Here is a 72,089-nt window from a genome sequence, read left to right on the forward strand (position 1 = left end):
ATTTGGTGTCATCAATAGTTTATATATATATAGTAAGGTTTTGTATGCCACGTATTATTTCCACGTTCATTCTCAATGATTTTATTATTTTTTTAATTTTTTAAAATTAATATTTTATTTCGCATAAATATCTCAACAAACTTTTGATCTTATCCACTCAATATTTTATTTAAATTTTTATTGAATTTCTAATATTCTAAGTGTCAGAAATATCTCAATAAACTACATATAATACTTTCAAAAAAAGTTTACACATATGATTTTATTTTATAATTAAAAGGCTCCAGTTGGTTTTTTTTTTTTTTTTAGGAAAAGAAACTTCAATTAGTTACTAAGTAATCTTTTAGCAGTGTATCATTCAATTAGTTTTTCTACTTTAACGCTACATAACCATATTCAACAAATGTTCACAGGAATCAGGATCGTCTGCGGCAGGATGAAGAGGACGACGTTCTAGGCCCCAAATAAAAAGTCCAAAATTTAGGAGATACTTTATGTAACTGTATTCAACAAGTGCTCACAGGAATAATAATTAAAAACATATTGTTCTTATTCATTCTAAAGTTTGTTTCTAAACCCAAGAAGATGAAGAAAAAAAAAGGATAGGATTTCAAAAATATTATAGAAAAGTCTCAAACTAGCAAATTATAGCAAATGACTCATGGAATTACATCAATCTTTACTATGCTACTCAAACAAGTTAACAATAATTAGAACCAAGAAGAACATGTATTCAACTTATTCCATTTATTTACGCTTCATGTTGCATATGCTAACAAAGCAGTGGAACAGAAGCTTTTAAACAGTATACACATTAAGAATATTACAAATCCTACAATATTGCACTCTGCCTGATTGGCTCATGTAGACTGCATGAAGTAAATCCAATCTAAAACAAGTTTACAAGAAGAATCATGACAAGCTATGAAGCACGGACACTCCTTGGATAAGGCGTGTCTCCGTGTCAGACACGTCTCGTGTCCGACACCGACACATATAATTACACTGCATTTTGTGATTTTCTAAAAAATTTAACTGTGTCGGTGTCCGTGTCCGTATCCGTGCTTCATAGATGACAAGAATAACATTCCCCACTTTTGTCTTCAATTCAACAAGCGGGCTGATTTTCATCCACTTAGGCCTTGATCTCCTGGAAATATCAAAAAAGCATTTTATGATTTCTTGAGGAAAAATGTAGCAGTTGAATTTCGTTCAACAAATGTGTATAAGATTTGATCATGTGCAATCCTTACATAGTTTAGCTTACAATGATAAAGAACTAAAAATAATAAATAATAGATACTTTTATAAGCCCAAAAATAACAAGAAACCAGTTTTCCAAAATGACTTATAAAGTTCTATAGAAAAGTATCAAACTAACCAACATACAACAAGTGACTATAGGAATAATAGTTTCAGCAAAAAGTATGCTGCTACAATAATGACATTTAGCAACACTTGAAAATTGTAACTAAATCAAGAAAATTGTTATTAATTAAATTTTGCAACACTCAAACAATTGTTAGATAAAGTCCATGTTACTAAAGAGTTTTAGTTATATTTTATAGTATTATCTGTAACAATTAAAAAGTGTCGCAAATGTTACATTATTGTAACACTTTTTGTATCACTAGTAACAATGAAAAAGTGTTACATTTATAATTTTTGAGAAGTTGTAAAAAGTGTCGCAAAATTGTTTAGATTAAATTTTTTTGAATCTACCAAATTTGTCTTCGCTTAAACTTCATTCATATTTGAATTAACCAATATTAGATACAAGTTTTAATAACAAGTTTGAATTACATACTCTACAATTTCCCCCTTCACTGTTCTTATTCTTGCATAATGAAAATGAAATATGCAACACAATTAGAACTATGCAACAAAATTTGAATGTCATACTAAAATGATTACAAGTTTTCATCCAATGTAACATGTACTCTATAAAATATCCCAGTGCACTATTCCTATTCATCCAACCATATTATCAGCCTTCAATTTTGTTTTCTGCTTGATTCTTTTTGTTCCAAGTTGTTGACACTCTACAAATTTATTTTCCTTCTCTTTCTTCATCAAATCTTGCATCCTTTTACAGTATTCAACTTTTTGTCCTGCCAAAATAAACAATATAATGCATGCTAGCTGATATCAAAAGTTCTTAAACATATCAGTTCTTAAACAATATAATGCAATCCAACAAAACAAGGATGAATGTCCAATTTTTCATAGCCATGTAGTAATCCACAAGAAACTTTAATAACCAAAAATGCATAATTCCATATCATATATATTATTAACCATTGCTGAAACAAGTCAATAGCAAGGAATTCCAATACAACCAATAACATCTATATGATTGTGAATTTCCAAATCAAAAGAAGCCTCAAGAAAACCAGAGCACAGTCAAATGAATGCATTTCAGATAGCTCAATTAAAAAATCTAAGTAACACATAAACAGAGGCAGAACACGGCTAAAACAAAATTCGAATGACTCTGAAACTCAAGCAAAAGGAGGAATCATAAGAATTCATCAAACAATGTTCAGAAATCAGACCTTATAATATGAAGCATTCCACCAATCCCGGGGTCAGCCTATTCAATCAAACACACCAAAAGAATAAGCAAAGATAATTCATAAAATAAGAATATTATTAGAAATTGAGTTCAATAACACAAAATCAATTAAATTTGGGATAAACATAGTACCTTTTTTCTTAAGTTTCTCATGTTTTGCCTTGCGCTTAGCTGCTTTATCCAAATAATGTTGTTTATCCTGATTAAATAATATAATCAATTTTAAAAGACAAATCTTACTTAAGTTGATCATATTGCATTGCATGTGTTGTTATATACTAGAGAACTTACTTCATTACTCATGGAGTTCCATGCTTTAATAGCCATTTTATTAACACCAGAATTTTGATCTACTTCTTTAAAATTTTTGCCAAACTTATCCCTGAAATATACATTTTTAACTTAATAATAAATAACGCAAAACTAAAAAATATATTAAACAAAGAAGATTTACCATAAGAGAGAAAAAGAACTCGGCGGATTCTCAAGCATATCATGATCCTTCTCAACTTTGATTTTTTTGGCCTTGTGTTCTTTTGGCTTGCTATATAATTTTAAAATGAAAATTAATATGTCTTTCCTAAAATTTTCCACTATAAAGTAAAAAAAGTAATGATGTGGAGCGAACTTACCTCTTTGTGTGTTTCTTCGGTTTAACTTCAGCTAGATTGTCCAAAGTTAGAATATCTACAATATGCCAAAAAAAATTACAACAGTAGAGATGATGTGTCTCGCTTTTCATCCGTAATGTATTAATACAATCACAAACAACCTTTAAACAAAGATAAGAAAGGTAGAACAATCCTCAAGAGTATAAAGAGCATGTGAGTGAGTACAATAAAAATATGGTTCTGTTCTGCTGAATTGAGTGTGTGTTGACATAGAGATGGCGAAGAGAAAACACATAACAACCGTATTTGATTATTATTATTGTTGTCGTAGAGTTTTAAAAATATGTTTCTATTCTACATTTCTTCTACATAACTGTGCTCGTGATTTTCGGATATCAAACCATTAATTGATTTTGAATCGTCAATCTTTGAACTCTCGATTTTTATTCGTGGGAAGGGAAAAAATGAGTAAAAACCCTTAAGACTTTGGATTCGGGGGTTGGTTATGCAAAGGAAAGGTGCTAGCACCCTAAGCGTCTACGGTATTCCGTAGGAACCTCTTACCTAGATTATCTTGTGCTAAATTGATTTGCTTATTTGAAAATTATTACTTAAGAATCTAAATGAAAGAATGGAGGGAGAAGAAGTATGTTTTTTGATTATTTTTATTTGATTTGGAAGGACAAGTGTCTTCTGCCTATGTACCCGTGAGGGATCAAAACCTCGTAGTTCGGGGTAGAAATTGACGTTTGATTGGTTTTGTGTTTTTTATATGTTTTGAAAAAAGGTTTTATAATGAAAAGACAAATGGCAAATGAGAATGTGTTTGTGTTTTTTATATTGAAAAACAATAGACTCAAAGTAGAATTAAGTTGATTGAAAATTTGATTAAGAAAAATAAAATAAAAAAGACGGTTACTTGATTGAAAGTCAAGGTTTGTTATAAAAATATTTTTTTGTGATTTTTTGGTATTTGAATGTTTTTGCCGTTTTTGAATAATGAATGAAAATTAAACTAACAGAGCAATAAAAACATAAGACCAGAGCACTCTGGAGAATGATTAAATTAAACAAAAATATAATATTAACAGTTAATTGAGTACCAGAGCACTCTGGATTAATTTAATTAACAGAGACCATATTGTTCTGGAGAATAATTAAATTAAACAATAATATAATATTAACAATTAACTTAGGACCAGAGCACTCTGGATTAACAGATAGAAAGAGAATTAAAATGCATGAAAAAGAAATAAAAATTAGATGTTGGGGGGTAAGCAAGGAATAAAGGGGGTGCAAGAACAAAATAGAAAGAAAACAGAGAAAAGGAAAGGGCCAAAGCACAAGGCCCAGTAGAGTATTGGGCTTAAAGCAGACCGGTTTGGGGTCCGGTTCGGTTCGGGGAGAACCAGACCAGTTTCAACTATATATATGTAGTGCCGGTTTTTTTCCTCATTTTTTCTTTCCCCCTCTCTCTCTACCTTCTTTTAGGGTGTGTTTGGTTGCGAGAAGAAAGTGAAAAGAGAGAAATAGGTGAGAGAGAGAGTATAAGAAGAGAGAAATAGATGAGAAATATAGTAGATTTGAGGTATTGTTTGGTTTAAAACAAAGAGAAGAGAAATAGAAGAGAGAGAAGTGTGTTTAATTTGTAAAAAGACAAAAATATCCTTTTATTAAAAATTAATATATTTACACTAAGTACAATCTTTTAAGAATATTATTATATGTTTTTATACTGTTTATGTTCCCTTTTTATTACCGTAAAAAATTTCCCATTTTTTCTATCATATTTCATCTAATCTTTTATTTTTAATTAGCTAAATGCATTTGATTTTCTCAACTAAAATATACGTAAATTTAATATTGTTAGTTACAAATCATGTATTGTGTTAGTTATCAAATTTGAATATTACATTACTGTTTTAAATTTAAGAAACTCAACTGGTACATAGGCATTACTGTTATTAAATTTAAGAAACCAAATTTTCTAAGTTTTGACCCACTCCACAGGTAGAAAAGACACTTACAATGGGTAAAAAAATGGTTTCTTAGGGGAAGTAGAGATGATAGATCTAGTGGTGAAAGTCAGTTATGGAACTATGGAAGTGGACAACAATAACATGAAGTTATGAGAAAGGAAACCACCGAGAGTGACGAGGGTAAAAATGGAAAAGTAAGGAAAAAAACACTTTCTTCACTCTTTCTTCGCATATGAGAGAAGAGAGCTAAAAGTGGTGGGACCCACCTATTTGATCTCTCTCTTCTCTATTTCTCTCCTCAACCAAACATGGTGTTAGAGAGAGAAGCTCTCTTCTCTCTCCTTCCTTTCTTCTTCTTCTCCGGCCAGAGGTGGTGGCCGACGGGTTTTTTCGGCGCGGTGGCCGGCGAGTTATCGCGCCGGAGTTTAAAAAAACTCCTCTTTTTTTTTGTTCTTTCTCTTCTACTCCCTCTCCTCTATACGTTTTTAGCCTCACAAACCTCAAAAAATAAATATACGAGCCTAGATCCAAAACTAAAAGTTAAAGAAAAACTACCTTCTTGGTTTGAGAGGGTTTGTGTGATGGTTTGGTAACTGAGATTACGGTTTTGGACTTGTGTGTGTGTGTGTGCGGGTTTGTGATATGGTGATGGATTTGTGTTGAATATGTTGTGATGGAATTTTTTTGTGTTTTTTGCTCTTGCTGTTTTGTTTGGTCGAGAAAAAATATATTAGTCTGTGTTGTTTATAAACTTGTTTGAGCGTGTTCTCCCCCTTTGTGTGCTGCTTGTATGATGTATTTATAGAGCTGATTTGAGCAATATTTTGTTGCTTGGGGAGGAAATTGACAGGCTGTTGTGGCTTGGAGAGGAATCTGTTTTTGTGGCTTGGAGAGGAAGCTGTTTTGTGGCTTGGAGAGGAAGCTTGAGAGGCTGCCTTGTGCTGTGTTCACTTTGGGTATTATCGGACTAAATTTGACAATAATAAAAATAATAATAATAAAGATAAAATAATAAAAAAAAAACAAGGACTAAAGTGAATCAAAATGAGATAAAAAAAAGATAAAAATTTAAAATGGATTTAAAGTTAATAGAAGATGGAAATTAAAATTAAATGAAAAATGAAAATTGAGAGAAGAGGGCCCGACTCGGAATCTGATATGAGGTATTTTAAAATCCGAATCTTTTTTTTTTTTGCTCGAAAGGCTGAGACCGGTCGGAGTTAAATGACATGTGTCAATGTTGTCTTAGGTCAAAAATTGGGGTATGACAATAATCAAACTAAATTATTTTTGCATAATTAAACAACCTAATATTTAAAAAGTATAAACGAGTACCAGTTAATTTCTTTTGTATATACTGATCAACGACTTCCTCTTGGTCAACTGATTTTGGTGCTAGATGAGGGCTGGAGGCAATTTTCTCTTGGTCACCAAACACTTCAAACATGGAGCCCCATGAGACCTTACACTTATTTCCTATGATGTGTGGTTTCTCCTCTTGCACTTCAAGGACTTCAGGCTTTTAGCCACTTGGACCTAGGCCCCTAGGCTTCTGTGTGTGTTTCTTCGGTTCCACTTCAACGAGGTCGTCCACAGGTTGAATTTCTACAATAAGCAAAAAAACATTAAAAAAATACGTTAGTGATTTAACCAAGTGAAACTATGCACTATGAAAACTAGTTTGAATTACTTTTCTCACGTAGCTTTTTATGAGTATTTTCTTCTTTTCCTTCTTTGATCTCAAAAAAAGAACGTGCATCAGCTTGCACATCATTTGTCTTTGGAATGCTAAACAAGGTCGGAATTACTATTTTCGGGTAACATTGGTGTATCTGAGTTAAAACAATGTTTAAGCCACCTAATAACTCTCCTTTAAAAGCTTCTAACTGCTCTTTTAATTTCACTTCCATTTCCTTTTGTAATCTTTCTTGCAGAAACTGTATCTCAGTATGAGCAATCCTTTTAACTTCCTCAATAGTTTTTTGAATTTCAACTTGAGACTTAGTTCCCCATAAGTCAGAAGCTACAACACCTTTTCCATAGGTGCGCACATAACCATGGGTATCTTTTCCCAAGACTTGGGACAGTATATCGTCTCGAGATGAGATTTGTTCTGATGCATTTGGAAGTAAAGATAGAAAATCCTCAAGCATTGACTGAAAATCAAAAGTCAATGATATTTGAGATCCAACAAATATATATATATATATATATATATATATATATATATATATATATAAGTTTGAAATAATAATGATAGAGAATCATACAACAATTCTCTCGGTGTCGCTGTTTACTGGATTTCCCCTCTTGGACTTATGTGTCATAATGTACATTTCCACACGAGAGGGTTCTCTTTTATCAGGATTCTTCATCGTCTATTTATACAAAAAATATAACATTAGATCAATCACTACGTACATGATTCTCTTTTCAGACAATGTGAACGAAATAGATGATTCATAACAGAAAGAAAAAAAAAAAAAAAAGCACGAATCTAAGATAATTGTGATGAAATCTAAGCGAAATCAAAACTGAATGCGCGAAAAATGTGAAACCGAAGAAGAATTCGAGAGTGTTACCTGCGTGAGCGAAAGAGGAAAAAGGATTTGTGAAGCTCGATCGGTGAAGTGTGAAGCTCGGCGGTGAGATTCAGTTCCGTGAGAAGCTCGACGGAATGATAATGCGTGATGGTGGTTGAGAATGAGAATCCGTGAGAATGCGTGAGAAGCTCGACGGAATGAGAAATTCGTCGGTGAAGCTTGACGATGGTTGATGGTGTGAGCGTGACGGTGGTCGAAGATGTGCGACGGTGGTGAAGCTTGACGGTGGTTCTGCTGAATCACGGTGGTGAGATCTTTGTGAGAGAGAAAAGTGATTTTTGAGGGAAGAGAGAGAAAAGTGTTTCTCAATGGTTTATAATACTTTTTTTTGTTTTATTTTGACTATTGTTGACCAAAAAATTTAACACGTGAATGAATAATGAATCGGTACTTGTTACTCTTTTAATACTTGTATTTTTATTTTTTTTAGGGATGGTACTTTCTTTTTTTTTTTGAAGGAGGGGATGGTACTTGTTGTATTGGATGTAACACTTTTACTCAATTGTTACTATATCACTATATCAGCTAACAATTTTTCAAGTGTTGCAATCACCTTGTTACTAAAAGTCATTATTGTAGTAGTGACAATATATTGAATTTTGAGAGATCACCAAATCTCATACAGAGGACACAAATGGACATGTAGAGGAGAACACAAATTGAGCTGTCGACAATTCCAAAATCCGAGATTGTTGAGAGAGGAGAGATGTCGAAGCCCATTTCCATCGAAAGACTTCATTTCAGAGAGACTGCCGATAAACAGAGACAAAAGGGAGATGGGTATCAACAGCTCCTTCATCAAGGTGCTAAGTGCTAACTATATCATCACTCTTTCCAATAGTCAATGTTGAAAGAGCGGTCAGATCTAGAAGGTAGACAAACTCCTTCACAAAATCTAGAAGGGTGTTGCTATTTGGGACCAAATCACAATTGATTGTAATTTAGGAGGTAGACAAACTCCTTCACAAAATGACAACTCTCGACATTCCAAGTCCAACCGTTCAAGAGCGGTAAGCGTGTCCATCCGAAGCTTCACTTTAAGTGATCCAATTGAGTCATGGGATTTGATTACAAGTGTTTGGAGTCTTGACGGTCGACTTGGAGGACTTTCTAAAATATTAATGGAATCCAGATTCCTACACTCACTTATCCGAAGTCTTTGGAGTGCAGGGAAACCATCAAGTTGGAAGGATGTAAGTGCATCACAGCTACTCCGTAAAGTAAGACTCGCAAGCGATGTGTAATTGCTCCATGTTTCAGGAGGAAGGAATGATAAATTCTCACATTTTTCTATTTCAAGTGATTGCAATGGAGTTGGCAGACCACTTGACGGAAATACAGTGAGAGATGGAATATCATAGAGTTTCAAGTGTTGAAGAAAAGTGCTTCTCAAAATCAATTTTGGCATAGATGACAGCATAACACACTTTTCAATCACTGCATGTTGCATCGTGCAAGGAGAATCGCTCCCAAGAAATGACAATTGGGTCCTTCCATCATAGGCAACTCACTTATGTTAGTACCACTTATATCAAGGTGGCGTAAACTGGCAAAATATCCAATTTGTACTGGCAATTCAGTGAGACCCTCACAACTTGATAAAATCAAGGTTTGCAAATTGTAAAGGTTACATATTGTATCATGCAAGCTTTTGATTTCAGTATAGGAGAGATCTAGATACCGCAGTTGCACTAAATTGCCAATTGTATCTGGTAGCTTGGTGATGTTTGTATACTTTGAAAGTGATAATACACGCAACATGTTGAGTGTTGGTAGGAAATTGTCAACCACCTTTATGGATAAGGAATTGTGAAAACTCTTATAATTAATGGGTAGGAAGCTTCGCAAGCATTTGAAATTGTAGATTTTCTCAAACTTTCTGAAAATGTCATACACTTCTTGGTTATATGAGAAATGACGAACAGTTTTGGAGATGTCACCAAATTCACACCTGCAACAACTTTTTCCTGATACGACTGTAGCTAAGTCGTTGACAAGGTCATGCATGAAAAAGATTTTTCCAAAACCATCATCATTTGATTGTTGAATTAAGGATCTGGATGACAATTCAAGAAAGCAATCATCACCAAATTCCTCAGTCATTTTTCCCCCTTGAGAACAATCAAGGAAGCCTTCTGCCATCCACAACAAAACCAATTGCTTCCTATCAAGTGGGTAGTCCTTTGGAAAAATTGAACAATATGCAAAACATCTTTTCAAATCGTCACAACAGTGGAATGGAATGGACTGGAAGCAAGGATGTGTGCATAACGGTAATTGGAGTTGTGGGGTCAAAGACAGAGATGGGTTTATATTGCGGTATCAATTACAGCTTCAGTGGTCCTTTTGATGTTATTGGCAGTCACCTACATCTATATAACCAAGACAAAGTATAAAGGTAAGTTTCTTAAGCATAGTGCCTTTTAGATTTCTCAAGATTCTAAAATTAATGAATTGGATTCATGCAATATCTCAGTATTTCACTTGTGCAAGTTTCTTATTAAAATAGAAATTTTGTAGTGACGCTTCATGTGCTAAATTTCCAATCAAAGTTTCTTTTTTTACATGACATTGACTAAAAGAGGGAATAGAGAGAACAACAAGTCCACAAGAAAAAGATGAGGAAACACATGAAGATATTGAGCTTCCCATCTTCGACCTAGCTACAATACTCGAGGCAACAAATAACTTCTCTTTTGACAATAAGCTCGGGGAAGGTGGTTTTGGACCAGTATATAAGGTAAACTTACAACATTTCTGGTTAAGTGAATAAAATAGAAATATTTTTTATAAAACTATTTCAACTATTATTATTATATATATAGGGGACATTTCTCAATGGGCAAGAAATTGCTGTCAAAAGGCTTTCAAGGAGTTCTGGACAAGGACCTAAAGAGTTTTAAAATGAAGTTATATTATGTACTAAACTTCAACACCGAAATCTTGTAAAGGTTGTTGGTTGTTGTATTGAAGGAGAAGAGAAAATGTTGATATATGAATACATGTCCAACAAAAGTCTCGATTCATTTCTTTTTGGTGAGTAATTTTTCGCGAAGTGTAATATTTGGAATGATATTAGTTTATTTTGTTATGCAAAGAAACGACATGTAAACGTATTGGAGGCACTTTACAGATCCATTTCAAAGTAAATTGTTGGATTGGTCTGCACGCTTCAACATTATATTTGGAATTGCTCGAGGGCTTCTTTATCTTCATCAAGATTCAAGATTACGGATCATACACAGAGATCTTAAAGTGAGTAATATTTTATTAGATGACGATATGAATCCCAAAATTTCAGATTTTGGTATGGCTAGAATGTGTGGAGGTGATCAAATTGAGGGGAGAACAAACAGAATAGTCGGTACATAGTAAGTATCTTCAAAGATAACTCACTTCTTCTATGATCGATGTGACATTTCAATAATTATTTGTTGATTCCTTTCAGCGGCTATATGGCACCTGAATATGCAACAAATGGATTATTTTCTATCAAATCAGATGTATTTAGCTTTGGCGTGTTATTATTAGAAATAATCAGCGGAAAGAAAAATAGAGCACTTAACTACCATGAGCACGATCATAATCTTATTGGATATGTAAGTTTCCTTAAACACAATGATTCTCTTGTAGTATATTAGTATAAGAAAAATCTATTAAACTTTTGCAGGTGTGGAGATTGTGGAAAGAGGGCATTCCACTCGAATTGATCGATGATTTCTTGAGGGACTCGTGTATTGAGTCTGAAGCATTGCGTTGCATTCAAATCGGTCTACTATGCCTACAACATCATCCTGATAACAGACCAAACATGACATCAGTGGTTGTGATGCTGAGTAGCGAAAATAGTTTACCTAAACCAAAGGAACCTGGTTTATTAATTAAAAAACTTTCAACTGAAGGAAAAGCTTCACCTGGAAGACAAACATCTTCGACAAATGAAATAACTATATCACAGTTAGATGCTAGATAAAGAAATTTGTACATTTATAACATTATACTTTAAATGTTACTTATCATAGCTATACTATACAACAAAAAACTTCCATTTTTGTTATAGAGAGGGGTGGTAACCTGTTCTTGTGTATGCATTAGTTTTTTGTTTTGTTACAATTCTTTGGCACCTAAAATAATGTCGCACTCTTTCAGAAAACAACAAGTGGCGGAGCCAGGAATATTGTAAAGCCCAGGCAAAAAAAAAATTGCAACACATTTATAGGGCGTACATAAGAAATTGCAAGCAAATAATAAAAAATGTAAAGAAATTGTCCAATTTATAGGGATTTATATAAGAAATTCATAGGGATTTACACAAGAAATTGAAAAAAATTTGGCCCGGAGCCCGGGCAAGTGCCCTGGGTCGCCGGGCCTTAGAACCGCCCCTGCTTGTATTGAAATAACGGTGGATTGAAGAATGCTACAGCTTGACCATGTAACAAATGGGATACACGATGAACATAACATGGTTTGAGTATTTCCGTTGAGATCTTCCTTATTGCAAAGGCTATGGGCTTATGGTGGAACTCAAAGTAAGGTCATTGATGCACGGTGATGGATGACGGCACGAGGTGTTGTTCAGTAGCGGTAGGACCATAGTCACACAATTCGCTGCTACCCCATACGAACGAACCAATTCCCACGTATCGGTTCGCAGTCCTTTTGCGTACGTGCAAATTCGTTTTGCAATTCCTTGGAAGTGGCGAACGTGTTGAAGATGGAAGCCGACAACCAAAAACCAATAGAAAGTGAACCACTTCCCATCAACACCGGATTCAATGACCATTTCCATTGCACCTTCATCATTCTTTAACTCTTTAACTATTTCATCAGCCTTGTAATACATTAATAGAACTTCGGGGTAACCTTTCTCTTTGAGAATGCCCAAAATCTCAGAATATGACCAACAAGCAGGATCACACGACAATTCATAATCAATACCCAGCTTATAGTCATAATCATCTCCTGGGATCCCAAAGAATCCACCGGTGTGGATCCTGACATTAAACAAACCAACAAGAGTATTGGCTTCTAAATCTACGTGAATAACAACGAAAAAATAACTTCATAAAATATCTTGAATCTTGAATCGTGATTAGAAATCCTCATATGATAACCTCACAGTATGAAACGAAGAACCCTAATAATTAGGGGTGGGCATGGTTCGGTTAACCTAAAAAACCGAACCGAAATTTTAAAATGGTTCGGAAAACCGAACCGAACCGTTTCAGGTATGCAACTAACCGAACTGAACCAAAGTTATGGTTCGGTTAACCGTTTTCTTACCTATGAACCGAACCAAACCAAAACCAATATTTTGAACCAAATGTATTTTTTTTTCCTTTTGTGAATTTAATTGTGTTTTTTTTATCCAAAATGCAAAATATTTTTTTATTTACTTTTTTTTAAGAATATAATTTTTTTTATTAATATTATTATTACACAAACAAAGTAAAATAATAAGTTTAATGCAAAATATATTAAGAAATAAAATTTACACTATGAAATTATCGATTAATTTTTGAAAGATATGAAGTAATAATAATATAGATTAAATTAATGTAATATATAAGATTAAACACGGTAAAAAATATATGTATTAATATTTACTTTCGCGGTTCGGTTTAGATTGTTTCGGATTTGAAAAAAATGATCCGATCCGATCCAAGTCAAAAAAATCAACATAAGAGCACATAAATCACAAGAGCACATCTTTTGTTAAATTTCAAAAAATTCAATAGAACTATATCTTTTATACAGTTGACATCAACATAAGAGCACATAAATCATAAGAGCTTGATCCTTAAGTAACAATAAAATCAACTTCAGTTTGAAGCATAAAGATGCACAATAACTCTCAATACATCAACATAAGAGCATATAAATCATAAGAGTTTAATCCTTAAGTAACAATAAAATCAACTTCAGTTTGAAGCATAAAGATGCACAATAATTCCTTAGTTACTCTCAATACATCATACTTGCATAAGTTAATAGAGTCAACATCCTTCCAAAGAAAACTATTACAATGACAAAACAAAATAAAGCTAAATGTTTATAATAGCAGACATCTTCTCTCAACAAGTAGTTAATAACTTCAACTTTGAAGTTCAAATTGATCTCTGACTTTATGAATTATGTTTGATCATTCATATGGTACGGGCCCTGCAAAACAAAAAGACATGAATTGAAGTGAATTGGCTTAGAAAGGGATTCAAGATATTTGACAGTAACTAATACTATATATTAACCAAACATATTTATCTCAAGTGTTACCTTTATGATTCAAGTGGATGGTTTTCAATTTATATCATCTAAGTGGACTGATTCTTGAGATGTTATCTCTACAAAAAAAAAAAAAAAATATATAAATTAACCAATGTTGAAAATAAGAATCAAAATGCACAAGTTTCAGATTGTTATACATAATACATACAAGTTATACAATCAGCTCAGAGTTAATTTTGCAGGAATTATAAATCATCTAAGGTTGAACAAATAAAGCTAGAAACTCAAAAAGTTGTTGTCACATAAAGCCAGCTACTATGTAATTCTATATGATACTCAGAAAATTCATATCTACGGATTATCCCCTGAGATCAACTACCTTCTGCAGAAAAGCATGAAGCTACAAAATTCACTTACCTTACAACCAGATCACATATCAGTAACTAGGTATCAATTTACTACCAAGAGGAAAGTATGGCTTATCACATGAAATCATATCAAAACCAAACTACTGCATAATAATTCTCTGCACTCCACACACAACACATCATAGAGGCTATACTAATTGAGACACAAAATAGACTAGACCTAGACCAAGCTAGAATTGTTATACATATTATGAACCATCTAAGTTTCAAGTTGTGTATCATTAATCAATGAAGAAGCCAACATGTAATTAAATCGTTTAATGAAACCAAAACAAAAGCATCTTAGTTTAAATAACAATTTAAAAAACATTCATTATTCATCGAAACCTATAAACTCGATTATTCAAGATGACAAGTAGCAGCTCAAACTCACTAAGGGCCAAGTTTCAAGTTAACCTCCTCCAAACTTTACCATTCAATCAAGATGTTACTCTACTAACAGTCAATTACATCACAAGATGTTACCATTCTTCTTGGACAAGTTCATTTTAAAATTTCAGAAACTACAAAGTGCATGACTATAATTAACTTCACAAGACAACAATAATAACAAAGTTACAAAAGATTCACCATCCTACCAAAAAACTCCACAGTAGAGAACACAAATGAATAGAAGTTATAGAAATGAGCTAAAAAAAGCTTCTAAGAGTCCAAATATTTCACACGTCACTTTGCAACAATCACTAACAAATTAACACTCATCATATAATCACACAAACATGCCAGAAACAAAAACATGCCCACAAACCAAAATCAATCATACCCAGAAACAAAAATCAAACAAAATCATACCCAAAAACCAAAATCAATCATACCCAAAAACAAAACTAAAAACAAATCATACCCATAAACTAATTTGTACCTTACGTGAAGAGTTCGCATAAGAGTTCGAAGAAGAGGTGAAGATCGCAAACAAAAATGAATTGGCTAAAAAATGGTCCCTGAAGAGGTGAAGACCGGCCATTTCATGGATTAATCATGGCATTTCACCATCACTGGTCCCTGAAGAGGAGAAATTAGGGTTTAGAAATTGAAATTGAAATTACTCAAATTAGGGTTTTGAAAAGGGTTCAGTTCACCTTTTGTGTCATTGTGTGAAAAGAAGATTTCTGTGATAACTGATTAATTGAGTTGTAAATTGTAATGGTTCGGTTCGGTTAATACCAGTTAATTGAATCTAATAAAAATTCGGTTCGGTTAGTAAATCATCTTCAAATAACGGTTCAATTCGGTTAACCAATGCAGTGATTCGGTTAATTTTAATATGGTTCGGTTCAGTTAACCGGTTCAGATTGGTTTTTGGTTAACTTTGCCCACCCCTACTAATAACAATAGATTACGACATTCAAAGTCCATTTGTACCAAATAAAACTATTGTTTCAATCAAAATAATTTTACATATTTTCGCAAACGTCTGCTTCTGCTATCAATGTAGAATTTGCCTTAGAATTATCTCACCAAGCACCACTTGAATCCTAAGTGGAACAGTGTCTTTTTTTTTTTTTTTTTTTTACCAGCCTGGATGAAGAAATGCTTCTCCTTTTCACTTTAAATAAGAGAAATGCTAGCAAAGCTGAAGACTAGAATTTAGGACAGTCTGGCAAAGCTGAAATATTACATTAAGAAGGTTATTTTAATGTACAGAATTAGGTTCCAGTGATAGCAGTCATGGCACTAGATACACTAACAAGAATGATGGAGATAGTATCTTGTTAATTGACTAAGCAATATTGTTCATCTTTATGTCCCCTATACATCAAAACTACACAAGAAAAAAAAAACAGTAGGATTTCCCAATGTCTATTGGCGCAATCATTTGCAGTATTGCCGAAACTTGCAACAAAGAACAAAGGGCTTCTTCACAACCTACAATTAAAATACATTGAAAAGCAATATTAATAAATAATCAAAGAGTGTTTCTTTTTCAATACATCTATCTATCACGGACAAAATCATACTATCTTGTGATAAGCATAATAGCTAAACTCCATCATCGCATCAGCCGAACAAGAAGAAATTATCAGTATTCTACAATAAGGAAGAAACATGGACTCCCTCTTAAACAATTCAGGTTTAAGTCCAATAACCCTCAAATTAAACATCACATAAATTATGTTACCATTTTATATTTAATCTGAATGTTATCCTATTATTAGATATAAATCACAGTAAATGGTGACAACATTCACTGTGTAAGTCAAGCAAATTACGTAAACTATCAATTTGTCTGGTTGGCTTAGCTAGCTTAATCTTGTGAGCAGAAACTTAGGGCTTATTAACATTAGATCTAAAAATACATATATAAGATTATAACTTCTAAGAGCATCCCCAATAGAGGGAGCTTACTCATTCAGAAATGGTACCAAATAAGCACCCCATTGTGGCCTAATTTCCCATGGTACCAAACCGGCACAGGTACCTTCATAGGTTCTCTTTCTCTTTATTTTTGCAGGTTTAAGGGATGGGATGAGATGCTTATTAGGCACTTAAGTTGAAAAGTAAAACTAAATTATGTATAGAAATGAAACCTACTTAATAACCCCTATGACAGAAGTTGGGGAAGAGATTCTCTAAATAACTCAATAAACATTACGAGCAGACGCAATGGACTTCATTGATTTAATAACTTCCAAATAATTTGAATGTCCTCTTCATGCAAACAAGCATTAACTAAACTAAATTTATAGTATCAACCTGCTCAATGAAAGCAAAATATTGAGCTATTAAAAGAAGCAAAAGCTCGGTTTTGTCAAACGTAAAAGGGATCTAACACAAATGCACTGACTTATAGAAAGGGCACAAAACAAGGCAACTATCATAATTTGAAAGGTATTCAGCTACAGTAAAGTTATGAACAGAATCAACATATATGTCATATACTAGAAAAAGACCTGAATGTGAGCCACGATGCAACAAAACCCTAGTCTTCCGCCTACACATATATGCACACAAATTGCTTGTGGGCAGCCACGTTACTTGAATAAGAATTACACCCCCTACTTCTCTAACAATTCAAGCACCTGATATATCATATAATTATATATAAGTTCTCTTTTTACCTCCCATTGTGTATGGTCCTCCTAGATATATTTATCATAAACTGTTTAGTTACCAGTCATCAACAGAAAAAAGCAGTATTATCAATGTCAGCTGATACCAAAATCAGGTTGAGAGCATAATGTTTTTGGCTCTACTTTTCCGCTAAGCACCTACAGGAATGAAAAGTGACCCAAACACTTAAGTTCAACCTTTATCTTGTCCTTCAATCCGTTCAGAATGATTTCAGTGAGGTTCTCTTTATCCATGATATTAAATCACATCAATAACTTGAAGGATTTGGATCATCTTCTTCACTCTCTTCTATGTCTCTCTTCATTAAAAAAAATAAATAAAAAAATAACCAATAGAGAGAGAAAGAGATAGAGTAAGATTAAGAGAGTAAGGAGAGACATGTTGAGGAGAGGATCCAATTAATGCCTCGATCTAATTTCTGTAATTTAGCTCCCTCGTTAACTCAATTTTACAATATGCTTATACAAGTTCTGCATCATAGTGGGAATACCTGAGAAGCGTGTTCTTTAAGGCAACTCAATTAGGATTTGAGACAAGTATCCCACCATCAATATGAAAGACAACACTTCCCCATCAAGAGGCGTAGAGTTGCCCGTACCATGAGCTTAAGCTTAGCAATCAATATGCAATAGCAGCCTGATTAATCTCAATAAAATGTACATAGCTAGGCAAGTGAGGCAAATAGGTCATTGTCATCCGACCACTACCAAGCATTGTAGCCTTTATTCACCTTAGACCTTGCTAAGTACATGTGTGTTTATTGGAATTAGGTTACTATGGACATAATTTTTGTATAGACCAGCTCTTTCTAACTGATCCAACATTAGTTGCGTAGCCATTTTAACAATAGCTCCGTACTCTAAACAACATTATTCGAAAAAATAATTAGAGAAGTCATCCAATTCAAGACAATATCACTATTATTTATATTTTAAAGGGAAATTTGTACGAGGGAAGTCAACCCTATATACAGACGCATTCTGGATGTGTACCAAAACAGAAAATTTTGGTACAAAATCTGTCACGTGGGGTAAGATGGAGAAAATATAAAAATTCATCTACTAAATTACTAATTTAAAAAGCCCTGTACTTTTAGCTGTACAACTTGTACTCATATGACTAGACAGTAATGAACAATTGGAAACATCAATTTAAATGAGTATAAAATTCTAATTATTATTTAAAATTGCCAGAAAAAATCCTTGCATCATAGTATATAGAATTCAATTTATGCTTACAGAATATACATAATACTTCCAGTATGGCTGAGATAACTAAATAGCACAAAATTATTGCAGACAATAAGAAGCATGAAAGCAAAGAAGACAAACAATTCACACGGAATAATATTTAATTTCAGATTCCAAAAACATCAAGTTGAAAGGGGAACAGTCATGCAAGTATTGACACCAATGCCTTAGTAGCAGGAGGTGCTATTAATTCCAGCTTAAGCTTTAACGTCAAACAGATAGTTGATTCATATTTAGAATAAATCAACCTCGTTTCGCATGGAGCAAAACAAATCAATGTATAGGTAAAATGCATAATGCTTTTCTAGGTCGTTCAATATTTCAGATATGTAACATTGGCCTGAAAATCCCTTCTAAATTCTAATGAATGAACTGTGACAAATAACTATGGTCCTTACAATAAAAATCTTAAGCAATAGTTGTCAGTCAGTAAGGGAGTCATAAAGATAACCTAGTGGTTGGGAGAGCGAGATACAGGAGCTAGCGGTCAAATCCAACACTCCATTAACATCTTACAAATCTAATAATTTACTAACATTTGTCTTACCTTAAGAAAAAATATCCCTTACTTAGAGTGGCTCTACTTGGGTTAGTTTCTCTCTTATAGAAACTTGTCAAATGAGTTAAGAATTTAGTTCTGAATGATAAAGCTCTCAGTCATAAGTTTAAAGTTGTTTATGAACTAGTTAGATAAGATAATACAATTATACAAAGGGTCATGTTAACTTGTGCCCTTAGGACACATGTTAAGCATTAATTTCATTTCATTAATAGTAAGAATTTAATGGAAAAAAAATTAGTATTAAACAACTTGAGTAATAAATTAACACAATTTCCAATACACAATTACTATTAGTGGAATTCTTAACATGTGCCCTAAGGCACAAGTTAACATTTCCTTTATACAAAAAGTAATTAGTTAAAAGACCAAGAGACATTGCAGGAACATTTTAACATTTCTTTTCTACAAGTTCTTGAAAAATTTATCCGATCTAGAACCAGAAACAAAGTTGATGCGTATATTAACATAAAAATAAAAACAATAAATTCATCTGGGTGTTGTGAAAGTAATAACAAATAAGTGTTGATTATTTCCAGCACAATTCAACAAGTTCAAATTACGAACCTTTCAGTCCAAGATCAATACTCTGTTGTCGTCAATACGCAACCCGACCCATTCTGGAGGTGGCCAGAACAACTCCGAAGAACCAAGTAAATCAGAAAAAGGAGAAATTCGACGTTGATCCAAATGAAAAACACCGATCCCAACCTCATTGGAATGAAAATTGTGAAAAACATCATCCCTAAATATCACACAGTTCCCATTGCCAATACACAAATCTAAAGCTGAAGCGGAAAAAGCACAATCTTCCCCCAAAAACAAAACCCTATCCCCCAAATTTCTCACCTCCACCCACTTTTTCTCCCTCTCATCAAGCCTAAACACATCAAATCTCACATCCCTTCCCATTACAATCCCAAAATAATCATCATCATCAACATCTATAACATCGTAATCATTCAAAGAAGAAAAATACTTATCAACTAGCAACAACTCACCATCACTCTCCACCAAGAATTTTTTACCTCCATCAAACACAGCCTCTGCCACCAACTCCAAGCTTAAGTCCGGCTCTACCGTGACAGTCCTACCGGTGCCATCGACAGCAATAGGCTGCCCATTGAAGACACATACATCATCAAAAGGCATCGGCAATTCAGGAATTATCGTCCACAGTTCATCACCACTTGGTAAAATTGCAAGTTTTCCAGAAACATGAATAGTGAGAAGAACAGGAGAATGATCGTTATAAACAACCGCCTTTTTCTTGTAGAGTGAGCTAAGAGAAAGCGAATATTGAGAAGATTTAGAAGGAAAATTACCAATGACAAATTCACAACCTAGATCGATGACACGGTGTTCGTTGAAATCAATAACGTGAGGGAAATGAAGAGTGAGTTGCTTATCACGTGAGAGAGGGTTCCAGAGATGAGTTGTGACCAGTCTGGTGCCATTACTGGAGGAGCTAAGGGAGAGGGTTGCTGCTCATTCATTTTCTCTGTGAAATGTGGAATGTAGAAGAGGAGGATGATGATTGATTGACACAGTCACAGGGAAATGAAAATGAAGTGCTCCTGGTTCAGTACTTTTTATTTATTTTCTTATAAAATATTGGGTTAATAGGTTTTTATCCCCTGTCATTTGGTGGTATTTTGGTATATCCCCGGTAAAAAAAAAACTTGGGGATTTTCCCCTGTAAAATGAAGATTCTTTAGTTTTTAACCCTCGGCGCATTTGACTGTACACTTAAACATATGTGTCGTGTTGAGTCAGCTTTTTTTTATTACGTGGTGTGCTGACTGTATATTTATTTTAATTTTTAATTTTTTTTATTACATCAAACTTATATATTTTTTTTTATTTTTTATTTACAATTAGAAAAAATTGAAAGACAATTAAAAATAAACAAGAATTTTTTCAATTTTTTTTTAATTCAATTCCCATCTCTCTTCTCTCATCCATCTATTCTTTCTCTCTTCTCTTCTCTGCTCTCGCCCCCCATCTCTTCTCTTCTTTCCCTTTTAATCCCAATTAATTTGAATCCAATCAACAACAACAACATAGCAAGCAACACTTTCGGATCCAATCAACTACAACACACAAACAACCCATTTTCAAATCCAATCAACAACACACAAACAACCCATTTTCGGTACTATTCATTATCAAAAGCAAAAATTTGTGTATTGTTCATACCAAGAATATGTCCCAAATTCGTGCAAAAAATTGTGTTTTTGTAAAAGAGAAGAAGAAGCGTGTTCTGGAAAAAGAGAAGGGAGAGGTGGAGAAGAAGAGAAAAATATTATTTTTTAAATGTTTTAAATTCATTAAATTAAGTTTTTAATAAAGAAATTTAAATGGAATTAAAAAAAATTGGAAAAGAAATAAAAATGCCAAGTCAAAGTGTCATCTCATTTATCAATGTACAATAAGCGCACCACCTAATTTGTCCAGTCACATGCTATCAGGGTTGAAAACCAAAGAATCTTCATTTTATAGGGGGAATCTCCAAGTTTTTTTTTTTACAGGGGTATACCAAAAGACCCCCAAATGGTAGGGGTAAAAGCCTATTAACCCTAAAATATTTAAGGATTAATTACCTTTTTGGTCCTCTAACTATTTAATTGGTATCGGTTTGGTCCTCTAACTAAAAATTGATTTATTTTGGTCCTTTAAGTTTATCACCGTTACTATATTTCGTCCTTTCTGTTAGTTTTAATAGAAGAAACGTTAGGGTTTGTACAACATCATCAACAACAGCAAGGAAAAACCCAAAAATTCATACACAAACCCAGAACTTCATAAACAACAAAAAATCCAAATTTCATAACAAGAACCTTAAACAAGAAAATCATGTTTCTATGTATAACCTAACTCATCTTCTTCCCAATATCCTTTCCATACAAATTCCAAAACTATATCTCTTTCCATACAAATTCCAGAACCATATCTCTTTAAAACTCTATCTCTTTCCATGTTGTCTTCCCATTATTTATAATTGTACTGTTGTTGCACTTATTTGCTTTAATTCAAACGACAATTTCATATTGATGCATGCCTTTTCTTTCGAATTGAATTTCTTAGGCTATGAATCAACACTGTGTCGTGCCCTTTTGATTTGTTGTGGTTGTCGTGGCTATTTTGTTTCAATGAGTTTGTTTTTTTATGAAGGATTGGTGATGATGAGTTTAGATCCGAAAATGATTTTTTTTTAAGGAATGATGATGATGGGTTTAGATCTGAAAATGGATTTTTGTGAAGGATTGGTGGTGGTGATGATGATAGATTAGATTGAATTTTTGAATTGGATCCAAAAATGGGTTTCTGGATTTGTATTTGTAGAAGAAGAAATGATGATGATGAAGAATTGATGAAGAGATGTTGATTTGTTTTGCTGAGTTTTTTTTATAAGGTTGATGAAGGTGGATGGGGAAGATGATGAAGAAGTTGAATGCAGATGATGATTGTATAAGCCCTAACTTTTTATTAATAAAATTAACGGAAAGGATTAAAAGTAGTAACCGAGAGAAATTTAAGGGACCAAAATAAATCAAATTTTAGTTAGGGGACCAAACCGATACTAATTAAATAGTTAAGGGACCAAAAATGCAATTTAGCCAATATTTAAAGAAACTTCTACGGTACACCTCACAAATTGAGCTGTATTGGTATTCTTTCTCCATAAATTTATAAATTAACAATCATTTTATGAAATAAAAAGTTACATTTTTCAATATTTATATTTTATAAGGGAATACATGGTTTTAAGATGATTTTTTTCATTTCTAATCATACCTTTAAAAAATGTTATATTATTGGTGTCATTCAAAATATAAGAATTTATATTATATTTGTTATATTGTTCGTGTCATTTAAAAAGATAAGTATAGTTTATTTATAATTTCAATCAAAATGAAAATAATTTTAATCAAAATTTTAGAAAAAATATTGTTCATAATTTATACACACTAGAACTTTTACTCGTGCTACCGCTCGGGTCATAAACAATGGAGAAGCTAATATATTGCAATAAGATCCATTACATAAAAAAAAAAAGTACAAAATATTGTAAAAAAAAAAGCATGAAATTGGTGCGATCTATTTTTCTAGTATTAAATAAGTGTACAAAATGAGGAGGTACAAAATTAATTAATAAGGATGTACAAAATATTGTCATAAAAAAAAGGCAAGAGGATAGCAAAAAAACAAAAGGCAAGAGAATATGAACGAAACTTTTAATAATTAAGGGACCAAAATGAAACCAAAAAATAAGTTAGGGGACCAAAAGAGTAATTAAGCCACTTTCAAATGTAACAAACTCAACAAACCATATTTATATTTTTTAATGATAACAATATTATAACAAATATAACAAAAAAATATCTTTTTAATAACACCAACAATATAAGATTATTATATCCTTAAAAAAAATATAAGATTATTATATGAAAATTTGTTTAAGAATATAACTGAAATAACAAAAAAGCACACCCAAAATCTTCCTAAAACCTTTTATTTTCTGTATATAGTATAGAATAGATATAGAAGATAAATGATAATAAGATGTCACGAATCACGATAGTATTAAATTTTTTATTTAATAAAAAGTGGAGTAGCGAGAAAAAAGTAGATATTTCTTAAATATTAATGTTAAAAAGAAAAATATCATTTATATCCATATTTTTTTAACAATTTTTCTCATCAAACTTTAAATCGATACTATAATTGAGAAAAGATTGTCAAAAAATTAATAATTCAAAAAAGATAAATACAGTATATATTTTTTCTTGAGTGGGAAAAGATAAATATATTGTTTACAAAAGCAAAAAAATAAAATATAAATATTTTTAAAAGGAAAAGATAAATATATTGTTTACAAAACAAAAAAGATAAAATATAAATATTTTTTAAAAGGAAAAGATAAATATATTGTTACCAAAAAAAAAAAGATAAATATTTTAATAAAGTTAAAAAGTGAGCGAGGTAGTATAGTATAAAAGCAATGAACTAACTGGATGACACAAATCACATATCGATTACTTCACTCGGTTATCGATAAACTTTCTTCCTTCCTTTTTACTGTACTCTGATGAACTGAACCCTTGTCTCATCAATCTCATCAGGTACCCTTTTCTTCTTCATTCCATCAATTCTTCACTACCCAGATTCTATTTCCTCTTTTTTACTACCTTTGAATTGGGTCAACACAAAGTTGAATTTCAAACGACTTCAATTGAGATCTTATTCAACAATATTCAAGGTTGAGAATTCATTAGTTGGTTAGGTAGATATCTTCTTTTGACTTGACTGATTTGACCTATAGATACAGATTCATCAACTATTTCTGTACTCTGTTAGTTAAAATTGCATATAACCTCTGAGACCCTTTATCTTTTTTAGTATATCTGTAAAAGTCTCGAAGACGTAGACACAATTGATCGAACTCTGTGATCTAGTTTTCTATTTGCCAGCGATGTCGGAGAAGAGTAGTATGCTTCCATCTAGGTTTATATTTTATGTGATGCTTATATGCATGTTTCTTTTAGTCTTGTCTTCAATTTTCTTAGTTCAATTTAGCAGTCATTCTTTCATACCGAGATCGGTTTTAGAGCTTATTATTGTTAATAACTCGTCGTTTTACTTTACGCCTAATTTTAAGAAGGAGCAAATAATACTTCCTACTTTACCTTCCGAGGATTTGAAATTTCAAACGTTAAAACCTAGAGAGTCTGATTGGAAAGTATCCGATTCAAGTGAGAAGGGAATGTCGGTAGGGAAGCAAGTGAATGTGGTATGTGACCCGACTAAGGCTTTATTGAAAGTGTTTATGTATGACTTGCCTCCGGAGTTTCACTTTGGGTTATTGGGTTGGAAGGGAAGTGTGAATCAAACGTGGCCGGAGGTGGATAACCCTAGTCGGGTGCCACGTTATCCCGGTGGACTGAATTTGCAGCACAGTATTGAATACTGGCTCACACTTGATCTTTTGTCATCAAATACTAAGAAGCATGGCCAACCTTGCACTGCAGTTAGAGTGCGGAATTCAAGTCAAGCAGATATAATTTTCGTGCCGTTTTTCTCGTCTCTGAGTTACAATCGGCATTCTAAGATACAAGGGGAGGGACAAGTTAGTGTCAACAAAATGTTGCAGGACAGATTGGTGATTTTCTTGAAGGGGCGCAAAGAATGGAAACGCTCGGGAGGGAAGAATCATCTCATTGTAGCTCATCATCCTAACAGCTTGTTGGATGCAAGAAGTAAATTGGCTTCTGCTATGCTTGTGCTTGCAGATTTTGGAAGGTATCCTGTTGAGTTAGCAAATATCAAGAAAGATATAATAGCTCCCTATAGACATTTGGTGGCTACGATACCAAGAGGTGAATCACCTTCATATGGCGAACGATCCACATTGGTGTATTTCCAGGGGGCGATATACAGGAAAGATGTGAGTTTCTCTTGACCCTCATTTTATCTATTTGATGCAGCATTACTCTATTATGGAAAATGTCGTTTTAATTTGTCATAAATTTCTTTCCCTGTTTTATGCTGGTATCTATGAACTTCATTGGTTATTTGTGCTCATTAAAATTGAAAACTCCCTAGTTTCTGTTGTATTATGGGCTCGAACGCAATGCCAAGGTGCTTTTGCTTCTTAACTAGGCATCAGGTGGAATATAGATAGAATTAAGAACTCCTTGGTTGCAACATTTTTTGTGTGTTAGATAGTTGACTAGTAAATCCTTTCGATATCAACCAGTAAATAGCTCACACATGACTAGGGGTATAAACGGTTTGGTCAAAACCGACGAAACCGAAAATCCAAACTGAAAAAAGTATCCGACCTTGTCTGGTTCGGTTCAAAGCCGAATCAAACCGGCCTAAACCGGTATTGTTTGATTCGGTTCTTGGTTTTTGATTTTGAGATCCAAAGAACCGAAAGACCGAACCGATGCTAACTCACCCCCCATTTTACTAATATCATCCCATGTCACACACACTCTTAAGGTTAGACCCAACATTAAATCCCAACAGAGAATACTCCTTAGTCCACTCATTTCCATTCACTTTTATTTTTTATTTTTATAGATTTATCACCATTTTTAGAGATTTAAATTTTATACTAATCAACCATTTGGAAACTCCTCTTAATGACTGTAAGAAAAAGCTTGTCATTATTGACATCAACGAGATAAGAAAAACAAAACATATATCGTCAATGTGTTGCTTTTGTGTTTGTAGATTAATTGAAGACATGATTAGTCATTTTGTATATTGTTGTCTTGTCTAGTATCTGAGCATATTGAAGGCAACTTTCATTACAAAGATTGTTTGACACACTTGGTAAAGAGAAATGTTAAGCTTTAACATTTTGTTATTTGTTTAATATATTTTGTTTGTGGTTATTTCAGTTCCACTCCAACAAAAGGTCATAATACCATTGATTTTATATGATATATTTATGTTCTATTTAGTTCTGAAGTTAAAGTCATGTATATGCTAAAATGGTTTAGTTTCTTTTTTCCCATATGCAAGTTCTTGATAGTACTGCACTTTTTTTACCGGTATTTCAGATTTAGACCATACCATGTGCATTTTGTTTGTGTAGAAATTCAGAGTTATACTAATCCATTAAATCTGATATTTGTATTTTCAAAATATGGATTTTTTTAAGAAAAACTGATGAACCGAACCAAATCTAATCAAACCAAACTGGTTAGTTGGTTTCGGTTCAATTTTTGAAAAACAGTAAAAACCGAACTAACCTGAAGTAGATTTCGTCGGTTCTGACATTTTTTTGACTGAAAGCCAATAAGGGGGTGTAAAGGAAGAGTTTCATCCCAAGTCCTTGCATTCTCCACCAAATAAGGGTGACAAATGTTTATTTAAAACAAAAGACGAAGTGCGTGTGTTAACTTAATTAACCATTATGTGCACCTTCCTGGTTTCTATTGTATTATGGGTGCGATGTCAAGGTGCTTTACCTTCTTTACTAGGCATCAGGTGGAATTTAGAATTAACAACTCCTTGTTGTTGCATTATTTTTGGCCTAGATATTTGACTAATAAACTCATGCAGTATCAAGAAGTGAATAACTCACACTAGTAAACCCATTCGGTATGTGTAGGCTGTGAGTCACACAGCCTACACATACTAATGCACTCACAGGACACCTTGGACCTGATCAGTGCATAATGGCAGGATTTGATCCCAGGTCCTTGCACTCTTCTCAGCGTCATCTTGTCACAGATTTTATGAGTAAAGAGAACTTGCACATGAAAACATTCTACTCTGTACCTCTTTTAGGAACAATCTCCATGTCATTCTCCTCCCAAATTTTAAATCAGAGGAATCTGGATTCACCTCTCCTGATGTATGTTTAAATGACACATACATCTCTCTATTTTGTAAAAGAATTTGATTTGATGTTCCCTTAAATACACATACTTTCCCTTTATTAATATAGAGGATGCGCCATTCAAATGGAATAAAGGGGTGATGTGTGACATTTTCCCAACAAATAAGGGTGATGAATGTGCATTTAAAAAACAGAAGGGGTATGTGTGTAGATTGTAGATCAAATGTTTATAGAACTTTTAAAAGCAATCAAGATATAAATAGCTGTGCAATTGAGCTGATTCTGGTAAATATACAATGCATTGATTGAATATATAGTAATTTAGAACACGAACCAGCACAGGACGGACCGCTATACCTTGTGTATACAAGCTTTGAACTCTGGTGTTGCAAGTTGATCTTGCATTTGCATGCTCTGCCAATGTCATATAGAACTTTAATGACTGGTTTTTTTTGCTGATTTTAGTATGATTTTTTCTGAGCCTATCTATTGTTGTATATTGAGCAAATGATAAGGATTACTGAACAATTTATTGGAAACTTAACATTTCCTGCTAATATTGCTGTTTGAAAATTATTCTGTTGACATGATTTCTGCAGTTTCTTTTTATCAATATTATCCTTTAACAATTTTAATGTATTCTAATTGGTTGACTATCATGTTGAAACAATAGGGAGGAGTTATTCGCCAAGAACTGTATTACCTCCTCAAAGATGAGAAAGATGTACATTTTACATTTGGGAGCATAGGAGGAAATGGTGTTAATCAGGCAAGCCAGGGCATGTCCATGTCCAAATTTTGCCTTAACATAGCTGGAGATACTCCGTCTTCCAATCGACTCTTCGATGCCATAGTAAGCCATTGTGTTCCCGTGATCATCAGTGACGAAATTGAACTACCATTTGAAGATGTTTTGGACTACTCAGAGTTTTCCGTATTCGTTCGCGCCGCCGATGCTGTAAAGAAAGGGTACCTGCTGAATCTTCTTCATTCAATCAAACGCGAGGAATGGACCAAGATGTGGGAAAGATTAAAGGAAATTACAAATCACTTTGAGTATCAATATCCATCCCAGCCTGGGGATGCAGTGAACATGATTTGGCAAGAAGTCGCGCGTAAGATATCTTCTATGCAGTTCAATTCACACAGGAAGAACAGATACAATAGATCTCAGCTTCTTGTCAAGAGTAACTGAATTACTAAGATTCATGTTTTATCGGAATAATTTGATCTTGGTCACATTCAACATATCAATGGGAGAGAAACAAGAACAAATCTTGTTTCTGTTATTTGCAACTAGCAAGCTTTGTACCCTCCCTCTTCACTCCTTTTTTTTCTTTGCCAGTGTTGCTCATATTGTTAATAAATTTTTTAAGTCAAAACATGCTGCATTATTTGGTATTTGAATTTGGGAAAATAAGAAAGGTTTTTTTTCTTCCCATTAAGGGAAGGCTGCTATTTGAAAGTATGATTTTACTGTTTGGTGAACATTATTTGGCATTCATTGAATGGAAGAAACTTTTACCTTTCATTTACCATGTCTCAGAATGGTAAAAAAGGAAAACTTAATGTGTCAATGGAAGAGTTGTGTTACTTTGACACAAAAATTGACATTAAAATTCGACAAAAAACTAAATTGTTAACATAGTTTAAATATGTGGTTATGATTAATAAATATAAGGTGTTACAATTCAATAACCATTAGCTGAACACAGTTGATCATGATTTTTAACGCCATTAACTACAATTTTTTCGGTGTTCAAATATAGATTCTGTACGGTCTGGATTCAAATATACACTTGGAAATTGTGGTTATTGGCATTTAAAATTATGATTAACCCATTGATTCAAAAGCGAAGATTGTTAATCCTCCCATTGATTCGAATTTGAGCATTGTTGAACCCGAAATTGGTGAATCGGAGGTTAGTAACTGTATTATGCTTGAAACAGGGTCAAGATGACAAAAAAAATGTTATACATGTTATTTTCATATAGAAAAGAAGAAAGAGAATTCCACTATATTTTGTATAGCATCCTTCTTTTGTATTTGATAGTCAATAATATGATCAAACTTTCTATAGAAAAAACAAAAAAATCATCAAAATATCCATCTACTGGTCTAATATCTTTACACAATCAGAATGATGGTGATACAAAGATGAGCTTTTAGCTGCAATTCTTCACCTTACACAGAAACTTAACAAATCTAATAAACTAACCAACCTTGGAAGATAATCTACTAAGAAAGGTTATTGCCATTTGCCAAAGCATTTCAACTTCTATTGTGAATTGGGTTTGACCCTTTTTTCACTGTCCTTTTGTTTGATTGATTAGCATCAAATGTCATTGAAGGTGAAGGTGCCAAATCCATCTTTGATTCCAAACCCTCCATTGCATCACCCTTTAAGACATGAGAAATTTGAACAAGATCTTTTGTTCTCAAACCACATGCAATGTATGGTTGAGAAGCTAACATCCAAACACAAACTAAAATAAAGAATCCTCTCAAAACTAAGAAACTCATGTTCTTTTACTAATGAAAATTTGAAGAAACAAAACTAGAAAAATGAAAGTTACTAACCTACTTCTTATTGTTCATGATGATATATTTTCTATGGGATTTGGAAGTTGTAAAGCAAAAAGCATAGAACAATATATGTAGCTAGGGAAGTTTTAGATTCACTCCAATCATAAGCATGCTATAGAAGCAATCAATATATAAGGCTGTTTTAGAAGACTGACAAGTTTGAATAAAAAGTTAAATGGAACAATATCCTATGGAAGACAAGTATCTTTTCATTCATCAGTTTTCCTAAATTCCTTTCAATTGTGATTTTCTTGCTCTTTTCATCCAAACAAAGACCAAGCTTTATCTAGTACTAACACTTTGTTATTATGCCACGTCAATTTTACCTTGTTTACATGTTCTTGTACCATACTTTGAAGATTTGCTAATTCATGAGATAAATTATTCTCTACGTATTGCCTAGTTAAACAAGCAGCCTTCTGCATTGATTTTTTTTTTCCAGGTAGTCTAGTGGCTAGAATTCACCTTATAAGGTGAATAAATGGGATGTCTGGGATTTGAACCCCGACCCCTGCATATAATAATGCATTGTCCACCAACTGAGCTATGTTCACGGGACCCTTCTGCATTGATTTTATTGGAACATTTTGTATCTCTAAAACGTTCCATTATAAATTGAGCGGGTTAAAATCTTATGTTTTGTTTGATTTTGATTACATGACGTGGAGATCGAATCCTTCAACAAATATTTGGATTTTGTAACAAAAAAAAGCCGTCAATTTAGTTAGGAAATTATATTAAAAACTTATCTCTAAAATATCAATCTCTCAAATTTAGTAATTAAGTATATAAAGATTATCCTTAAAAAAAAAAAGTATATAAAGATTAAAAAGTAATCCCTAAAATACATGATAAATTATGGTATCTATATATAAAGAAAACTATCCCTTTCGTCACTTTTGGGTTGAATTTTTCTTTCCAAAAATATCCTCAATTTTCAATACAAATAACACATGTAACGAATGGATAAGAATAAATTTAAATATTAAAATAAATGTATAAAACACGATATGAATATATATATATATATATATATTTTTTTATTTTTATTTTTATCATTTAAAAATTGTAACAAACTAGATGAGTATATTTATACTTACTTTTTCATCATTTCAATTATACCCTTAAACAACTTTTCTATAATAAAATTGTTGTTGGTGTCATTAAAAAAAAAAGAATTTAGATTATATTTTTTTGTTATATTATCGATGTCATTAAACTAAAATAATCATGATTAATTTGGTTTGTTATAATTTGAAAGCAACAAACATTTATATTTTTAGTCTTAATCAAAATTTCATAAAAAAACACTGTTGATAATTTTCGCCTATGAATCATAATGTTTACCTTAGTGGAAATAGTTTAAAAGTTAAAACAAATAATAGGCGTCACCCAAATTGGCTTGGTGTAGCAACCAAAACAAAATAAAAGTACAAGTCAGAGATTCATTTAGAATGTTATTGCCAAAGAGACAAGAAAGACATCAAAAGTAGAGAATTTTGGAAGAAGGTAGGGAATAGAAACCACTCTTGAAAATACAGACCAACCAATACCAGGCTTTCATGTTTCCAGCACTTTTTTTATCCTAACAATCTTTAGAATTCCAAGCTCTTCAATCTATGCCATAAAAAAACGTAGTCATGGTTCATTGTGCTAAATGGAATTCCTTTATGCCTTTTTTTGTTTTTGTTTTAATTAATTACTACATTAAAGAATTGTGTATAGTGATAAAATTCACTAAAATGATTTTCTTTAGTCTTAATTTATTTATTGTTATGTTAATAAGTGTTTTAGGGTATTGTTTAAGAAATCTATTTAAAGAAGTATCAACAATTATATTTAGACATCTGAAATTCTCAAACACTCATTTAACACCTCATTTTTATCTTTATGTCTATCATCCTATCAAATCATCAACCTATCACGATTATCATATCACTCTCTCCTATCTCTTTTTCTATTAAGGTGTATACACATTTGGGGTGTCCTGGTGTCCAAAACAAAAGAAGAGTGGACCAAGTCAACTCTACCAAAAAGATCCGACACAGGAAATCAGAAGACATATTTCCCAAAATTCCGCCCAAGAGCACCCAAGAAAGCCCCCCAACACAGACGGTTATCAACTCTAGTAGAAAACTAGCTCCACCACATACTCGTAGTGAGAACAAGGTGAATCAGGGTGACTCCCAAAAAAACCAAAACCACAAAGAGAATTGGATCTTTGATTCCTCCACATCTAGTGCTCCACCAGAAAACACAAGGTTATTACGGGCTGTCAGATAAACACACAACAATATGCGAGATCAAAAAAAGTCATGCTTAACATTATCTCTCCCAACAAACCCAAGGATCCCCTAAAAAATACAAACCAAATCCCAAGGCAAAACAAAAAATCTACCTAGCCACCTAAAAATCCTACACCATACCTCAAAGGCAACCTTATACATAACAAATAGATGATCCACCTACTAATTTGAAACCCCATAAAGAGCACAAATCACACGCGCTGGATCGGTAATAACACCTACACTTTTAAAGGGTCCTAACTCTTCCACACTCTCGCAAGCAGATGGGCCAACTTGACACTTTACCTCCCTCTCCCCCAAAACTGCCAACAAGAGAGATCCGTACGAAGACCAAATTGAATACACCCCTTTATAAGAAAACCTCCATGACCAAGAGTCGTCCCAACCAACAGCACCTTGCATCGAACACAACCAATAACTCAACAACTAAGGCTTGTTTTTGGACAAAAAGCCTCCGTCTCCACCTTAGATCCAAAAATGTCAAGTAAAGAGGAGGATCAAATGTAAAATCATTGAAAATAAGGGGGTCAAAATTTTTAAAAAAGCCATAGGAGGACAAAATTGTGGATTTAATAAAATAGAGGACTACATTTAGTCAAATAATTAATATAAACCATATCCACAAATCTCTTAACTACTAGACCATCCTCTTTGGCAAAGTATGTGGATATGAAGTATCATTTATATAAAAAACATTGCTTAGGAAATGGAGGAGGAAGTCTTGCCTAGTTCTAAAGATTTCACTACACCATTTAGACAACCACAAATATACATTTCATTTAATTATTTAAAACATAGATATTATTTAATTATTTTCTCTTATCCGTTTAGGTTAGTCTGATAGTGTTGACTTAAGATCTTGGAGTGTGCTCCTCGACCTTGAAGTATGCTCCTCTCAAAATCACAAGATCGATTCCCCCAATGGTAATTTTGGTGGATTAGTTTATCTTAAAAAAGAATTATTTTCTCTTCATATCTTTTTCTCAATTGCGTATGTGTAACCAAGTAGAGAGTGTAGTTCTTGTGACCAAATAAATATTTTTTGGAATGGAGATACTTTACTATGCATACTCTCTATTGAAGTAGCCGCTGACTTTTAACATTAAAATAAGAGGAGGTCATAGATCGCATAAAACATTGTCTTGGTCTTGGTTCATTTTCTTTTTTTGCATTATTCGGGAAGAAAGAAAGGAATAAAAATTTAGTAGTATTTTCGAATTGATATATTGTAGCACTATGACATGATATATTTTGGCTCATTTGTGTTCTCATTGAGATGGTGTTGGAAAACATACTTTGCCAAGTTGTTTTTATGTTAGTTCAGGGTGGGTGTTTGTAGGTTAAGGTCTTTATAGTACTGATTTTATTTGAGGTGTCATAAAATCTCTTCCATCGCATGTGCGATTTGAGAAAGTCTTGGGTAGGCATACACATAAATCTACAAAATTAAAAGATAAATTAAATAGTCACATCAATCAATATCATTTTAATCATTTTTTTTTTTATAATTTTTTTAACTTCATGGACATGTGCCTAAATGTAAGATGTTGGTCCTGTGATCAAGTAAGAGTTTCTCCTACATTTTACTGGATTAGTGGCTGACATTGGATTTTCCCCTCAAATATTCAAATGTGTGGAACTCTAATGTGGATTCCCTAACATATAGTTCCTTGTTGAAGGTTTAATAAACCATTTTTCAACACAATTTCTACATTTGTGTCGTTGACCTATATTTAAAAACACTGGTTAACATTTTGCAATCAATTTAAACTAGAGAAAGACAAATAACAAAGACAATTTATTAATTAATAATAGCAAAGCCAGTTTAGTAATCAATCAGCCCTCTTGTTTAAGAGAGAGGTTACATACATATTTCTTAATTGAAGTTAACGATTTCATTAACTTCATTACAGAGAACAATTATATTTAGTCCCGATGATAACCTATTAGTCGAAGATACTATGAGTCCATTTGAGTTGGTCTGGTAGTTTTGATTTGAGATTTTAAAATGTACTTCTCTTAAGATCTCAACTATGGTTCTTCCTGAATTTCAATGACTATTTTGCTTTCTTCAAAATAAAAGTAGAAGATGCTATATGGCAAAAATAAATATTATGTGGCTATAGTTCCACTTCTTTGATTAATACTATTAAATCGTACTAAATTAATGATCATAATTTGTTTCACTTTCAAGGGCATTTTGGTCCTCCACGCTTGGTCTTCCAATTGTTGTAACAGGGACACACAGATTTGTTACCATAATAGCCAGGAGGAACACAGAGACATTTGGCACAACATTTTTGACAGAAGAACATGCATGGCTTGTGATATTGTGTCTGTCCACATCTTCTTGTGCATTGAGATGGACACTCTGATCAAATCAATTTCACAAACATAAATCCATTAGATACAATGTCTCAGATTAATTGATTATTGTTACTTGTTTTTTGTTGAGCATACAAACATAAATATAGGTCAATAATGGTCAAACATATATATTCTTTTTAAATTACTTGGTGTATTTTACTAGCTAAAAGTTTTTATTAGGTCACCTTTCAAGAATTTTGGGTAATTTATCCACCAAAGAATGAAAATTAGCCACATAAACAAATATGTAAGTGCAGTTAAAATTAGTTTGCAAGTATGATTAGGTAAAGTGGCAAGTGCATTCTGTGTGTCCAATAGGAAAAAAAGTAAACAGTAATTTTATCCTAAGATATATATTTAAGAAGAGTGTTAGAAACATTTTATTTTTAATGTTTCTCTAACATTGATTTTTTTAATGGATGAAATCAATAAAATCTATACTTTGAAAATGAATCACACCAAAAAAAAAGGTGGAATTCATATACATTTCAATCAATAAATGAGTAAATGTTTGAGACGGTATTAAAAAGATAGCATTCTTAACCTTTTTCTATTTTCGATTATATTTTTTTATTCCATACATGACGAAATTTCTTTAAATTGCATCTTTCATTTATAGACACAAGTACTAAAATGACTATTTTACTCTAAAATATGAGAGAGATTTCAAAAACAAAGAATAAGTGGGGGTTGAAACTTAGAAGAAAAATTAAGTACAAACTAAATTTAAATCAAAGAAATTTTATAAATATTAAAAGAGTTTTTCTATCATATGCAAGTTTGCATATGTTAAGAAGTTAAAAAAGTAAGGTTGTATTGAAACCTGTTCATTTAATATTAAATATGTATATTTTTAATAAATAATTGTGGTTTTCAATAAAAAGTTTTCACTTTCAGTTATTTTAAGATGTGTAATATTGCACATATTAGACATACCTATGTTTCACAGTAATCCATAAAAAGCATGTTTAACTGTCTCATAATTAAAGAAATTTAACGAGTTAAAACTATAAGAGTTCATAATGCAACTTGCAAGGCCACATCTTTATGTACAAAATTAAGTTGGTCTACAAAAATGGAGTATGAATATATGATTTACTCACGGTAACTTTGTAGACTCCCAGGTCCATAATTCCCCTGTAAATAAATCGAAAAAAATTAGTAAAAAAACTAATTTTAAGTAAAATTTATGCAACTTTTGCAAAATGCCTATAAAAGGAACTAGGAAAGAAGTGGAGAAAGGATACTCACACTGCCATACTGAGCTGCATCTTTAGCCATAACCTGCAAAATGTATAGGAAATTTTTAGCAAGATTATTCTTTTATTATGATTAGAGTATCATACATAACACAACAATGATACACATTCATGTAACATGGTTGTGTGTTGAGTTGTTTTAGAAGGGGACTAACCTGAGTTGTGATCATGGCAATGCAAAGGAGTGCTAGAAACAGAACACAAACAAGCTTAGCCATGGCTTTGGTTCAAGATAATGAATGAGGTGAGGGGCCTCTGATTTTAAGAGTTCTTAATGGTTTGGTGTGTTTGGTCTGGATCAGATAGAGGGGTTGTATGGACTATAAATAGGAAAAGTGGATGATTGATGTACCCAAGAAGGGTAAATTTTGGTGGGAACACACCCCATTTATTATTTATTTAATATATATATTTTCAAAATGTTAAAAATTATTTATTTTTAAATTAATAAAGCAATGGTGGCGGGAGGCGGTGACTACGATAGGGCTATAGGAGTTTTGCCGTCGACCACCATGGCATGCCAGAGCACTGATGCCGGTTGTCGCGAGGCCACCTAAGCTCCTTTTGAAATGTCATCAAACCTCTTCCGACAGCTGACCAATGATAGAGTGTCAATAGATGAATGTAGACCTATCATTACTCAATGAAAATGAAAAACAATTATAATTTTTTTTTAAGAATGACAAAAGAAAAAAAAAACCCTAAAAACAAAGTTCAATGTAGGGTATCAAGCCTCAACACCGACTTCAACTCCGATGGAGGAGTCTGTCAAATGGTCACACATAATCTAGAAGAGCGACCGGGTTTTGCCAAAATATCTGGGCAATGGTTGAGTGATCCGGATCTTGAAGAAGATGGAGAACTTTTAAAGAATATGTTTCACAAATAACTCGCTGAATAGAGTTGTTAATTACCAACATCAAACCTTGGTAAACCCCAAATAGCTCAACAAAAAACACACCCCTACCCCTCATTAGAAGAGAATCCAACTATCCACTTTCTCTTGTTGTCACAAAGTAAACCACCAAAACCAATGTCACCGGAAGCACCACAACTTCCATCAATATTCAACTTAGCACATCCATCTTGAGGTAGGGTCCTTCTAACAATGTTTCGATTAATGTGGTGCTTAGAGGAGTGAATATTAATAGAAGTTATGTGGGTACACATAATGTTTATAAAATGAATGATATTTTGGATTTTCCATCGTTTGTCTCCATGAGTATAATTATTTCTAAAACGCCAGATCCACCAAATAGTTATTGCAAGCATGTTACCCAAAGATCCTTTAGACACAGTTTGTAACCATATTTTCAAAGGATGTGAAGCTAAAGAAATATGGATGATTAACACTACATATATGTTTCCAAACTTCATTCGATGGAGAAAATTCCCTATGACAGTGAAGCACATCTTCATCATGCGTTCAACATCATTGGCAAATATGAGAAGTTACCAAGTTGTAGTGATGTCGAAGCTTGTTTGTTGGGATCACATTGTGCATCCAAAGCCAAGGGAAATGTTGCACCTTAGCTGAAATTGACAATTTTCAAATTCAATCTCAACTTTCATTATCATTCAACTCTCTATAACGAGGTAAAAGCCACCTATATGTTGTAGAGCAAAAATACATTTCTGTTTGAGAAGCTCCCCAAACCCATATATCCTGAATATTATCATCAAATGCCAAAGGTGGGGGAAATTGATCAACAGTCGTCATGAGCTCGTTTGAAACGATTGTCATTAGTTTATTCCAATCCCATGATCTAATAAAACTAACATCCTTAAGCTATAATTATGTATCCGAAAAGTTGACAAAATCAATCAAGTAACAAAGCGATCCTAACCCCATCCAGCTATCATACAAAAATGAGAAGGATCTGTCACCGATGCAGAATTGAAAGCATTGTCTCAAGACTTCCAGATTGGCGAAAAATTTACTTCATCTTTAATGTTCCAAATGTCTCCCCGTTTTATGTACTTGTGAGATCCAAAGATTATGAGGATCAAAAAGAAGTTCCAAACTAACTTCCCAAGAAGATCAATATTAGATAGTCTAGCTTCCCTAATAGTGAGGCCTCTAAATTTATTAGAGGAAGTAACAATAGACCACTTAACTCTATTCCACTTCCTATTACGACCTGTGTCATCCCAAATACATATTTTTGTGACTCTATCGTCTTATCATAAATATTTGTAGGTAAATAATGCATTTACATAACATAAATAGACATTGTTGTAGTAACCGATTTAACTAGGCAACCCCCCCCCCCCCCCCCCCCCCCCCACACACACACACGCTTTATTAAGGAGATTACCTTTTTAAGTTGAGAGTCTTCTATGCATCTTCTATTGAGAGTCTTCTATGCATCTTCTATAAGATATAATCATATGTATCATTGATAAACTTGTATCAAAGGAAAACCCAAGTACTTCCCCCAAATTGGCCACGAAATGGATAGAGGAGATTTCTTAATACTTCGTTTAACACTCTTATGCACTCTCTTAAAACACATAGCCTTGGACTTTAGGACATTTACTTTCATACTAGAAGGAATACAAAACTCATTTAAGGTGTCCATCATCACTTTAGTTTGACCTGGTGGCCTCACAAAAGAGAAGAACATCATCAACAAAACAAGGTGAGACTAACCTGGAACTTTATGAGATTAATGCATGTTTTGAGAACAATAGTAAAGGAATCGCAAATAATAATTGTTACCAAAATTCGAAATTAAAATAAAATGCACTAGGTTCGAAATTGAAGTAGCAGATATGATAATTGAAATTATATGGAATATTGGGTTAAATATGTTTTTAGTTCCTCTTGTTTTTTAATTTTACTTTGTCTTTTAAAAGTTTTCTATCACCATATTTCTAGTCTTTGCTTTTAAATCAACTCATGTATGTCATTCAAATTTTGAATATTTTTTCGCAGCCATGTTTAATACATTATAAACTCTCTCGCAAAAATTTATTTATTTTTTAAACAAAGGATGAATTAAATGTTTTTTTAATGTTTTTGGCGCTTAAGATTCATATTTAATTCATGTTTCTTAGAAAATTATAATTTTTTTTGGAGATATTTTTATAATATTCTAAACATTGCTGCAAAAATTCATTAAAAAATATGAAGGGCGCACATGATCACATGACTTAAAAGAAGACCAAAAGTGTGGTCCGAAAACTTTTGGAGGACTAAATATTGATTTTTTTTTAAGGGGTTAAAACAAAAAGGTGAAATACTTATATAGATCAAAAACATATTTAACCATACCTTTTATTATTTATTACTCTACCTTCATCCAGTTCTTTTAATTTATCATTTTTATGTCATTAATAAAAGATAATTTTGTAATATTATCCATAATTTCATTTTTTTTCATATATAATTAATTACATTTCTAAATGAGAAATAATATTTCCACAACTATTTTAAGACAAAATTTGAAACAACTTTTTTCCCTCTTTTCTTGGGAGAAAAATAATATAGAGAGAAAGTAAGGACACAATGAAAATATGAAGGAGTTGTCCTAGGATAATTGTACAAATATCTTATAATTTCATTTTTTTTCCATACATAATTAACTTCATTTCTTTTTATTAATGCGTGTAAAAATGACATACAATAAAATATAGAGTAAAAATGATCGAGAAAAATGTGCAAATGAATGCGATATTTTTATTAAATTATCTTTTATATATTGATATAATCTCATTATAATCAATTGAGAAATACAGTGGATATCTCCCAATAGTGACAAGATGAGAAAGAGGTTAATACTTTGAAGATATTGCATGGGAGGCCGATCACATGGGTAGTTGGGGGAGTTGTGGGGTCGAAAAGGATGAGGCATGTTATTATAATTGAATTGAAAGGGAAATAGGCATAAGCCATGTGCTCTAGTGGATTTGCACATCATCTCATAGAGAGGTCAAAAGAAGGACACGAGGGTGCGCCATGAACAGTACTATCGAACTTCCACATGAATCGAGCACAATAGGAGTGTTGTTGTTCATAGAAACACGTAGAAATGGCTAAAAAATTCAACGGTAGTTAACTACTTTCAAATTTTTATTTATAAGTTGGTAGTAGTTAATTACTGTTGGAATTTTTTTTTATCATTTCCATGTATTTTTAGAAAATAATGGATGTGAAAACAACAATTTTCGCACAATAGACTATTAGATGAACTTCATCTCTTATGGACTCTCTATTTTTCTATAGGCCTTTTTTTCAAATGGTTAGGAATTTTGCTCATTTCACTTCAAAAATTTCTCGTTTTTTTTTTACAAAATTCAAAAATTTCTCTTTTAACACCTAAAAAAAAAAATACTAAAATACCTGTAGCGGCATTTAACTGCCGTTGGGGCCCTCAACGTTAGTTAACCACCGTTATACTAACTACAGTTAACTGTCCTTGAATTCTAACGTCAATTAACTACCATTGCACTCTAGTAACATGGGCAGAACAACATTATAGACCGAATTGTTTAGCTTTAGGTTGTGTTTTTGATGATGTGCTTTAGGTTGTGTTTTTGATGATGTTAGTTAGATGATCTTAGACGATGTTTGTTAGATATTTTTTATAATTGTTTTCTTTTGGTATTATTGCTTACAACTATGTTAAAGCACCTAACAAACCATGCCTAATTATACCCTGTGACTCCTAATGTCTTTTGTGTTTATGTGCTTAAGAATCCTCATGTGTGTGTGTGTCAAAATCCTTTTTCTAGGCATTTGAATCGAGTCAAATATTTGTGAATTGAGTCAATATTCATTTGGAAACATTTGAATCGAGTCAAATATTTTTGAATCGACTCAAATGTTGACAGCATCAAATTTTCCTTCTTCCCTGCTTAAATCGATTCAAATTTCAGTGAATCGCATCATAAAATTTTCTGACTTTGATTGAATCGATTCATAAGAGTTTGAATCGTATCAATCTTCATCTGGGGATATTTGAATCGATTCAAAAAGTGTCTGATGCGTATAAATCTTCATAGCTCATATGGCTTGTCATTTAGCTGTCTAAATCGATTCACACATTAAGTGAATCGATTCACTATGTTGTTTTTGGCCGAAATTTTGCACCTCCCACCCTTTTCTATATATACACACTTCCTCGTAACACCCAAAACATTGAATCATTTGCATCTATTCTCTCTAGGTCTCAAAAACTCAATTGTTCATAAATTCTTCAAGATTAAACACTTTTTCTTAGAATCACTTTGTACATTGAGTTACACTGATTTGCTAGGGTGCTTATAGGGATTGTAAGTTGGTTCTTTCAAGGGAATTGGTTGGACTTGAAGGTTCCAAAGTGAAGTGAATAACCTCATTCCACCTCCAAAGGGCTTTGGGGTCTTTCTAACTGTTCTTGAAGTCAAAGGGGATTCCTTAACCAGACGTAGCATCGAAGATTTCAGTGAAGAGTTCGAAGGAGTGCACAGGTAATCAAGGATTTGAAGATTCAAGGAGCACCAAATTCAAAGGTTATTTGAAGTTTGGGGGAGTGTTTGCATAGGGGTTGAAGAATTAGTTTAATTTCAAGGAACCCTTGTGAACACATTGTATTCAACATTGTTACTATTTGTGGACGGACCATAGTATTTGGAAGAGAAAACAAAACTGCAGTAGGGTAGCTTATCTAAAAAAAAAAACTGAGATTAGCGTAAGGGGGGAAGTGCTTTTACTCATCGAGCAATTAAGGGAGGTTGATGTTTTTTCCAAACTAGAGTGATGTGAGTGTCTTTTAATAAAATCTTAGGGGAGGTGAGTGAAATTTACTCTTATTATTAGTATTTTATAGAAGGGGGTACGAATAGAATTTCTTCTCAACACCAGGGTGTGGATAGAAGGTTTGCTGAGTAAAAACAATATCTCCGTATACTGGGCTGGAAATGACCCAATGAAGGAGTTTCCCCAATTTAAATAACTGACTGCAGCAGAAAGAAGGAGGTACAGAAAGTATACTGGTTCTTGTCTACTTTTTCTATTGATTCAAGTTCTAAAAACAAAAGTTATTCACTTACTCGTCCATAACTAAAATCTTAGTCTCTAAATACTCATAGTAAACTACTATTATTTCATATTACTCCTAAATCAAATAAGTACATGTAAATTTTCACACCATAACAAATACACATATGAGGAAAAAGAATCACAATATTACTAAGATACCAAGATAATTATTTATAAAATAAATAATTAAATACGATGATAGATGAAAATAATTAGAATGAAATATGTACACTTATTATTAATTCACACAAAGTCACAACAATAAGAAAGTTATATGTACAAATAAAATCACCTAAAATAGTAACGAAAGATATATACGACAAACATATATTTTGATATATGGAAATTTATTATGGTAAATTTGGGGTGTTACAGAGGACACTCATAATCGGCCTTAGAGGTGGAGGTTACAAGTGAAAGATATACTGAGAATGCATTTGAAAGTGGATGTGGAGAAATCTTAGCTTGAGGTGGAGTCTTCCACAATTGGGATTAAAAGGAAACAAATGGTGGCATCAGAATGATGCAACTATGTAGTCGTTGTGTGTTATCCTCTAGTTGAGAGCAATAAATTGTTCGAAAGGCAGATATACGCATTTAAGGGGTTGAAGAAAGTATGGAATAACTAATAGGATTACGTAAAATCCAAGGGTAATTGAGGCAAGTGAATCTTCAAGAGTGAGAAAATGATCACTCCAAAAGTTGAAGAGGTTATGGTGAAGTAACTAAACATCATAAGGTAGTTGGTAAGAAAGTGAGTCTCCTCGAATTTGGGTATGTATAATCACTCTAGGTTGGTTGTTTCTAATTTTGCTCCACATATCACTAGACACTTTGTATTCATTTCAACAATATCTGGCATATGCAAGTGTTCAACGTGTCTTCAAACTCCTTCTTTCAATGCAGTTTTTACCTTTATACTGGGCTGAGCTATACAAGTGTTAGTTTGTATTTGATCATGATACAAAGTCATGCTAGGAGTTTAAAGTCTCGTATACATATTGTTACAAATAAAATTTTAAGTCAAAAGTTTAAAATAAAATTGATTATATACAAGATAATATAAAAATTCTCAGTGGATAGAATTACATTCATTAGATGTTCTTGGCTTTTCATGATATAGTTTAAGAACATGCGTTTTTCTATCACAACTACTTTACCATTTATGGGTGTTTATCAAAGCCACATACTGAACTTCAAATCCCCCTTATAACAAGAGGAAAGACTTTCTTCACATGAATCAGTTATACCAATGAGTGAGTGACAATACACAACAAAGGATATTTGAAGATATAAACCAGAGATTTAGAGGCTCTTTTTGGGTTTCTTTAATCCTGAGAAATCAATTTGTTTTAACCGGGACATTCGTCTTTACTGTTGTTACAAAATAAAGAGGAAGAAGAAGTTACTTGTGATACAAGTAACTTGAGCAAACCCTAACAAACTTCAACATGCCAGCTGTATTTCTGTTATGACCAGTTAGAGGAGTTGTGTTACTATTTAGTTAGTGTATGATGGATATAATGTACTCTCATTAGCTTATAAATAGGTGCTTGTACATTGTAACAGATTCATTCATTCGATAATACATTTTTCCCCTTTCTATTCACTTTACTTCTCTCATTTTGAGTTTCTTATTATGGTATCAGAAGCCTTCTCTTTGGAGAAGGTGGTTACGATTAAGTTACGCATCATTTCCGCAATGGATGCGTGATTCTCAAGCTTTCTCAAGCTAATTTCTTCTTCTTCTTCAATTTTTCTTTCTTGTTGAAGATTCTTCAATCTTCTCTACTTTCTTTTCGTTTTTCCTTGTGTTGATTCCTGAATCTTCCATTCTTTTTTTATTCTTCACCGATCAAATGATGGTGCGTAATCAAGATCCAACACAAGATCTCTCTTCACCTTACTATGTTCATCCCAGTGATGGACCTCATTCAGTTTCAATCAAGCCTCAGTTGAACACGTCCAATTATCAAGCTTGGGCGCGTGCTATGCGTAGAGGTCTTGGTGGCAAGAACAAATATCAGTTTGTAGATGGAACAATTCCTCCTCCTACATTTGATGATTTGAATTTTTCTGCATGGGAAAGATGCAATAATCTCATTCACTCCTAGATTATGAACTCTGTTTATGATAATATTGCACAGAGTATTGTGTATATTGACAACGTTTATGATGTTTGGAAAGAGTTAAAGGAGCATTTTAGCAAAGCTGATCGCATTCTTGTTTGGAAGCTCAAGTCTGAGATCAATAATCTCAAGCAAGGTACTAGTTTTGTCAATGATTATTATACTGAATTGAGATCCCTCTGGGAAGAGTTTGATAGTCATAGACCTACACCTTCATGCGTTTGTCCTCAGAGATGTGTATGTGCTTCCATTCGAAATGTTAAAAAATTTAGACATGAGGATCAAGTGATTCAGTTTTTGAGTGGTCTTGATGACAATTTTTCAATTGTTCGCACTCAAATTTTGCTTATGAATCCTTTACCCCCTCTCAACAAAGTGTATTCATTAGTGGCTCAAGAAGAGAGTCATGAAGGTATTGATGTTGTTGATGACAGTAAAGTTTTGGTTAATGCTGTTGAATCCAAGAAACCATATGGTAGAGGTAAGGGATCCATTCCTCAGGGAAGGAAAGGTAGCAGACAATGCAGTCTTTTCTTGCCTTAATTCAATCATCTAAGATTGCATCTCCTCAGCATATGGTAAATCAGGTCAGCACTTCAGTTTCAACTGGTCATACATCAATTGAAGCTTCTACATCAGGTAATGCTTATTGTTCTTTACCTATTTCACATTGTCTGGTCTGTGTTAAAACCAACTCTTGGATATTAGATTCAGGAGCAAGTGATCATATTTGTTCCTCTTTGAAATGGTTTACTACATATTATACCATTGAGCCTACCAATGTTAAACTTCCAAATAGTAATATTGTTGTCACAAATATAGCAGGCACCATCAATCTCACACCCCATTTGGTTTTACATAGAGTTTTATACCTCAAAGATTTTTCCTTTAATTTGATTTCAGTATCAAAATTGTGTTCCAGTTCAAATTGCATTTTGCATTTCTTTGATAAACATTGTGAATTTCAGGATATGACCTATCACAAGAAGATTGGTTTGGCTGATCTATGTGAAGGATTGTACAAACTGAAGCTTGAAGATAGCATTCCAAGGGTTATGTCTGTCTCTATTGCTGATCCAAATATCATTCCCTCCACAACTCTTTAGCATTATAGACTAGGGCATTTATCCCATTCTAGATTAGCTATTATGAATAAACAGTTTCCTTTCTTGCAAACTGATCCCACTTTAGTATGTGAAACCTGTCATTTTGCTAAGCAAAAGAAACTTCCCTTTTGTATAAGTACCAAAAGAGCTATCAATAAAATGGATATTTTGCATTTTGATATTTGAGGTCCTTTATCCATTAAGTCTATTCATGGTCATAGTTATTTCTTGACCGTTGTTGATGATTATAGTAGATTTGTATGGATCATTTTATTAAAATCAAAATCAGAAGTTCAAATACAAGTTCAAAATTTTATACTTTTTGTAGAAAATCAATTTGAATGTAAAGTCAAAATTTTCAGAAGTGACAATGGTCCTGAATTTGATTTACAACAATTTTATGCTTTAAAAGGGATTTTGCATAAAAAAAAAATCATGTGTTGAAACTCCCCAACGAAATGGGTGAGTAAAAAGAAAGCACCAACATATTCTTAATGTTGGAAGAGCTCTTCTTTTTCAATCTAAACTTCCTAATTTTTTTTGGTCATATGCTCTTGTGCATGCTACCTACATCATAAATAGACTTTCCTCTTCAATTTTAAAGGACAAATCTCCTCATCAACTTCTTTTTAATCAAAATTCTGACTTTGATAGTTTTAAAGTTTTTGGTTCATTATGCTTTGCTTCAACTCTTTGTTCTCATAGAACTAAACTTGCTTCTAGAGCAAGAAAGAGTGTTTTTCTTGGTTATAAAACTGGTATCAAAGGATTCATTATTTTTGATTTGCATACTAGACAAATTTTCATTTCCAGAAATGTTGTTTTTTATGAACATATTTTACCTTATGAAACTGATTCTGAAAATCAACATTCCCATCCTTCTGACCCTGAATTTACTATTGAAAAATTGCCAATATCTGTCCCACCTGTAGAGTCTCATAATCATGATTCCATTTTTGACTCTCCTTCCATCATTCCTACTGATCACAATGATCTTCCTATTCTCAATCAAAATCCTCCTATACCTAATATACCTGATCCCATAGATGTTGTTGAGCCTGTTCCTGATATTAAAAGATCAGAAAGAGTTAAAACCATTCCTGCTAAACTTCAAGACTATGTTTATAACTCCTTCACCGATCAATCAACTTCATCTTCTTCAGGTAGTCTATATCTCTTGTCTAATTTTACTTCTTCTCATAATCTTTCTTCTTCACAATCACACTTCACTTTATCTGTCACGTCACACACTTAGCTCAAATCATATGAAGAGGCCCTGCAATCTAAATACTGGGTTGAGGCTATGAATGTTGAGATACTGGCTTTAGTAAAGAATGGTACATGGAAATTGGTTGATTCTCCTCCCTAAATCAAACCCATAGGAAGCAAATGGGTATTCGAAATCAAATATCATTCTGATGGCACCATTGAAAGGTACAAAGCCAGATTGATTGCTAAAGGGTATAGCCATATTGAAGGACTTGACTACTTTGAAACTTTTTTCCCTGTAGCAAAAGTCACCACTGTTAGAATGCTACTTTCTTTGGCCTCAATCAATAACTGGTTTTTGCATAAGCTTGACGTGAATAATGCTTTTCTGCATGGTGATTTACATGAAGATGTGTACATGGAACTCCCACAAGGTGTTCATTCTTCTAAATCTAATCAAGTCTGCAAGTTAAAAAAAGTCCCTTTATGGTTTGAGGCAGGCCAGTAGATCATGGTATGAAAAATTAACCCTATTTCTTACCTAGCAAGGCTATACTCAGGCTTCTGCAGATCACACTCGTTTTGTGAATGCTTCCAATGATACATTCACTGTCTTATTAGTGTATGTTGATGACATCATCTTAGCTGAAAATTCTTTACCAGAGATCACAAGAATCAAGCATTTACTTGATTCATCTTTTAAGATCAAGGATTTGGGTAAATTGAAATACTTCCTTGGACTTGAAGTTGCTTACTCCAACAATGGCATATCTGTTTCTCAAAGGAAATACTGTTTAGATTTGCTCAATGACTCTGGTTTATTAGGCTCTAAACTTGTTTCCACACCTATGGATTCATGTATCAAGCTGCACCATGATGGGGGGAAACCCTATGAAGATATTTACTCTTATAGAAGGCTTGTAGGCAGATTGATATACCTGACAAACACAAGACCAGATATTTGCTTTGTTGTTCAACAGCTTAGTCAATTTCTATCTGCACCAACAAAGACTCATTACAATGCAGCATGTAGGGTAGTTAGATACTTGAAGAATTCACCAGGAAAAAGGCTTGTTTTTTCCTAAGTCATCACATATACAACTTTTAGGGTTCACTGATGCAGACTGGGCAAGCTGTGTTGATACAAGGAGATCCGTAACAGGTTTATGTTTCTTTCTTGGCTCCTCTCTAATATCATGACGCACTAAAAAGCAAAGCACAGTGTCTATATCTTCCAGTGAAGCAGAATACAGAGCACTCTCAGCTGCAGCTTGTGAAATGCAATGGCTGATCTATCTTCTCAAAGACTTAAAAATTCAGAATACTAAGCTTCATGTATTGTATTGTGATAACAGAAGTGCATTACATATTGCAGCAAATCCAGTGTTTCATGAAAGAACCAAACACTTGGAAATAGGCTGCCATTTTGTTAGGGATAAGGTATAAGATGGAACTATGAAGCTTCTTTCAGTTTCAAGTGTAGAACAAGCAGCTGACTTCTTCACTAAACCACTGCATCCTAAGCCTTTTCTTACTTTGTTATCCAAGCTTGGCATGGTAGATAGATACCAAGCTCCAGCTTGTGGGAGGCTGTTACAAAATAAAGAGGAAGAAGAACTTACTTGTGATACAAGTAACTTGAGCAAACCCTAACAAACTTCAATATGCCAACTGTATTTCTGTTATGACAGTTAGATGAGTTGTGTTACTATGTAGTTAGTGTATGATAGATATAATGTACTCTCATTAGCTTATAAATAGGTGCTTGCACATTGTAACAGATTCATTCATTCAATAATACATTTTTCTCCTTTCTATTCACTTTACTTCTCTCATTTTGAGTTTCTTATTAACTGTGAACCAGAAAATCTGAATTTATGGAAAAACTTTTAAGAACATTTTGTCATCTACTTACATTGTTATTATTAAAATCAAAACTAGTGATTATTGTTCTTCAGACCAAATTGTTTCTTTGGAAGACCACCTCTTTACTACATGCGAGTTTTCATGTGCAGTGTGGTATAATATATTCAGTTAGTTTGGAATCAATATCAATATGCAGTAATGCTGAAGGACCCTTTCTATTGCTTGAATGTTTTTGCTTCCAATTTCAACAAGGGGAGGGGTCGAAAGAAATATTGCTAATATGGAATTCAGTAATTTGGGATATTTGGAGTGCTAGAAATGAATAGATCTCCTTCTCCAAGGTACCATTGGTAGAAGAGGTAGTAAATTTAAGTTAGTGTTTGTTGTGGAAATGGCTGTTGGCAAAAAGAAATGGGGGTACCTGTTTATTCTTTGAATGATATACCAATCCGTTAAATTGTATTGAATTCTAAGGTAATTTTTATCTCCAAATCTAGTAAGAAATTCTTAACAAAAATCGTGCTACGATACAGAAGCAACGTGCCATAATTGTTGAAGAAGTTCCTGAAGCAAGTCACAAGAAAATCGTGTCAAGATGGAATCGTAACAGGGCACAATGGGACGCTGAAGACGAAAACAGAAACGTATTTTCAGTGCAGATTTGTTCCAAATTTTAAGGGTTACTTTTACTATAAATATAGACATTGTATCAAATGAAAAAGTGTGTAGAAAACAAGGTTTAGAAGTCAACATAAAAACTAGGGTTTATAGAGAATTCTCTTGGCAACAAACACTAGGGTTGGGATTGTTTTTGATTCACCTTGAACAAAATACCGTTAGAATTGAGTCTCTTGGTCACGGGAAGAGATTGAGACTTGGGTAAAATTAGGTTTGAAGACTGATTCTTGTAACCCTCAATATCTCTTTGTAAAGAAACTCATATCATTATAGTGGAACAGAGAGCTTCTCTCTCCCCCAGAGTAGGTCATTATTAGACGAACTGGGTAAACATATTCTTGTGTTCTCCTTCTTCCTTTATCTCCTGCTGTTTATTTTGTTTGAATTATATTGTCACCCGCTTGATTTGATTGTTTAGTTTTAATTTGTTCAACGCATCAAGGTTTTATTGGTGTGTTTTTCACAACGAATTCACAACTGTTTTTAACATATACGCAAAAAAAATCATTCAAAAAGATATGTTAATTTAACAACAGAAACTAAATATTGTTGTTACTAACCAAGTTGTTTGGGCTCCAGTGGCAAGGAGCTCCTTCCAAGGACGTGTCCGGGGAATACCGGGTTGGATTTCCAGGGGGAACAACGCTTGGTCAATGCGCATGCCTCTACACACGAGCCGGATTAGTCGCCCACCTTTGGTGGATCGAAAACCGGTGCGAAAGCCAAAAAAAAAATATTGTTGTTACTAAAACATGCATTTTTTCATGCGGACGAAAAAATGATTGCATTTTTTCATGCAGACGAAAAAATGAAATTTGGTAATTTTGTAGCAATGACTTAACCCTTACTTTTTTTTGTTACCACTTAATTATACCATTAAATCCGTAATATATGAGAATTGCTATTCCCACATTTGATAAGGCTGAGAAACAAGAGTAAAATACGTTTTTGCCGAGGAATTTAACATCCGGCTGCAGTTAACTGTCGAGAAAAATGTTATAAGAACAGAACAGACATAGGAGTTTCCAAAACTCCATTGTTATGTTTTTTGATCTCGAAGGTGCGATTTTGAGCTATTTCAAGTCATTCCAAGCCAATTTCAATCACCAAAACAAGTAGGTTTTTTTAATCCTATTGCATTGTTGTTTTGCGGTTAAATTGTTTATTTTTTTTTTTGTTGTTAAATTTCAATTATATAGGTTCGACTATATTGATTTGTTGTTTTTTTGATATGTTAGGATAGTTTAGGTTAGAATGGTTAGAATTGTTAGAGAACTTTTATTGAATTGTTAGATTTAGGTTTTGATGAATCGTTGTAGAATTGTTTAGGTTTAGGTGTAGGTTTTGATGATAGTTTAAGTTTAGGTATAGTTTTTGATTTTACGATTTTATGGCATTGTTGTTTAGTTAGGTTTTGATTGCCATTTTTTTTAATGTAGATATGTCTCAGAATCAGAATCAGGGTAATATTCAGGGTGATGAGAAGAACAAAGAAAAATCGTCTATGACGTGGCACGAAATTGTTTGTGATGGTTCCGAAAAAAAGAAGGGTTCGAAGGTGCCGGTGTACAATCATTCGAGGTTGAGGAGGAGCGGGAGGACATGCTATTTTGGTCCTCAACAAAAACAAGGTGCCCCAGGGATTGTAGGGGCAACCCGATTGACTTGTGTGACAAGGAAGAATGAATGTAATGGCTTTTAATGCCTAATTGTTTTGGAATTTTTTGTTTTATTTTTGTGTCGCGCACATTTTGTTTGACATTATGGTACTTAGAATAAAATCGCATTTAGAATAATTTCGATTAAAGTCGCGTTTTGAAAAATTGCGTATTCGAATAAAAACTAATTAAATCTAACGTGAATTCAACTAATTAAAATTGCGTAATGAATAAATAAATTCGAAAAGTGAATAAATAAGATAATTATTGTTCGACTCAAAACAAAATATATGTTATCATATTACATTGCATTACATTACATTCCGGAATGTACCTTCCAACTGCAACAATTATCTTACCACTGAATGGGGCAAATTCAAACTTGCTAACCAGCAGGACTCCAGTATTCGATCAGCATCTTGAACGCTGGTATTCAAGTGTCAAAAGAATGAGGTGCATTCCTTGACACTTGAATACCAGCGTTCAAGACACTTATCGAATGTTGAAGTCCTGCCGATTAACAAGTTTGAATTGCCCCATCCAGAGGCAGTTGGAATGTGCATTCCAACTACAACAATTGTCTTACCTTTGAATGGGGTCAATTCAAACTTGCCAAACAACAGGACTCAAACATTTCACCCGGCATTCATGTTTTCCTTTGAAAAAAATAAATTTTTGTTAGGCTTGCTTTAGATGATGGTATTCAATTGCCAACGAAATGAAGTTCATTCCTTGACACTTAATACCTTCATCTAAACCAGCCTAACAAGAATTTAATCTTTTCAAAGGAAAAACATGAATGCCGAGCGAAATGCTTGAGTCCTGGCCGTTTGACAAGTTTGAATTACCCCATTTCAGAGGTAAGACAATTGTTGCAGTTGGAATGCACCTTACCTTAACTAATGACGATCTTCTAGCGGAATCAAGCTTTTGATGATATCTTCAGTTGATCTCAGCAACGTCACCCGCATATCGATCCACTGGAACATGCTGTGCTCCCAAAACATGCTCGTCACGTTTTCGTCGCTCGTTAATTCCACCCAAGTGAATGATACTCTCCCCTCGTCGAGCGTTGGACGTTTATACCGAACGTGTTCCACCCTCCTTGTGTCTCTAGGGTTGACTCATTGGTTGAATTCAGTCAGTTCATCCTTGAGACCTCTTAATGTTACACCAAGGCACCGAACCTTCAACCTCTGAGGTTCTCCGCCGTCGAATTGTGCATGAACGTCGATCCATCCGGCCTTTGTTTCAAATCTACGCAATAAGAAATTAAAAAAAATCGATGAAAAACTCATTCAAACATTTCATCAAACACTTGATGTGCAAATTATACATAGACTCTAAAAATCATAAAAATAACCCTAAAATTATAAATCATATACTCTTACTAAAATAAAAAAATTAATCATATACTATGACATAAATCATTCAACTTATGTTTAACATAAATTTTTTTGTTATAACGTAAAATATAAAAAAATTATTTAACTTATATTTACTCTTAAAATAAATCATATACTTTTACTAAAATAAAAAAATAAATATAAAACACCAAATTAAAATATAACCCTAAAATTTTAAACTATAACATAATCATCATGCAAACATTTTAACTAAATTAATCCACTGACATCTAATCTAAAAATGATTTATAACATGTAAATCTACTCAAAAACTAAAAAATAGTAAATCTACTCAAAAACTAACAAATAAAAACATTTATAATAACTAAAATGTAAGTTAATAACATTATAATTACTTACTTGTGATTTTGTTGAATAAATTTGGTTGGATTTGGTTGGGGTTTTTAGAGAGATTCGTGAGAGAGATTTGAAATTTTGGAAGATGAGATGAGATGAATAATGGATGAGAGAGCTTCTGCCAGATTTGTAGTAGAAAATCTTCGGCAGTTAACTACCGAGGTTTTCCTCGACAGTTAACTGCAGCCAGTTATTAAATTCTTCAGCAATTAACTGCCGAGGAGTCAAAAACATATTTTACTCGTGTGTCTTAGCCTTATGCAATGTATCAATGGTAATTCTCGTAATATATTGTACGTATGAGTAAGAACACTCAAGCAATATATTTTACGAGGCCTAGCTAGCTAGTGTTCCATTCCGGCTACTAGTAATATTTTCATGAGTCTAACAAATTAATCAATAACATTTCCAGAAAAAGAATCTGACCACCCTGGAGTGTGAAGAGTCCAATAGTAGTAGCATCAATTTTTTTTAATATTTTTTTAACGATAAAATTTATTAATAACTAAATATCTGCACAAGACGAATAACATTGAGAAAAGCTCAAAGTCTCAAATCGGATAGATAAAATTTTATATAAGAGTTTATAAAGAGGTGACACGTTTCACCTTATGAGCCGATTTTATAAGAATGAGTTATGCTCAAAATTTCAACATGGTATCAGAGCTTGTCAATTAAAGGGCCACCAACCTTTCCACGCACCAAGCCTAAAGAGTGCTGGGCGTGAAAATGATGTATTATGAAAAACTCAAATCCCACTTCGGAAAGATAAGATTCTTGATAAAAGCTTATAAATTAGAGGTGGCATATGAGCCGGTTTTGTAAGGATAAGTTAGACCCCAAATTTCAATATGGTATCACATCTTGTCAATTCATGGGCCATCTACCTATCCACACACGTGCTCGGCGTAAAAGAGGTGTATATTGGGAAAAACCTAAGTCTCACTTCAAATAATACTCTTGATAAAGAGGTGACACTCTTCACCTTATGAGCCGGTTTTGTAAGGATGTGTTATGTCCCAAATTTCAAGATGGTATCAAAGCTTGTCAATTCAACGGTCAACTATTTATCCATGCACCAAGCTCAAAACCCAAGTCATACATCGGATAGATAAGAGTTTAAAGTCCTACATCAGATAGATAAGACTTTTGATAAAAGTTTATAAAGAGGTGGTGTTCCTCACCTTATGAGTCGGTTTTATAAAGATGAGTTACACCGCAAATTTATAAAAAAAAAAAAGAAAAATGTTAGATAGACACCATTTATTCTCATACACTTTTCTACACCCCATACACTAGGGAGAGAGAAGAGAAGATGAAAGAGAAAGTGTGCTTGTGTGAGGTCCACATGAACACGTGTCAGATTTTTATGTGGGTGTCAAGGGGTGTATTGCCACCTAAGGATGTTTATCTATCATTACTAAAAAAAAATAACAAAAGGTTTTATATATAGGAAGGGAATTAATAGTGTGTTCTAAGCCAAATTCTGGAAAAGGATAAATGCCTATAAAAAAAAAGGGGAGAATAGAAGTGAAAAACAATACTTAAAACAATACAATACAACCCCTCTAGTTCCTATAATTAGAAATATACATTTCATTGGATTTAACTCTCTGTCACAGTAATTTTCTCTAGACTTATAGTGGCAAGATCATGCCAAAGACAAGACAAATTGAAAACTTAAAGAAGCTATACAAATGGGATTAATCAATTGTGCTTTGCATTATTTCGTATCTCATAGTGTAGTGGATGCGGTAGAGTTTGACTCATAAAGAGATTTTGATGCTTTTAATGAGCATGCATATTGTAGAATATTAGCCAAATTCACAAAAGAAAGTGAGAAAATGAGCAAGACAAACAAGGACGACATTCACTGTCATCTATCCCCGACAGTGCTTAGACATATTTTAAGGCCAATTATCTATATCTATCTTATATACCTAATTAGTGGCCTCACATGCATGATTTAATACTTACCCTTGCAATACTCTAGTGATTGTGTGATATGTTATGTCTGCCATTTAATTATTTAACTATTTCAAATTGGGTATTTTTTTTTTTGGGTCATGTTAACCGGTGCCCAGGGCACGGGTTAAGCATATGAAAAATAGTTCTCATGAGCTTAACTCAGTTGGTTGGGACAACGCATAAAATATGTAAGGTCCGGAGTTCAAACCCAGCCACTACAAAAAAAAAAGCATACGAAAAATGGAATTTATTATTTAAAAAGGAAACTTTTTTGATTTTTTATGGATTAATTACAAAATTTTCAATACAATAATTACTATATAATTTTCTTTTTTAGCATCTTTAACCAGTATCCGAGGGCATCGGTTAACATTTTTTATTTTTTATTTTATAAATGAAAACATCAATGGCCCTCTAAAAGTACTCTTCCTTAATCATAAACTAGACATGAACCCTACTCATATTGAGTTGTTTCTATTGGCCATATATCTTACACCTGGAAATTTTGATGCAAACAAAACAATAATATATCCCTTTTGCCTTTTAGATACTTTCCAACCACTACATTGTAATTTTAAATTTTACAAATAACTTTATATTTAACTATAGGGGTCATATGGTACTATGAAAACCAAAATAAAATGTCACTATGATTGTTTCATACTAAATTACATGACAATCAAGATTTGATTGATTGGTCACGGCTCCAAATAAAAATTAATTTGGCACATAAAGTTGTCATATTTAATTATTTTTAAAAGGGTCAAATATGTTTTTAGTTCCTACATAATCAAGTCTTGAAGTTTAGTTCCTATAAAATTTTAATGGTAATTTTAGTCCTCCATAATATTGTAGTTTATAAAACCTTTTTTATTTTGTGTGTACTTAAATAGTGTATTTAAGTCTTATGATCATATAAGACTTTCTTAGTGACAATCTAGTCACTGATTATACCAAATACTTTAACCAAATCTTCTTTTTATGGCTTATATCATGCAGATTAAGGTAGCTAATTTTTTATTAAATAAATAATGGACATGAAATGGATATTCTAACCTAGTACAGTCAAGTAGATAGAACAATATAAATTAAGAAATTCAGACTTAAGAACCAAAGTAGTTTTCCAAGTTTACACTCATATCAAGATGATAAATAAGCCTATTAATTCTACAAAAAGATTCGTGTGTTCAGCAAAAAAAAAAAGATTCTTGCATATTCTTTGTTCATCACAAACAATTAATAATAAACAACTGAATAGCCCATACATCACAAGGAAAGAGTTGGGAAGTGCAGCTATGCAACTTCCAACTTAATAAAGATACATTTAATTTAATTTTTTTTTTTTGTTGATAAATACATAATAAAGATACATGTAACGTGGTTTTTGCTTGCTTTAATTTTTCTTCCTTTATTGAAATAATGAAACATTTTCCTTGTGGTGTGAGCTATTCAACTAACTATACAAAATGGAGGTGGTCACCTCCACAACCATATTAATTATGCAACAAAAACTTTAGTCAATTATTCTCTTCGGTCACTATTATAAGCAAAAATTCACTTTTTTAGATTCATTCAATAAATGATTTATGCAGTCTATATATAATTCACTTTTTAGACCACATAAATAATTCATTGAATGAACCTAAAAATTCTACTTTTGCTTATAAAAGTGACCGGAGGGAGTACAATTCCTTTTTCTTTCTTTTTGGTTTATTTTTTTATTTTTTTTTATAGATTCTTCCCATAGGAGTTAATCTTATTGAGGATACTGTCAAATACAAAATATGAACATTTTTCTCGACGGGATATAAACCATGGTCAATCAAAAGTGTAACCTCTTTCTCTTGACTTAATCTCGTTGATAGTTAATTGCAAATTTAAACTCATATGTGCGCGTGCGCGTGCACATATTCATACATATATCATTGGAATATTTTTTTTAAGACATATCTTGGGTATGATTGATTAGTACAAGTGGGCACTAAGGAATTATAATACTTAAAATAGTACATGATTGGGACAAAGATAATATATTTTCATCACATAAGCACTAACCTGTTTTCTTGCCTTTGAAGGAAGACAATATAAAGAATACGTGGTTGGCATCAATTTGAATTCATCAGCATAATCTACAATTTCTCATCTATTGCAATAATAATAATATCATACATTATTAATGATCTAGAAACAAGATTATCGTTGGAATGTCATATCTAGAAGAATTTCGGGGCGTTATAATATGGTCCTCCAATCCCTTAAAAAAAAGTCCTCCAAAACAAGTCTAAAAATCAACCCTTGCAAATTTTAGTAAATTAAAATAGATTTTATAACGTAGAATTGAAAAAAGATTGATACACATCCAAAATCCATCTGCATTTTCTCTCTATTTCTCTTTTTTAGTTGCATGAGTATGCGGAATTTAGGAGTGTTTTTTGTTTTTTTTTTTTTTATGCACCGTCCTTACCAACTGAGCTAAGCTCACGAGGACAATTTAGAAGTGTTTAAATTAAAGAGTTTCTATAAAAAAAATGTATAAATTTACTAAAATTGCTAAGAATACACCTTTAGATTCTTTTTTTAGAGACTATATTGATAGTGTTGAAGTGGAAGATGAAAAAGGGAGATAATACATAATACACGCAGAAAGATCGTTCATAATTATCTTTTACTAGCAAAGTGAATAAGTAATTTGATCATTTGATACAACGATTGCTTTTTTCAATGCACTCTCACATCGAAAGGGAGTACTCCAACCCATTACAACAAACAAGATTTATAAAACTCCCATACAACTCATAGAGTTACTATACCGATATTAAAATTGTACCCTGAGCTCCTTCCCTCGTAGAAATGGAAAGGATCTCAGCCCGTGCAACTGAACCAACCCAAAGAGCAGTTTTTATTAGGGAATTTAAAGCATCGTGATCAACTTTGTAACTTGGAAATACAATTCGATTCCTCAAACTCCTTTGAGGTGTAATGTCAAAATTGAGGTAACCTTATATACTTATTTCTTTTAGTTGGATTATACGCCACTCGAAAAAAAATAAAATTGGAAACCTTAATAGTTAATCAAGAACAATACAATTACCAATAAAGTAAGGTTTTTATTCCCAGATCAAATATATACACTTAAGCAGTAACAAACAAACCAAACACATCTGATTAATAAATTAATATTCCACTGAAAAGAAAGGAAATCAAATGAATTGAAGAGGAAAGAAGAAAAGAAATCCTGGATCTATATATGACATACCAAAACACAAATCCTGAAGTTTGAAAACTTTTTACAAGAATCAAATTGAAATGAAAATCAATCAGTTATACACACTCTCTGCAATCTATTTTCCTTTTCTTGTTTATTGCAATTTTTGACCTTTCTTGTAAGTGAACCGGTAAAGATTCCGTGCAATCTTGCACGGATCTAAGAAAAAATTGATGAAAATAAAGATGTCAAATTTCGTTCATGTGTTCGATGAATGATATCATCGACTATAATTAGGTGGAGAGTACTCACAAACAACTTCAGTTTGCACTTCTCTTCTATGAAAGTTCCTATGACAACCACAAGCAGCACATGTAAGAGCCCCACTTGTTCCTTCTCCGGTACTCGCCATGAACTCTCTGCAACCATCTACAGCATACCCTCCAATATTTGCTGCATGATTCTTTTGACACTCACCATATCTAATATTTCTTGTAATTGAAGATGATGTTTTAGCCACAACTTGTCTCTTCTTCATCCTTTCAAAATCCCTATACTTGAAGATTATAGTGATGGTTCTAGGTAGCTATATATATATATATATATATATACAAGTGTCTTATTTGCTAGTGACTAACCCTAACCCTAGTGTGTGAATTTATGAAGGACTTTTTTGGGTTAAGAAATAGGAAAAAAAAATAGAAAGATCATGATTCTTGTGGTATTTTGAGCAGCCTTATTTTACTAACTTTTTATATGCTCATATATTTCAACCAAGCAGTGACGACATACATTAATGGGACACCCTGGTCCCAAAGTATAAAATTAAATAAAGTTCTTTAATTATGTGTGGTACTATTATTCAATAAAAATATGACACGTATTAGTTTTTACATCATAACTATGAAAACGGTGTGAAAGAGGATTGACCATAAAAGATCACATGTTATATTTTATTTTTTTATATTAGAGTATGTGTTTAACAAAATCTTGAGATGAAGAATTTCAATCAATAATTAATATTTTTTAGGTTAAATTACACCCAGAGTCATTCTATTAACCAAAACAATGATGTGGTCAAATTACTAAATTGAAAACGTTTACAAATTTAAAGGACTTATATGTAACCAAAATAACTTAAAAGACTAATATGTTACAAACCTCAGACTTAAAGGATTTATGTGCAACCAAAATAACTTAAAGGATTAATATGTTACAAACCTCAAATTTAAAGTAATTTATCCTATTTTTTTATAAAAATATTTTTTTCCCTTAGCCTATGAAGGAACAACAAGTCACCCAGAGAAAATTGGTTATGATGCTAGAGAAAGATAGAAGTATCATCATAAAGGAAAGTGTTTAAATGTCTACTGTAATGTGGTGCCCTCTAATTGAGAATAGGACAAAGCTGAAAATAGGAACTAAATGAATGGGAGAATATATATACTTGTCCTTATACAACACATACCTCTCTAATATTGTCTTAAGATTTTTCTTTGTGAATTGATTGCTCACCCATTCCAAAAAGGACGTCTTAAAAAGAAGACAATGATATTGATTAAAATTTATAATATGTACATACATGTAAAGGAGAACTTCCTCCACTGCTTGTACCTCCTTCATGTGGCCATCTTGATCTTCATTGTACTTGGTTACTACTCCTCAACAATAGAATCTTTTAGTAAGATATGTTTAGAAACTCCTCGACAAAATGGAGCTGTTAAAAGAAAAAATAGAACTTTAAAAGAAATGATAAGAACTATGATAAATGAATAAAATGCTGAAGATGGATTATTTTTGGGTTGAGACCATTAATACAACTTTTTACATTTTGAGTTATGTATCAATAAGAAATTATCTAAATAAAAACTTATCTGAACTCTTGAAAAATATAAATCCAAGCATATCTTACTTTCACATATTTAGATGGCATTTTTATATTGTGAACAACAAAAAAAGTAAACTTGATCCTAAATCAAATAATGCTATCTTTTTGGAATACTATACCACCTCTAATTGGCATTGAGTGTACATATTAAAAACCCAAACAACTAAACAATTGAAATCAGCATGCATGCTATTTTTGATGAATATGACAAACCTTTACAATTAAGAAATGATAATCATGTTGAAGTTACAACACATCATAATGTTGATAGTCAAAATGTTGTAAGCTTAGTAGATAAGAATGATGATCAAAATGATCAAGCCTCATCTTTACAAAGTCCTCTAAGATTCTGGAGAATGGTTGGTCCTTATCCTAAAGATTAAATCATTGGAAGCACAATAAATGGTGTATGTACCAGAATGTCTTTTCAAGGTAATAACATGGCAATGTCTTTTCAAGCACAATAAATCATTGGAAGCCTACACTGTTTTACTTTATATGTTTTTGATGATGTCCCCTAGCTTAGTTTATCATTTTAATGATTGCCTTATGGTTAGCATGTTAAAGCACCCAGAATCAATGTGTCTTAGTCTAGGGTTCACTTGTGTCTCGTGTAAAAGTGTCTTAGTTCATCTTTTGTCATCTTGAATTGATTCAACACACAATGAATCAATTCATCTAAGTCTCTGACTTCAGGTGAATCGATTCACATCTCTTTGAATCGATTCATGAAAGAATCGACTCACTTATGCACTTAATCGGTTCAGAAGAAACATGAATAGTATCATTCTTCATCCTCGGTTCACTTGAATTGATTCACTTATGCACTTAATCGTTTCATTCTTCATGCGTTCTTAAGTTGTCTTTTGCTGTCTAAATCAATTCACTCATTTAGTGAATCGATTCACTTAGGTGTTTTTGTGCAAAAATGTAGTCTTATCACCCCTCACTATATATAGTCTCCTCATCTAAACCCTAGAATTATTGAATAATTTGCAACTATTCTCTCTAGGTCTCAAAAACTCATTGTTCATACATTCTTCAAGATTAAACACTTTTTCTTAGAATCACTTTGTTCTTTGAGTCACATTGATTCTCTAAAGTGCTAGTAGGGATTGTAATTTGGTTCCCTCGAGAAGATTGATTGGGCTTTATCAAGGCTTCAAAGTGAAGTGAATAATCTCATTCCACCTCCAAAGTGAAGTGAATAATCTCATTCCACCTCCAAAGTGAAGTGAAGCTAACACTACTAGAAAAAGCAAAATTAGAGAGCGAAATTAGTGACGGAAAAAATGAAATTCCTCACAAATTTCTTGGTCGCAAAATTTAGTGACGGAATTAGAGAGGGATTTTACGTTTTCCCTCACTAATTTTTATTTTTTTAGTAGTGTAAGTTTGAGGTTGCTTATTTGACTTAGCAACATTTTAAGTTTAGGATGGCGTACCAGTAGAACTTATTTATCAAAAAGAAAAAAATGTAGATTACCAAGGGTCTACACAAAAAAATAGAAAAAAAGAGAAAAAAAAAAGCTAAAAACATCAAAAAATTTGGTCTCTTAAAAAAAATATGTCTACTTATGTTGAATAGATAAACAGTTGTAATTAGTACCCATCTTGTTTGATTCAAGGCAGGAAGGTTTGTAGCACGTCAGTGTTTAGTAGGAATCCCTAGGTTGATAAACTAACTCCAAGTTTTTTTGTTAGCCTACTTTCTCAAATATTAACCCTTAACCTAAGCCATATTACAACCCTGAAAGTCCCCAAAGTGTGTAAATAATCTGATTTTGACTGTCTGTTTAGAATTGTTTCAAATTTATAGCAAAGTGCATTCATGTGATGACTAGAGTGGGCAAATGCTTTGACCAACTGTTTACCCTGGTTTTTGGTAAACAAACGCTGGTTTCCAAAATGGTTAACTTGCAAGATCAACCAGTAAATCTCGAGGCATATTGTGTTTATGTTTGGCAGAAAGTATGAATGTTCTTGATGTAAAATACGAATGTAAATGTCGAAATCAAAAACGTGTCAAATCCGTTGAAGTAAATTGCTAAAAAGAAAAGAGTAAATTGCAAGGAATTTAAAGGATAAACTTAAATTGCATAAATGAATGTAAAGTGGTACACAGATTCATACATTTGCAACTTGTTTACTCATTTCTCCTAATGTGCGGATAGTTTTAGTGTGTAAGTTTTGTGTGTATGTGAATTGTGACCCGTTTTTCCTATGAAAAACTCTTATTTATACTAAGTAACTGCCTATACAGAAACTGTCGAACATAACCGCTAATAACTACCCTAGACATCTTTTGAATTTCTAATGACATCTCTTCGACAGTAACTGCTGCTTGGCTTGTCAGTCTGGCACCAACTTCTCTTCGATATCTTGCTTACTTGTCGAAGCTTCTCCATCGAACGACAACATCTCTTTAAGTCCATGAACTCGATCCAGCTTGTGCGTCGAACTCATTTAGATTCCTTCAAATCTTGAGTCAAACTTTAATTGACTACATTTATTGTAGCATGTCGAAAATACAGGCTAACACCAACCCTATTGGCTTTAGGAGATACATATGTGTATCATGGAAAAGAGTGTGGTTGAGTATATGAGCTACCGTATCCAATTCTGTCTCGCTTGAGTGTAACGAGGTAAGTAAGTCAATGTTGTGAATGTCATGAATGATGATATGAGCACAACTACCGAAAGTATTTTTTTCCTGAAAAATGAAAATAATAAAATATGTTTTTCTTTTCGTTACTTGAGGACAAGCAACAATTTAACTTTGGGGTTGTGATGACAGATCACTATAAGTTATTCTTAGCATGTTTTTCTGTCAATTTTAGTAGGTTTTGCAAGTATAATGGAGGAGTATTAGATCAATTGCTTATGATTTCGGGACATTTGTAATGTTTTCTATATTTGAGTCTGTAATTCTATTCTTCCCGAAACATAGCAATTTTAGGATGTTTTGTTGTAAATTCACAAAGAAATCATGCATATCGGCAAACTAAGACATCTGAAGGTTTATGAGGTCCTTGGGAAGATAAAGAATGGAGATTCAAGAGGCCTCATAAGACTTTACTAAGGGAGGAATTATGTTCCCAAGTTCAAGGGCATCATGCATAGAAGCAAACACCCAAATATACAAAGAAACATGTGTTTTTAGCACCGGACAACACACACATACGCTAGCGTACATAAGGAGGCACCAGGTGCCCAAAAACTTACATTGGGGCACCTGGAAACTGACTAGCCTCTCTCATACGCCTGATACATGGCTATAAGCTTCTGGCGTCTGTGCCTTGCGACCGAAGGCGCTGTTATATGACTTTATTGTAAAGAAAACCCTCATTTTTGCCCATAGTCAGGCATAAACTTTCCCCATAAATACCACATTCCTCATTCACAATTTCTCATTCAGAACGAAGCGGTTCAAGAGGAAGGCAAGCACTAGGAGCTTCAAGGAAGTAGTCTCTCTACTCACTCAAGGTTTTTCTATGGTCTATTTTATTTCGTTTGTAATTTGTTCTTAGTTACCATGGGTAACTAAATCTTTTTAAGATAGGGTTCTAGGATGGACCTCTATTCTGTTTATTGGATAATTATTTAATTTAAAGTCGTTTATTCAGTTATTTTTTGTTCGCTATTTAGTGTTACACTAATATGTAAGATTTGTCTCCTCTGAAACATAACCATGATTTAGGCACTTAGGTAGTGACATGGCCTAACCTTGATATTTATATTTGGCTAACTTGGAAGTAATTAGTTAGTAACTAGCGAAACAAACCAAAAAGCAAGCGTACCCTGATAGTAAGTACTTAGGAGGTGACATACCTAATATTGATGAAAATCTGCTGAAATATGATAGTAACTAGTTAGTAATTAAGGAAACAAGTGACTTCACGACTTAAATCAACCTAGTAACTCCATTCTCTTCGCACCTTGGTAAGTAAGATGCTGATAGGGCTTCCCATTTGTAGAACTACCAAGATGGAGATTGTTCAATGTACATAGATTGGAAAACCTTTAGGAAAACTGGCCACCATACCATTGGATATTTAGGAACTCCAATTTAAGTTTATGTTTCAATTTGAGATAGTAAGACCCAACATGTAAGGATCGCCGTGTGACTAGCAGGTGTAAATCAACAAGCAGATGGATAAATCGACATTGATCGAGAGAGTAAGCCCTTCACGTAAGGATCGCATAGCAACCAGCATGTGCAACTTGACAAATTGATTAGGTTATAATGTCCCGACGAACTCATCACCTAGATAGTCTACTTCGAATAATTGAACATGACTTGATTGTTTATTAATTCCAACAAATGAGTGGAGGGGATTCAAATAATCCTAACCGCCACTAACATTCTACATTCAAACAGGTAAAACTTGCTCTGTAGCAAATAGATTAAATTTCAAACTCTAAACCCTTATCTCTTATATATTTATTTTTTTAGATGAAACGATAATCCCTATGGATATGATACTCTACTTATCACTTTATTACTTGGAAAAGATTTGGTACACTTTCCTAATCCAACCATCATAATTGTATGTGGTTGAAAGTAAGAGTATCTTATCTAAGCGTGCTCCACTTGCATGGAGGAGGTAAGTTAATCAAGTGTGATGGTGAGAGGAATGACAATATGAGCAAATCTTCGAAAAGGTATGTATTTATTTACAGGTGTTTTCGGCAAACTACGGGCTAGATCTGATTATTACAAGCGGGACCGAACTAGAAATCTCAGGACATGTAGTGCGAAGGTTTTGATCGAAAACAGTTTGAAAAAGGCCACAACATGCACTCAGGTTACTTACAGAGCAGGACGAGTTTTGAAATAAAAAGGACACTGTCTCTCCACAGGTTTGAGATCTCAGGTAAAAGCTAGACAAAATTAAAGGAAAGAGTAGTTTAAACACATGAACCTAAAGGAAATGTAAAATGCATTGCATTAAAAGTAAAGTGGTCTACAAATCAGTTTACATACACTCTGTATAAGTGGTTTCCCTAGACGCCGGTAGTTTGAATGTTGTAGAATTTCTATGACTTGGAAACTCTTATTTATACTAAAAGAAACTAACTAGCAAAGCACTAATCCCATGATCAACACTTTCTCCATCTTGGACAACCGCTTGTCTCCACGTTTCCACCTTGAGCTTTGTAACACCCCGTTTCCCAAAATCAATTTAATTATAATTATAAAATCAGAGTTCAACACCAATCGGCATGTCACACTACTAAACATAAATTCTTAAATAGATTAAAACTATTTAACAACATCCTTCGTAAAACTTCATTAAACTGCAGCGGAATATTCTTCAAAATTAAACTCCATTATCCAACATTAACCTTGGCACTAGGCTTCAACATAAAAATTCAACAATAAACATGGACTACATTAACTTGTTCCAAAATTTGATACATAGTTAGAAATTTAAACTATAAATCCCATCCCACGCATCAGAGTCCTAGACACATTGAGCCACCACCAACTACTCAGGATCACCTGCAAGTTACCCATAGGAAGGGCAACATTTTCAAGCAGAAGGGGTGAGATTCACAACAAAATATAAGTAAGGAATTCATCAATTGAATCTAACACCCTATCAGATAATTCATCCACATTATTATTTACATAACATCACTTTCGCATTTTATCAACAATATTAATTCATAATCCTCTCAACAACAAATCCAACCTATCACCACTCCACTAAGACTCCTCTAAACACCCATGCATGTGGTACCAAAAATCAGGGCCGTGACCCACACCGCTGTCGAATGGTTAAAGCATTCTCATCAGGACATAAGTCCTCACCACTACACCACTTTGAGTAACTAGTACTCCACCACTTTGAACGACTAAGCATTCCAGAGCCGAAGCTCTCCCACTGTTATGTTAATGCAACTAACCCCTTGAGTATATCTACATACCAACCAACCTATACATATACATAATATATGATTCACCATCCAATTTAAAACTTCAAGGAAATTTTAATTAAATACAACATACATTTCAGCCAGCATCTATTCATCATAACCATCCAAGACATCCAGGAAATATATATCAACATACAAGCCATGCTTAATTCAACAAATAAATCATCCAAACAACAATAGAAATCAGACCAACAAAAAAAACTGGGCAGCTCGCCTCGCAAGCACATCTGCTCGCTATGGTGAGCTCAGAAAATCAGGTACTCGCCATGGCGAGTTGGAGGCGAACTCGAGGCGAACAGAAATATGGTGCTCTCGGGAAAAATGCTATTTTTCTCACTCAAACCTCAATTCTAAGCTCCCTAATCATCTTTTAAACCTAAAACTTGCTCTAGGCATCCTTATAATCATCTAGGTACATAGTACTACCCAAATTACGGCTTATAACAACATTTTAAAAATCCAGATTTTCCCAAGGCTACTCGCCATGGCGAGTTGTATCCCTCGCGAGGCGAGCGATGAAGTTGTTCACTCGCTATGGCGAGCAATGGCTACTCGCGAGGCGAGCGATGAACTTCTGTACGGGCAGAATGCAGATTTTTCCCAAAAATCCCATTTTTCCTCAATTCACTCCCCAAATTAGTTTACAGATATGCAATGAAAGGTTTTATGCACTCAGAACCCATTTCTAACCTCAATTCTACGATTCCTACACCCAAAACCCCTTAACCAACCAAAAACCTAACTCCTCCCAATTCTCACATAAACCTGTTAGAACAAAATCAGAATTCAGAACCTATAGAATTGCGGTAAACCTCACCCTTACCTTAGAATTGCAGAATAAACACAGCAGAAAATGGTTCCTAAGCTCCTCTCCCTTGCACTAGTTTTTCTCCCAAAACTTGACTGTTTTCACGTAAAACGTTTTTCTCTGTTTTTCTTTCCTTAACTCCCAAAGTGTAACTCCCCTAATTAGCAATTAACTCCCACTAACTTTACTAATTATTTCATAACCCCCAAATTCTAATTAATCATATTTTTCACTTATTCTTATTATTTAATAAAATAATCATAATATATATATATAAACACACCACATAACTCACCAAAACCAAATAAATAACATCACACACTTAAAAATAATTAAATAAAAATTAGAGTGTTACAAGCTTGAAATCCTGTTTTCCCGCATTGAATGCTTGAGTTCGATGCGATTGCACTCTCAGCCTTGCTCTGTCGAACTTCTGACTATGCGCGCTAGGCTTGCCATCTTGTCGAAATCCTCAAATTGAAATGAGAAAGCCTTCAATTCCTGCAAAGTTAAAGGTCAACCAAATGTTGACTATATTAAATGAGCCTGTCGAAATTACAAGCTAACAATTTCATTCTTTAAATTCATGTAAATTCTAACTTATTGCTATTGTGTTACTTTAGGACAAGCAACGGTTTAAGTTTAGGGTTGTGATGACGGAGAATCAAATGATATTTTTTTCTATGTTTTTAGTAATTTTCTTTGTATTTGAAGACAAGTAAGTAGAGAGATAGAAGAGTTGTCAATGGTTTGAGGAACATATGGTATTGTTTTCACTTGAATCATTGTAATTCACTTTTATCCTAGATCATGCAACTTCATATGTGTTTTTAGTGTTTTGTAGTGAGAAATCATGTAAATCAAGACATCTTATGAAGGATCAAGGATATGAAGATTAAATTAAATGGTTCTTAGAAGAATTTTCAAGACAATACGATCTAAAGAAATTCATTTCATGTTCCAAGGAGTTTCCAAATGGAAGAACAATTGAAAACGTGAGAAAAAAAGCAAGAATTCACACATCTAAGGCTGCCTCGGCCGCCAATAGCGCCTATCCATGCGCCATTAACTCCTGAGGTTGTGTTACTGCTGCCCTTGGTCCCATTAGCTCCGCTACATACGCCATTAGCTCCCAGCTGCAGGTATTTTTTGCCTGCAGCTTATTTTCTAAGTTGGATCAGTGAAAAAAGCCATGTTTCCTTCTCCAAAATCCTACCCAATCATTTTCTATAAATAGAGACCCTTGCACTCATTATTATTGATTGAGGACACTGACAGTTCAAGGCAAGGGTCAAGTATCATAGCTTCAAGGCATGATTTTTTCCTTCTCTTGTTCTCTATAGGGTATGGTTTTCTATTGTTTTGATATGATGTATGTTTCCATGAGATATTAATGTCTTGACCAGGGTTCCAAGATGAACCCTTTCTTATTAGCTGGATTCAATTAATAAAGTTTTCATTTAGTTATTCTTTTTTTTTTTGTGTCCAATTTAATTTGTACTAGTCTGTTTTTAATGGTTTTTCAATTTAGAATCCGTATCGGGAATCTCGAAAATTGATCTGTAGAAGATTAGTAGGACCGACAACATGAAGTTCTTTTTCTCTGTTCATGGAAGTACTAATTGCTTATTTTTTCATTATTGTTAATGAAATTTAAGTTTATAATCCAGGGTTTTCTCTTCTCTTCGTTTGGGAATGCCACAATTTTCATTAGCTTAACTTGTAGCACATGTTTTTTTTTTTTAAGATTTAATTGAGTTTAGAAACTAGTTTTTTAAATCTAAAGTAGACACCACATAATTTTTGTTTTACTGATTTAATTATGATTTCAATAATATTGGCTTTTCATATGTCTGTCGTTTCAATCTTTTGCAAACAAGGTTAGGGTTCATAAACTAATTCTTGCACTTTAATCAAATTGTTAAATATTTCTTTTTCTCAAATGTCTTTAATTCATTAGAGACCCTTGGGGTATTAGGGTTGTACATCTCATGAAGTGTAATTCCTATAGGTGACAATTTAGGAGTCACACGAGATGTTGCCGTCAAAGGACATATTCATGGCTTTCATAATTGACTTATCGAGGTTATGGTGTAATCCGAAATATATAGGAATATTCTTTCTATAGTAAATCATTATTTATGTAATTCTTAGGTCTTAATTTATAGGTACTTTGAATTAATCCAACAAATAATGAAGATGGGATTCAAGGATTCCCTAATCACCGTTACACATCTGAATTACAAAAACTTAATCTCACATTGGGTAGAAAAATTAAACAATTCAAACCTATTTTACATCTCTTTTCTACTTTATTACTCGCTACGATTTAATGCACTTGTCAGTTTCGTCCATTAGCAATCAGAGTCTGAAGATGCTCTGAAGACTCAATTAGCACCATTCAACAGTTGATGATGGACCTAGCCTCTAAATAGACTTGGGAACCGTTTTGTTTTTTATTTTATGAACTTTTAATATCTTATATTTATTTTCTCAACATCTTTTAGTACAAGAAGTTATTTTTGTTGATGACGGAAAAGAGAGTAATTTTAGTATTTAATTATCTGCTCACATTGCGTAATAATCTATACTTGCATAACATAATACTATGAATTTACATAACTTTTATACTTCTTATTATTATTTGTCTTAGTTAACCTGGTTTAGACTCGAAGAGAGCTTACAAGCATCGTCTCTTGTTGAGTTAAGTTAATTAACAAGGACAATTGTTCTTTTAAATACATAAGTTTGTCAATATCAAAAAGAGGCGATTGTTAAATCCAGATGGGTTTTAGAAGAATGTATCTAAGGTTTTATCCCACCATTTTAATTACAACATCTTCAAATAAACTCGACCATGAATGCATGAATGTCAAGTGGTTACTCATCAATACAACTCATTTAATGACTCGACATTACAAATCTTTAAATAAATCATCATTAAATAACACATTGTCAAATATTTTATCATTCACCCATCGTCAAATAACACATCAGTTACACATCATCAAATAAATCATCAATACACATCATCAATAATCAAATAGCACAACAAAAAAAAAACCATCGGTGAATATATGTGAAGTTCTGGCTGACTGGCAACAGAATGTTCTATGCGATGTTCCAACACCAGGCACAGATACTAGATGTTGAATGAGATGTTTAAAACATCGTGCTAGCAGTAAACATAAACAAAACAACAAAATAAAAGACAAGAAAGTAAAAAACACAGAGAGTTTGTTAACCCGGTTCGGTGCAACGTCACCTACTCTGGGGGCTACCAAGCCAGGAGGAAATCCGCTAGTGTACTCCTTATTCTCTAGCTCTCAGCAAACTCCTCGTTTACACTAAAGACCTAGGATCTACCCGTTTTAACTTCAACCTAGGAACTCCTAGATCTGAGATTTCATCTCACTCCCTAGAACCAATCACAGCCCCTGTGATCATCAGGTTACAAACACAAACAAATCAGATGAAGTTACCTTCAAACAAACTACCTAACACCGTGCTTCACAGCTTTGGTGTAGTACACAAACTACCTATCTCCGTGCTTCACAGCTTTGGAGTAGTGAGAAAATTACAACTGAATGTAACACAGTCCTTAACATGTATCAAGGTGATACAAGAAAGGCTCACAATTAACAATGACTCAAAACCCTAAAAAGGCACTAATCTTCAATGACGGCTTCGGTGAATGAATTAGGTCTTGTAGTCTTGTATATATACTGTAGCAATATGGGTTATAAAATCTTATTGGGCTTCAGAACAAAAGTAGATCCAAAAGCTGATCCACGTAACAAATATGGAAACTCCTAAAAAGTAGGAACATCTTTTGGAACAATCCAAATACATCCAAAGTTTCCTAAATTGTTGTCACAACTTTAGGAAATAACAAACCAACTGATTATGTACCAAAAAGCACGCAACTTGGCCTACAAGAAATAAGGCGTGGTTTCCTTAAAAAGATAAAGCGTGCATAAATCTTGGCACAACTTCAGGGCACACTGAACTGTGCTAGGATGATGGAACATCGTATCCAACATCACACATGAATATTTATTTTAGCAAAAGTGAAACCAAAGCACAAATATCTAACAATCTCCCACTTTGACAAATTTTTGGCTAAAACAAACTGAGGCCAATCCCAACAAAGACGAGAGTTAACACACATCCATTTCTTCAATCAACACAAGAAAATAACCATGAAGAATGGAACACATCTTGCAGAACTTACTAAAGAGATACCGCAAATATAATTCTTCAGTCACTTCATAATCATTTAGACTTGAAAAAAAATAACATAACTCCCAAATTCTACTTCCATTATTTTTCACAAAAACTCTTCAAAAGGAAATACGTAGTAGATAAGAGAGAATGATGTACCACTGAAGAAACTCAGAGATGCAACAATAGAAACAATACACATCATATGCCTCACAAAAACAGAATGGGAAAAATAAATTCCCACACAAACATGCAGAATCTAATTGGATGTTCCAACATGCAATCACACATCCTATCAGAAAGGAAAAAAATAAATTTCCATACAAATAAACAACTGCAACACATCCTACCAAATAGCTTGAACACAGTCAAGAACACTTCATAGTATGACTCCCCCTCAAAGATGCAACCAACAAGTGACTACTAACACAGAACATACAAAACTCCCCCTAAATACATGTATGCATACTAATAAAGGAACACCTTCAAAAATAGGAAAACTTCAGGATAACTTCAAATGTAGAGAGAAAAATTTAGACAGATAGGATGTTTCAACATCATTTGGCACATCAATAGGCATGCATCAAAACTTCTGATTACAAACACATACAACCACCTACTTCCAGGATACAACCACCTAATTCCATGGAAAATTTCACAGGCAACAACAGAAGAACATGCATCATCAGAAGAACATAAACATACACATACTCCCGCTTTTTAGCCATAAATTCTGACAAACTACCATGCATAAGAAGTATAAATAGAAATAACAAGAACAATATATAAGATCACGACACATAGGTGCAAAAAAAATCCATAAAAGTAAGATTAAAACAAGAGAAGACTCCACACGCTTTGGTCATCACTTTCTGATCCATCCTTCTTATCACCAATAGACACAATATTACCATCCTCATGATCAGAAACCTTCTTACTTTGGGATTTTTCATTATCAGAGGCTGACTCGGCCACAAACTTTATTTGATCAGGTTGAAACAGGGATGTTGTAACATCTGACGTAACATCCGGCGCAATAGCAGTTTTACAAGCAGACGTAGAAACACTTTTATCAATAGTATTATCAACATCAGAAACATACAAACTAGACTGAACAAGGTTGCCAAACTTAGTCAAAACAGGTGGAACACTAATTGACGCAAAGTAAGTCACAGAAGAAATTATATTAGAATTTTTGGGTTTCCATTCTTTCCTAGCTTGAACACTCTTACCGCTGACCTTTTGTTGAACATGAGGCTGAGGATATTCATTCAATTTACAACAGTACGGCCTTATGTGACCATATATACCACAATGGTGACATATCCAAGGTGATTTCTTTTTGTTTTTAGAATTATGATGTTCTTCAGGATGCTTCAACATTGGCTTGCTAGTAGAAGCAACATTTGTTCCTGCAGCACCTACAAATTTGATATCTT

The 72,089-nt window shown here is 33.2% G+C and overlaps 5 protein-coding genes and 1 pseudogene across 6 annotated transcripts; 2 read left to right on the plus strand and 4 right to left on the minus strand.

Moving 5' to 3' along the window:
- Positions 1–1,753: 1,753 nt before the first annotated feature.
- LOC25488828 (high mobility group protein B3) lies at positions 1,754–3,317 on the minus strand. The gene is made up of 5 exons (XM_039831908.1): positions 3,208–3,317; positions 3,030–3,119; positions 2,867–2,957; positions 2,708–2,774; positions 1,754–2,111 (listed from the first exon to the last, which is right to left on the minus strand). The coding sequence occupies exons 1-5, from the start codon at positions 3,315–3,317 to the stop codon at positions 1,972–1,974; spliced, it is 498 nt and encodes a 165-aa protein (XP_039687842.1). The 3' UTR covers positions 1,754–1,971.
- A 4,927-nt stretch (positions 3,318–8,244) lies between these two features.
- On the plus strand, positions 8,245–11,810 carry LOC25488829 (G-type lectin S-receptor-like serine/threonine-protein kinase SD1-1; annotated as a pseudogene).
- A 4,192-nt stretch (positions 11,811–16,002) lies between these two features.
- On the minus strand, positions 16,003–20,865 carry LOC25488831 (F-box protein SKIP23). Of its 2 annotated transcripts, none has more exons than XM_039832303.1 (2): positions 20,304–20,865; positions 16,003–16,287 (listed from the first exon to the last, which is right to left on the minus strand). In XM_039832303.1, the coding sequence occupies exons 1-2, from the start codon at positions 20,452–20,454 to the stop codon at positions 16,184–16,186; spliced, it is 255 nt and encodes an 84-aa protein (XP_039688237.1). In that variant the 5' UTR covers positions 20,455–20,865; the 3' UTR covers positions 16,003–16,183. The 2 variants fall into 2 exon arrangements, with proteins under 2 accessions (XP_039688237.1, XP_024633447.1); XM_024777679.2 differs by having other exon boundaries at positions 19,870–20,865.
- Positions 20,866–24,322: 3,457 nt separating this feature from the next.
- On the plus strand, positions 24,323–29,151 carry LOC25488832 (probable arabinosyltransferase ARAD1). The gene is made up of 2 exons (XM_013603981.3): positions 24,323–25,750; positions 28,335–29,151. Exons 1-2 carry the CDS (start codon positions 24,779–24,781, stop codon positions 28,854–28,856), a joined length of 1,494 nt encoding a protein of 497 aa, XP_013459435.1. The 5' UTR covers positions 24,323–24,778; the 3' UTR covers positions 28,857–29,151.
- A 5,186-nt stretch (positions 29,152–34,337) lies between these two features.
- On the minus strand, positions 34,338–36,493 carry LOC25488834 (gibberellin-regulated protein 6). The gene is made up of 4 exons (XM_013603983.3): positions 36,336–36,493; positions 36,173–36,205; positions 36,025–36,058; positions 34,338–34,925 (listed from the first exon to the last, which is right to left on the minus strand). Exons 1-4 carry the CDS (start codon positions 36,396–36,398, stop codon positions 34,744–34,746), a joined length of 312 nt encoding a protein of 103 aa, XP_013459437.1. The 5' UTR covers positions 36,399–36,493; the 3' UTR covers positions 34,338–34,743.
- Positions 36,494–57,259: 20,766 nt separating this feature from the next.
- On the minus strand, positions 57,260–58,511 carry LOC11409341 (mini zinc finger protein 3). The gene has a single exon (XM_003599611.4). The coding sequence runs from the start codon at positions 58,323–58,325 to the stop codon at positions 58,068–58,070; it is 258 nt and encodes an 85-aa protein (XP_003599659.1). The 5' UTR covers positions 58,326–58,511; the 3' UTR covers positions 57,260–58,067.
- Positions 58,512–72,089: the final 13,578 nt, after the last annotated feature.

The sequence above is a fragment of the Medicago truncatula genome, chromosome 3 (genome assembly GCF_003473485.1).
Source record: "Medicago truncatula cultivar Jemalong A17 chromosome 3, MtrunA17r5.0-ANR, whole genome shotgun sequence".
In the NCBI taxonomy this organism is placed as follows: Eukaryota; Viridiplantae; Streptophyta; class Magnoliopsida; order Fabales; family Fabaceae; genus Medicago; species Medicago truncatula.

Bases quoted from the DNA above. Each gene is read 5' to 3' on its own strand.
- LOC25488834 (XM_013603983.3), bottom strand. From the start codon at position 36,398: ATGGCTAAGCTTGTTTGTGTTCTGTTTCTAGCACTCCTTTGCATTGCC. The intron at 36,206-36,335 runs GTTAGTCCCCTT...TACATTTTGCAG, and splicing joins TTGCCATGATCACAACTCAG to GTTATGGCTAAAGATGCAGC. The intron at 36,059-36,172 runs GTGAGTATCCTT...ATTTATTTACAG, and splicing joins ATGCAGCTCAGTATGGCAGT to GGGAATTATGGACCTGGGAG.
- LOC25488832 (XM_013603981.3), top strand. From the start codon at position 24,779: ATGTCGGAGAAGAGTAGTATGCTTCCATCTAGGTTTATATTTTATGTG. The intron at 25,751-28,334 runs GTGAGTTTCTCT...TTGAAACAATAG, and splicing joins GGGCGATATACAGGAAAGAT to GGAGGAGTTATTCGCCAAGA.
- LOC25488828 (XM_039831908.1), bottom strand. From the start codon at position 3,317: ATGAAAAGCGAGACACATCATCTCTACTGTTGTAATTTTTTTTGGCAT. The intron at 3,120-3,207 runs GTAAGTTCGCTC...AAAATTATATAG, and splicing joins CCGAAGAAACACACAAAGAG to CAAGCCAAAAGAACACAAGG. The intron at 2,775-2,866 runs GTAAGTTCTCTA...TTATTTAATCAG, and splicing joins GGAACTCCATGAGTAATGAA to GATAAACAACATTATTTGGA.
- LOC11409341 (XM_003599611.4), bottom strand. From the start codon at position 58,325: ATGAAGAAGAGACAAGTTGTGGCTAAAACATCATCTTCAATTACAAGA.
- LOC25488831 (XM_024777679.2), bottom strand. From the start codon at position 20,454: ATGCCTTTTGATGATGTATGTGTCTTCAATGGGCAGCCTATTGCTGTC.